The 72,089-nt window shown below is 39.2% G+C and overlaps 1 protein-coding gene and 1 long non-coding RNA gene across 4 annotated transcripts; one reads left to right on the top strand and one right to left on the bottom strand.

The window, feature by feature from the left end:
• Positions 1–14,450: 14,450 nt before the first annotated feature.
• LOC138142569 (uncharacterized) lies at positions 14,451–17,421 on the bottom strand. The gene is made up of 2 exons (XR_011163474.1): positions 15,881–17,421; positions 14,451–15,767 (listed from the first exon to the last, which is right to left on the bottom strand). It is a non-coding gene; the product is annotated as an uncharacterized lncRNA (long non-coding RNA).
• A 286-nt stretch (positions 17,422–17,707) lies between these two features.
• On the top strand, positions 17,708–39,382 carry SPRYD7 (SPRY domain containing 7). Of its 3 annotated transcripts, none has more exons than XM_069063617.1 (5): positions 17,708–17,952; positions 21,744–21,860; positions 27,432–27,598; positions 31,951–32,053; positions 38,406–39,382. In XM_069063617.1, exons 1-5 carry the CDS (start codon positions 17,847–17,849, stop codon positions 38,501–38,503), a joined length of 591 nt encoding a protein of 196 aa, XP_068919718.1. In that variant the 5' UTR covers positions 17,708–17,846; the 3' UTR covers positions 38,504–39,382. The 3 variants fall into 3 exon arrangements, with proteins under 3 accessions (XP_068919718.1, XP_068919721.1, XP_068919719.1); XM_069063618.1 differs by lacking the exon at positions 17,708–17,952 and adding an exon at positions 18,507–18,555; XM_069063620.1 differs by lacking the exon at positions 31,951–32,053.
• The last annotated feature ends 32,707 nt before the right edge of the window (positions 39,383–72,089 follow it).

The following is a 72,089-nucleotide window of genomic DNA, read 5'->3' on the forward strand; positions in this document are numbered from 1 at the left end:
GTATGTATGTATATGCACATATGTGTATATGAGTGTGTATATTTTTTTAATACTCCTCAAACACCCTCCCTAGACCCTGGTGTACTCTGTGATCCAGAGACACTGGTCTTCTTTCTGTTCTTAAATCAAGACACTCCAATATCTCAACCCTGGGCATTTTCACTGGCTGGCCTCCATGCCTGGCGCTCTCCCCCCCCCCCATTTCTGCCTATTGTTTCCCTGGGTTCCTTCAAGTCCCAGATAAGATCCCATCTTCTACAGGAAGCTTTTCCTGATCCCCCTTTAATGCTTCCCTCCAAGATCACCCCCATTTATTCTCTTAATAGCTTGTTTGTACGTAGTTGTTTACATGTTGTCTTCCCTATTAGGCTATGAGCTCCTGGAGAGCCAGGGCTGTTTTCTGCCTTTCTTGGCACCATGAGCACTTAGCACGCAGTGCCTAGCACACAGGAGCCACTTCAGTGAGTACTGATTCGACTTGGCTACCAGTGTGATTTTGAGCAAGTCACTGAACCTTTCCGAGCTTCAGTTTCCTCATCTATAACTTGAGGAGGTTGGACTCCATTGCCTCTGAGGTCCCTTCTAACTTTAAATCTGTGATCCTGTAATAAAGTCAACGTGAGATAATATTATGCATGTAAGGTGCTTTACAAACCTTTAAGTACAATATCAATGTCACCTTTTATTATTTAATGTGTAACACCCAAAAATGCTTCTAATTCCCATCTCCCTAATTGGAACATTCTCCATCTGGAACCTCACCTATAGAGATTATTTTCCCTACCTCCTTAATCTACTGTTTCAGGATTGTGGCCTATCAGGGGTTAAGCTGTTTTGATTGATGGCTAGGTGAAAACTGACCTAACCCATTATACCTAGCCAGTCTCACACCATGCTTTATATCTCATCCATCCACCCAACCTGAAACCTCAATGTCTCAACCATCCTGGACATCCTATCATTTGCTCTGGGCAGTCCTCCCCCTTCCACCCTTTTACTCCTGCTCTGAGTATTAACCATATCAGTACTACAACTGCTACTGGAGAGGATATGACTATCCATTGTCTGAGAGCTTTCCTCAAAATCTCTGTGACTCCCCAGACCAAACTTCCTTCCCTGAACAGCCCTCTCTGTGTTGTATCCTTCATTAGAATGTAAGCTCCGTGAGTATGACTGTCTCACTTTTAGGTTTTTATTCCTAGTGCCTAGTACTTAGTAGACTTTGACTAAATGCTTTTAAGTTCACTTGTTCACTAGAAATAATGTCAATATTTCCCAGGAGAATGGGTTGCCTTGGGAAGGAGAAACGTCTTCCTTGCTGTAAGTCTTCAAGAGGAGTCTGAATGACCGAATGTTATAGAGGGGATGACATATCAGTTACAGGTTGGATAAATGGCCTGAGGTCCTTTCCAACACTGAGACTGTTAGGTTCTCTGACAAGACAAGAGCACCAGCAATTTAGATATGAAGATGATTCCGGGAGCATGTTCTTTGGCATCTTTTATCGTTAGTATTTGGTGTGGGTGGATCTAGGCTTACAGGTGAATATAAGAATTCCAGTTACCTTCAGGATAAGTTAGAGTTGTAGATGTGTTTTGATTGACAAGGGTAAGAGAGTTGGGGATATACAGATGACTTCAGAGACTAGCTCGTTCCTTATGCTTGAGAGTAAAGGGTTAGGGTTAGAAAACAGGACTAGCCAGATTCTCTCTCAAGAGACCCTCCCTTGGGACTATGACTTGATGCATGGGAGTAATTACTTAGGTGTGTATCCCCACACCTAGATTATTCTCAAACCAAAATCTAAGTGCACACCTCTCAGCAAAATCCATTTGCATCCCTTATTCCTCATTCACAAATCTACAAATAGTGTGGGGGAGAGGAAAGAGAGGGAATTCCCTTTTATTTACCTGTTCTTCAAGTCAATAAACATTCAGCACTTGCTATGTACCAGGCACTGTGCTAAACTCTAAGGATACAAATATAAGCCAAAGAGACAGTCCCTTCCCTCAAGCAGCCCATATTCTAACAGGAAAAGACAACATTTAAAAGGAAGGTGAAAAGACTGGGGGAAGGGGTGTATTAGGGCATATGGTGATGAAGTTCAGAGAGTCAGAACTAGAAGAGAAATGCTGGGCAGCTGGCCTGGGTCCTTCCTCAAAATGGATGTTTTGAAAATTTTTCTGTTACTAATAATATCTGTATTATCTATCCCCATGGTATTGCTAATAAGAATAAAATGATGTACTATAATGGAAAGTGCTGTGCAAACCTTAAATTTATTATTACTAATTTAAGTATTTTGTAATCAAAATGAAGTCCCTTGCCAGATTTGATCTCCATTTAGCAAGCACTTAATTTTGCTTTATATCAGGTACCACCTCTAGAATTGGAACACAGAACCCCATGCCACATCTCTTTTTACTGTACCTAAACACTTAAATGTCATTAACTAGATTAATGTTTTTAAGGCTATTGAATAATATTGAATTACTGTTTTAAGGCTATTGCATCCCACTGTCAGTTGAAGGTTCATCTAATCATTGGCATTAAGGAGATAGGAATGAAGGCAGAAGGGATATTCATGAGGTAGAATATAAATGAGTTCGATCTGGTAGGTTGAAGAAGAAAGAACAATCAAAGCCCCAGAGATGAGCCTGGGTGACTAGCTGTGCTCATATATAGAAATAGAGAGGTTGTGGGAAGTAGCAAGATTTGAGGGTGACATGAGCAATTCATGTTGATATCTTAGATGTGTCGAATTTAAGATACTCCAAGGTAACCATGTAGAAGTGGACACAGTTGGTAATATGGCGATGGAACTCTGCACAGAGGTTGTTGGTAGAAATATAGATGTTAGATTCACTTCATAAAGATGATAATTAATATCATGGTAGTAGATGAGATTACTAAGGGGGAAAATTAGAAGGATAGAAGATAAAATGACAAATTGTAGGCTCATAGAAATTTAAAGGGTGAGAGAAAGATAATTAGCCAACAAATAGAAAAGAGAAACAGTCTCAAGAGAGTGGAATTTCACAGAACCTGAGGGAAGAAAAAATATCTAAGAAGAAGGAATTGTTCAACAGTGTCAAATACGACAGAGATGTCAAGGATGGTGAGTAGAGGAAAATGGACATTGCATTTCCTAATAAGGAGGATATTACTGACTTTGAGGAAAATTGTTTCAGTAGAGTGGGGGGTAGAGTCAGATTGCAAGGAGATGAGTAGAGAGGAAGTATAGACTACTCTTGGTAAAATAAGATAAGAATGAAAATACTAGAAACAAAGTAACAAGCATTTGACTACTGAGTATACTTTCTAAATACATGGCAAAATAAACACTTATAGGCTTTCCTCATATAAGATATTACCCATGTATACATTAAGATGTACCTGAGAAAACTGTAATCATGGAAATAACTTTGTTCAATAATCTACTGAGTAATGACAGGAAGAAAGAGAAGGAGTGAGAAAAGAAAGAAGGAAAATAATTACTCATTAAGCTTCTGCTGTGTACTAGGCACTCTACTTTGTGTTCTACATTTTTTTTTTTGTAAATTTTATCCTCACAACAACCCTCAGAGGTAGGTACTATTGTTATCCCTATTTTACAGTTGAGGAAACTGAGGGAGGTCCCTTAAACTCTGTCTGTCTCAGTTTTCTCAATCGTAAAATGAGAATAACAATAGCACCTACCTCCCAGGGTTGTTGAGAGCATAAAATGATATAGTATTTATAAAATGCTTTGCAAGTTCTAAATGGCTATATAAAAGCTAGTCTTATTATCATACTAATTGTAGAACTAATTATGTCATACTAATTCTAGAACATACAATAGTATTCCCCACTCCACCCCCAAAAAAAGTCTAGAGCAGGGCTAGAAAGCTTGTCAAATCAATTAATGTAAGTTGGGCAAGTATTTAAGACAGCCCAGAATTGAGTAAGAGGAGGAGACGTGGCTAGATTACATTTAGGAAACTGCCGAATGACTAATGAAAAAAACCTATCTTTTTTTAGTGCCAATATTCACCAAGCGAATAATACGTGAATCATGGAATACAAGTCAAGGGGACTCAAAATTACAAATAACACAAAGATGAAAAGTAAGCTGCAGTATATCATCAAATGATTATTTGCCTGCTAGAAGTCGAGCAAAAGTAGTTTATAGATTTTTGTAAAAGGATCAAATTCCCACTGCGTGCTAGGACTTAAAAGATAGGAATATAGACCAACAGGAGGGGCTTGGATAGGGAGATTAGCTGATCTAGATGCATCTAGCAGATAGCAATGATCTGGGAAGGCAAGGGACTACAAGTGGTCAGTCAAAATAACTAAACAGGTTCAGGAAAGAAAGTATATTTCAGAGCCTAGGAGATCAGTCAATCAACAAGCATTTATCAATCACCAACTATGTGGCAGACACTGGAAATACAAAGAAAAACAGAAGATAATCCCTCTTCCCAAGGTGCTCACAGACTTAATGAGGGAGATGATATGCAAATCACTATATACAAATAAGATATATACCATGGAAATTGGAGGCAATCAAGAGAAGGAGGTACAAGCATTAAGGGAGATCAGGAAAGGGCTGTGTGGGATTTTTTTTTTCTTTTTCCTGGGACTTGAAAGAAGTTAGGGAAGCCAAGATACAGAGATAAGGAAGAGAATTCCAGGCATGGGGGACAGCCAGTCATCAAAAGTAAGGAAGTATAAAGGATTTAACAAGCTTAGTGCTAGTAAACATTTTTATAATCTCAGCTCTGAATATATGCTATTTTGTCCTCTGCTCTGATTTTTCACTCCCTTGCTGTGTATGTACAGATGAAGGTGTTGATTATGTACAGATGAAGGTGTTGATTTTGGACAGAAAAAGATGAAACCTGCAGATAAAACCAACTTCTGGGTTTACCTCACATTAATCAGTCCTGGGTAGATTCTAACACAGTCAGAAAGAATTAGTCAAAGAAAGATAGACTTCTGAGTAAATGAAATCTGTAGTGTAATCTAGACATAGAGCTGAAGTAACAGGGCCCCTTGGTTAAGTTCTGAGTTAAGTGTTTTTTTTTCAGTTGTGTCCAACTCTCCATGACCCCATTTTAGGGTTTTCTTGGCAAAGATACTGAAATGATTTGCCATTTCCTTCTTCATCTCATTTTACAAATGAGGAACTGAAGTAGACAGGGTTAAGTGACTTGCCCAGGGTCACACAGCTGGTAAGTATCTGAGGTCAAATTTGAATTTAGGAAGATGATTCTTGCTGATTCCAGGCCTAGCACTCTATCCACTGTGCCACCTAGGTGCTCTAAGTTCAGAGAGCTGAGCTTTAAAATTTGAGATGGTGGTAAAGCTAATGGGATTTATTGTAACTTGGAAATAATGTCTTAACAACATGTCAAACTCAGCATTTGGGGATTCTCTTCAGAATGAGCCTCTCTTAAGAGTTACTTCAAAAACTGTTATGGAAGATTCACTTGTAGCTCTGGGAAATAAAATAGTAAACCCTTTTATATACAGTGCTGGTATTCTCACAGTTTCCATATCTCAGAGACAACATTGCTATAGAGCTCTGGATTTGGAATCAGAAAACTGGGGGTTACATCCTATCTGTCTGACTGTGGGCAAGTAATTTAATCTCTCTGTTTCAGTTTCTTCATCTGGAAAATGAAGGAAGTGAAAGAGCAAATATGAGAGGACCCTTCTAGCTAAGAATCTATGATCTCTCATATTTTCAATCTCTTCCTTTCTACTGGCTCCTTGGCCTATAAACAAGGCCAAGCCTCCTCCATCTTAAAAAAACAAAGCCCTCAGTAGAGCCTACCTTCCCCTCAAGCTGCCATCCTCTAACTCCCCTTTCCATTTTGGTCAAACTCCCAGGAAAAAGGAATCTACACTTGTTGCTTCCACTCTCCTCTCACTTAATTCCTCAACAATTTACAATCTGATTTCTGATCTCATCACCCAACTCAACTGTTCTCATGCTTCTTGACTTCTCTATTGTGTTTGTCACTGTCAATCACCTTCTCCTCTAAGGTACTCACTCCCCTCTGGGTTTTACTACTGTCTTTTCATTTTATGCCTACCTGTCTGACATATCCTCAGTCTCCTTTGCTGACTCATCATCCATATCAAGCTCCTTAACTATGACTCCATCCTGGGAACTTTCCTCTCTCTATTCAGTTTGACTTAAATGACTCATCAGCTTCCATGGTTTTATTCATCATATCTACATAAATGACTCTCAGGTCTATACATTCAACCCTCTTCTCTCTCCTGAGCTCCTAAATCCATCTCCTAAATCTCCAACTGCCTAATAGACATTTTGAACTAGGTGTCTTTTTTTTTAACTAGGTGTCTTATAGGCTTCTTAAATTCTACTTGTGAAAAAAAAAATTTATTACCTTTCAATCCCAAAGTGACTTCTGTTCTCATTTTCCTATTAAGAGCACCATTAAAATTTTAGTCACCCAAGCTTACTACTATGTGATCCAGTCAAACTGGCATTTTTTCTGTTCCTCACACATGACATATCATTTCCCAATTCCATGCCTTTGTAATAGGCAACCTCCATGCCTGGTGTGCACTTCCTACTAACCTCCACTTTGTATAGCTCCTCTTTTCTTTCAAGACACAGTTCATATATCACCTTCTACATGAAGTTTTCTTGCCTTTCCCAAGTGCTATTGTCCTCCCTCCCTAATTACACCTTGGATTTAGCTAGTTAATTAACTATTACTTGTGGGAGTATTCTCTTTTTTTTTTTAGTGTAGGTACCTATATATGTATGTGTGTAAATATTATATAAACAAACTTATCTCCACTGATGGAGAATGTAAGCTTCTTGAAAGTAGGGATTGTTTCATTCTTTGTATATGTCTCTCTAACACCTGGCACAGTGTCTGGCACATGAAAGACACTTATTAAATGTTGATGGAATGATTCTAGAATGAAAGGAAGGGACCTCTGCCTTTTCAGGTACAGACAGTTCCCACAGTTCTAAGGGGCTTATATAGACATGGGCATCAGGGACTTTACCTGTATCCGTAGTCATTTTCTTCAATGCCCCCACTACATTCATATTTCATTGTATTAATGTACCACAATTTATTCAACCATTTTTCCCACTATTGGAAATTTAAATTGTACTCAGATGTTTATAATAATAGGTAAAAGTATTATAAATTTATCATTTATTAAGCGCCAATTATGTGTTGGTCACTATGTAGGTACAAGGGACACAAATGCAAAAGCAAAACAATGCAAATACTTAAAGAACTTATATTCAATAAAATTATTTTAATAGAGAGCTCTTTTTTGGGGGGGGAGGGGTTGATACTACTTTCAGCAGATATTCTCCAAAACAGAATTAATAGGGACTTCACAATTTCAAATTTCTTGCTTGGTACAAACATCTAAATTGATCAGAAATGACTCATACTGAGAAAAGATTCTTAAAGAATACCAAAAAAAAGACAATTATTCCTGAGAGGTGAATAGAAATGGCTTCTCAATTGATTTATTTGTTCAAGGCCCAGAGAAGACTAGAATGCAGCAACCTGATAAGTGTGGAAGAGCCAGAAGCAAGGAATACTTTTTTGGCCTACTAGGAAAAAAAAAGAGGCTAAGCAGCACAAAGAAAGAATGCTCTGCTCTCTGGGCCCACCAGAAGGAAAGAAAATGAGCCAAAAAGATTCTATTTTTCTAACCACCAAATAGAAAATAGAATGAGGCCTAAGCCAAGAGATACCTGTGACCAATCAAGAGGAAAGAGTTAGCTGTGACAATTACAGAAGACTTGTGTCTTAAATCTCCGTATACTACATCTAATCTAGTCAATTCACATACTAGAATTCAGGTCTTAAGCTCCTCCCCACCTAAGTAAGAAAATACCTTATTTTTCACATTCCAAACTCTTCCCATATCTGAAAGTCAGTAAAAGTCTCCTAGCTTCCAAAGGACAAGCCAGCAAGGGAGTCTTGCCCTGTTCACAATAGAAAGTTACCTTCTCAATCCAATGGAGCTACTCTTTCTGCAGACCTGTTTAATAGGCTGAAGTCAAGCTAGGGGAAAAAAAATGAGGTATTACTCTATCCCAGTCCTCTATTTCAAATGCTAGAAGTTGTCAGCTGTTAATTATGATGTCAAGAACAGCTGAGCAGGCAGGATCCTAAAAGCATCTTTGACAGTTAACAAAAAATAATGAATAGTTTTAACTGAAGTCCTTGGAACATTTCTGCCACTGTTTTAGTTAGTGCTATATATAACTGACATACTATCTTCAAATGCCTGCATCACTGTTATGCAGTGTTGTTTCAATCACAGTTTGGAAAATTGTTCAGTTTTTTAAAAGATTAATGTGTAACACTCTGTGGTACACCACATGGAATATATTAGTCACCTTAGTTAACAAAATGAGACAGACACGAGATTATGTGTCATAACATGACATGTTAATTGAAAAATCATGAAAAATTTCCGTAAAACTGTGACTTTTGAGGTAAAAAAAAGGATTTTGAGGAAAGATATAGACTTCAAATTCTCTATTCAAAATCTGTTTGCCATAAACTGTTTAGCATATCTTTAGAGACCCCCATTAGGTGTGCCATTTCCAAAGGAACTATATGCCAAAACCAAAGTTAACTTAAAGAAATGATTGTCAGGGCAGCTAGGTGGTGCAGTGAATAGAGCACTGGCCCTAGAGTCAGGAGGACCTGAGTTCAAATCGACATCAGCCACTTAACACTTACTAGCTGTGTGACCTTGGGCAAGTCGCTTAACCCCAATTGCCCTGCCTTCCACCTCCAAAAAGCAAAAAAAAAAAAAAAAAGATTGTAGGCTGAACCATAGATGTCATTCCTCATAAGGTTTATAAGGATATTGGTTGGTTCCTTGTAGGGTTTTCTGTCTGTAATATCAGGTTTAAGTACTCCATGTATATAGCACAATTACTCTTTTAGGTGGGCTGATTCTGACCAGGCTTAGATTCTTTTTGCCTCAAGGGCTTATTTCAGTTAAATCTAAGAGCATATATCTACTTTATTCTCTTTCTGGTTTTAGGTTGTCCTGTTTATGGAAAATCATGCTTGCCTAGGGTTTTGATATCATTAAGCTCTAGAATTTCCTTGGCATCAGTGTTTGCTATTTTCTCTTTACCCCTACCCTAGCCCCCATTCTTCAGGCATGTTGAAGCAGGGATATATTTTCTGGCTTTCTAGAGGGATCTAAATCTCTTCTGAAAAATCTGCCCACTGCTATAATTCATCATACCAGACAATGGCATAATGGACACCTGCTTTTTCTTAAAAGAGAGGGAACATTTATAAGCAATAACAATAATAATAAACAAAAGAAAAGAGTTCTTCACAAGAAAACAGCTTTCTGCAATGGGAATAGATCCATTTTCTCCTAATCTCTACCCTCTTTCAAAGGGAGGAAGGACTAGGAAGAAATTGTCCATCAGCTTGATGGAAATAAAAGCTTTTTATTGACCTCCCTTTAATATTTGAGAGGGGAGAGAAAGAGAAGAAGCAAATCTCCTTCTCAACCCTCTGCAACGGAACTTCAATCTCACCACCATGTACCATCAATTCTTTGCCTGGGTAAAGAGTCACTCCTAAGTTTGCCATCTTTCTTAACATGAGTTTACAGGGCTGCAGAGAAAAGTGGTACTTGAGCAACAGATATCCAAAAGTCCCTACACATTGCTCATATATTTCCTCTCCTGTGGTATGACCCAGAAGGATGAATAATCCAATTTCTCTCTCCCAAGAGCCTTTTAAAACAGTCCCAGAAAAGCAATCATATGTTCAAACTTCAAAGATATTTTCAAATTGTTGAACTCTAGAGCACTATCTGCTTGAATCTCTCACAGAGGTGATACATAGTAGAAGCTGCAGAGTTCTGATTTAATGCACCTTTTCAACTGAGCAGCCATTTCAGATACAAACTATAATTTTCATGGAACTTCAAGTTAAAGGGAAACTTAAGAGATGCTATGAGCTAATCTCTTTATTTTATATATAAGGAAACTGAGGCCTGCTGTTGTGAAGTCACTTGCCCAGGGATAATATAGGAAGCTAGCAGTACAGAAGGCATGAGATCTTCCAATTGCCACTACATCACCTTGCTTTTTGTAATGAGTAGAAGTCTGGGCAAAACATGGATCCAAGCTTGGAGAAGAGGCTAGGAGTTAGGCAAAGACTCTCACAAATATAACCATTTAAATGATCAACAGAATATGCCTTTCACCCACAGAGCATTAAAACTCTTCCTATGGAGAAAATCAATCAGGTTTTCATGTTCTGCGAGATTTTGTAGCTAAATAGGCCACCATTTCTATGCCACACTAACACCCTAGTTAACAGAAATGTAATGATTAATCTGACTTCTTCTCTCCACCCCTCCTCATAATTTCAGCTGCTCAATTCCCACTTTAAGGATCAAAACCTATCGTAGGTTTGGGCACCAATGTAGCCTTAAGCAAAGGGAAGTGTAAGAATTCTGGGATCCAGACAGGAGACAACTCAGCCTCAGATCCGCCTAATTGTTGATCCTCCTCTGACCCTGTATCCCCATTCCAGGAACCAAGTTTTTGCCTTATTCCTTGTAAATAAATTCCCTCCTTATAGCTTACTTACAATAACTGGGTCCTAGCTTAGTTTTCTAGCTCTTTGGGGATAAAGGACACATCATAGTGGTCCTGGGAATGATAATCCACCGGGAACTATCCCTGAAGTATAGCTTCAATGGCTGGGTCCTCCTGCAAACTTCTCTAACACTGTGCTCCACCTGTTTGCTGTGATATTTCCCTGTGACCCATGGCTAGAACTCTCTGAAATTGATCTATTACCTTCCTGTACCAGTGATTATTGCCAGAATCCAATGCAATGTCTCATAGTATCTACTTCTGGAAACTTCCCTAATCACCTACCCTGCCCCTGCAACTCTATCCTAGTTTCCATATTTCATCTATTTTCTGTCTGATATATCCCAGATCTACCCAAGTCCAAGTTCTGACAGGAGTATTCTCCGAGAATCACATAAACTCAAGTATACACTTGCTCATGTAGTCTCAGAATTAGAAGAAATTCCATTGACTCTTTGACTCAACACACCTGAAAAAGAATTCCTTCTATAGTATGTTGGACATCCAGATTTGTTATCTAGGCTTTGCTGAACACCTCCATCAAGGAAGAACTCATTACCTCCTAAGGAAACTCATTCCACTTATAAGCAGCAATAATTGTTAGGAAGTTTTTCCTTATGTTGAGCTTTAATGTGCTTCTGTATTACTTTGTTATGGAGCTTTTCCCATGTGAATCACAGGATCTCAGATTTGGAAGGGTTATAAAAGGCCATCTGAGGACACCCCCCCCCCCCAATAACATCCTGACAAGTGGTCATTCTGTCTTTGCTTGAAAACCTCTGAGAACACTGACAGACCAACTTCTCTGTGGCACTAATACTTGAAGGCTCCCATGTCTCTGTAAGTGGGATGCTGCTGCCTCTTTGAAGTATGGTACAGATACCATTAGACTCTGCACTTGATAAGCCCCAGTAGCATTTATACAGGTTTTAAATTTCACAAAGTGCTTTTTGATAATATTACCTCATTTGATCCTCACAATAGCTCTGTGAGGAAGGTGCTATTATTATTATCTGACTTTAGAGATAAGAAAACTGAGGTTTAGTAGGATAAAGTGACCTGCTCAGGGTCCCATAAACAGTGTCTGTGGCAGAATTTGGATTTAGGTATTCCTGACTCCAAGTTCAGTACTCTGTGCAATGTGCCAAGCTGCCTAGTAGCCACACACTTGAGACCTGAGACCTGATCTCTGATGAATAATATAAGATATCCCAAAAGTCTTAGTGCAGTTTTAAGCATTTCTAGCCATTTTAAGTATTATTACTAAAAAAAAAAAAAAGATTTGCTAGCAAGACTTTTTAAGCTTTACTAGCTTAAAACTTTACTAAGACTTTTGGGAGCCCTTGTATTACCTTAACCAATAACTTTCACCCAGGAGGACCCTAAAGCATTTCCTCAACAGTGTATATTTGTAAATTACTGATAAATAAAAATTTCAGTTAATAGTTAGCCCTTTTAGGGTAATGAAATTGCCAGATCAAGCTATGCATAAAAATTGTACATATACAACACATAGTCTTGAGAATCATCTGCTTAGAGGTTGAAAGTTGAAGCCTTGGCAGTAGGAGCAGAAGATCAAGAGCTTGGTTGTGGAGAATGTCCATGTTTAGGGCACCCTTTGATAGAATTGTTTTGTGTCTGTGAGCTAGCCCCAAATTTATAGGTTAATTTATGAAATATAGCACATCGAAAAGTGTGTTCACTGCCCTTTAGGGCAGAAAGTGGTTATATACTCCCTTGAATATCAAATATAATGTTTTGTATGCAGTAGACCTTCAATAATTGTTTATTGATTGAATTAGAAAATACAGCAAAAGTACAATGTAGTGCAGAGGACAGTGTTGAATTTGGAATCAGAAGATCCAGGTTGGAATGCTAGATCTGTTAGCTACTATCTATGTGATTTTGGGCAAGTATCTTAACTTTCCTGTGCCTTTGTTTTTTCATCCATAAAATGAGGGTATTAGAGCAGATCACCTTTAAAGTCATACCCAGATCAAAATCTATGGTTCAACTAATTGCACTCATATTAAGTAGAAAGAGACATATGATAAGAAACGAGTGTATTAGTTAGAAGCAGACTAAGCTAAGTTGTGGTGGCAGTGAATATTTAGTCCTTACTGCATGTTTATAAGTATTCTTACTTATAATATGGGGAAATAAGAATTATTGTCTATATAGAACGATTACCACCAAAGCACTATAAGATCCCTGAGATGTCAAAGAAAGAATAAACTATTATTTACCTGCTAGGCCAGGAAAGTATACTAATATGTTTTAGAAATGTTTCCAATTTTAAGAATTGATACAAAAAGTGTTCTTGTTAAATGTAATTTAATCAAAATATTTAATTCATTGAAGTATCTCTTTCTCTCTTGAACTCTAGTTAATCTAGGCTTCATTGTACTCAATAAAGTAATTAGGTTTAAGACCTCGTAATTAAAAATGTAAATCTCAGGTTGCCTCTTAGCTCAATTACTCCTCCTGCAGAAAGAGACTGACAGAGACAGAGACATTGATAAAAGGAGTGAGAGTCCTCTTCATCCCCCTCTTACTGACCACTTTATCCAAGAGACTGGCCTAGAAGAAACTAGTAATCCATCTAGGAGGGACAGACATCCAAGGAAAGGCAGCTTCAGGAAGAATGTGCCAAATGGAAGCCCTTAACTACAAAGGCACCAATCCCCAGAACCTGACACAGAGCTACATGTAAGGGAAACTTCATGATGGGAAAAGAGAACTTCTATAACGAGAAGTTATGAATTACCCTGTTGTTACATTTGTTCTTCAGAAAAGTTCCTCAATGTTTTTGTAGCTTGTTTGTTCTTATCCTCCCCTTGGACCTTATGTATATCTGTGGATGAATGTACCCCAGGCTTTTGTGAGGAATATTTTTGTATCTACTGTTCTTGGTAAAGTCTGGCTGATTATTAGTGGCAAGCATACTGGTGGGGGCTCATGAGCCACAGTTCTAGAAACCCAGATCCTCAAGGTTACCTTAAAACTCTAATTATAGTAGCAGTTGCCTTCTGGGGACCAGGCTGGCCAATTTAAGTGCAGGTAGGGAAAGTAGTCCTGGACAAGATGTTACACTTTTATCCTGTGATTCCAAAAGCAAAACAAACAAAACAACCCTTCCACTAATGGAGGAATAAAGGAATAAGGAATTCATAAGGAATAAAAACAATGGTAATCAATTACTTAACTGTACCAGTCACTGTACTAGGTGCCAGAGACACAAAGGCAAAAGGGAAAGCCCATCTCTCAAAGAGCTTATATACTACAAAGGGAGATCTCTCTCTCTCTCTCTCTCTCTCTCTCTCTCTCTCTCTCTCTCTCTCTCTCTCTCTCTCTCTCTCTCTCTCTCTTTCTCTCTCACACACACACACACACACTCACTCACACACGTGGATGTGTATTACATATATGTATATACGAATATATATAAGGTAATTTGGGAGAACAAAAGTATTTGCAGCTGGGCTAATCAGAAGAGACTTCACATAAAAGGTGACAATGGAGTTCAGCCTTAAAGAAAACAAGATAAACTTTGCTTGGGGCAGCTAGCTGTCTCAGTGAATAGAGCACCTACTCTGGAGTCAGCAGGACCTGAGTTCAAATCCAGTCTCACTTAACACAAAAACTAGCTGTGTGACCTTGGGCAAGTCACTTAACCCCAACTGTCCTGCCCTCCAAAAAAAAAAAAAACAAGACATTCCAAGAGATAAAGGTAGAAATGAAAAAGCATTTACTAAGCACTTCCTATGTGCAAGCACTGGGGATATGAAGGTAAAAACTCAATACCTGCTGTCAAGGAACACATTTTAATGGTGTAGACAACATGTAACAAACAGTGGTATCTAGATGATGCCAACCGGTGAAATCATATAGAAAGTGAACTCCAAAGGCTGTGTTTCAACTTGGAAGACCACAATTTAATATTATCTATGGTGGATTTTTATCTATCTTGTTAAACTTTTCCAATTCTATTTTAATTTCAGCAGGGAGTTTTGTAGCCACGGATATCCCCTATTGATGAGTTTAATAACTAGGTGGTTATAAGATATATACACACTCTGAGAAGGAAAGGCATTAGCTTTAGCTAATTGGGAGGATTGTGGTAGGCCTCCTGCAGAAGGTAGAATTTGAGCTGTCTTGAAGGAAGAGATTAAAAGGCAGAAATGACAAGGAAGAGCATTTCCTGTAGGATGACAGCAAAGATTTGGAAATGGGGGATGACATGTGTCTTATTTGAGGAACTGAAAGTAAGCCAGTATTGTTAGAAAATGGTGGAGAATAAAATGTAAGAAAGGCTAGAAAGGCAAGAAGAACCCAGGTTACAAAGAGCTTAAAATGACAAAGAAGTTTGTGGTTGGTCTTGGAGGCCACTGGAGCTCATTAAGGGATGGAGTAGGGTTACAGGGACAGAGACTATATTTAAAAAAAAACCACTTTAGCAGTGAGGGGATAATGGATTGGAGTGGGTAAGAGATTGAGACCTGAGGAGCAGATAGAAGACTACTGCATAAATCCAGGTGAGAAGTCATGAGCAACCTGGAATAGGGTTGCATTTGAAGATAGGTGACTTATGGAAGAGATGTTTTGAAGATAGAAACAACTATATACATGAAAAGAGAATAACAGACTAGGGGACAGGCAGAATAAGCTTAACTCTTAAGAAAAATTCTTTTTTTCTCAAGAAAATTCTTTCAGTACCCATAAATAATATGAGGAAATAGATCCTTGGAAAGAAACGCTGCTTCCTCGCCCCCTTCTCCCCTTTAGTTTGGACTTGTTTGAATGCAGTTTAACCTAAGCTTATTTTACCAGGGTTCAACCCTGTTTAATCTTTAAGACCCACTTTCACTACAGCAGGTAGCTAAAAGACCCCTGATCCCAGGGAGGCTGGAGATTCATTCAGCAAAAGGAGACAGTGGTTACATCTCGCTGCCTGAACCTGCACTCTAGACGTGGGGGAACGGAGTTGGGAAATTGAGTTCGCATTTGGCCGCTGGTTCTTCTATGTTGCCAAGCCGGACTGACCCGGCAATCAGGAACTGTCAGCTCCCAGGTGTGCTGATAGGAGGGGTTCCACGTTGCTTATCTCACTCTTGCAGATATCCTGCAAAACAGACAGATGGAAAGGCTGTGGAACATCTCTTCCAGGAAAAAAAAAAAGTAGCCATTAAAAAAAAAAAAAACCTCAAGCACATTACTATCCTCCCCACCAATTACCTTGGGTGTTGTACTCTTGGAGGGCTGCTCTGGTTTAGCTTTGTCCCAGGTCAAAGGGTCAAGGTTTCCATGCGAGACACTTCCTCCATGAGATTCGGGTGAGTTTTCAGATTCGTCCTCTCCAGCAAACACATGAGAATAAAATCAAACACTGACGCCCAGACGCCCTCTAATCGACTAGCAGGAATTTTCTCTCTAGAGTAGGATGGGCTTCCAAGAAGGGAACTTTTCTCCCAATGGGGCAACCTCTTCTTGGTCAGCTTGGCCCCAAAGAACAAATCTGGGAGCAAAACGGGGAGGGAGAGGTCGCAACTAAGGAAAAATTACACCCCAAAAGTGGCTCGGGGTTGCCTTGGGAAGCCGTTGCTCCTCCCCGCAGATTTATCTTTAAGCCAAGCGTGCAAATTGTGGGGTAGTTGTGTGTTCCTGCTAAGTCTAGTTCCCCTGCGGGTGGAGCGGGACTAGTCAGTTACCGAGGCCTCTTCCAATTCTGAGATACAGATCTGGGGATTGCTCCCAGGAATTAGAGTTGGAAGGGAAGATACCACCTCGGTTATCATCCATCTAGACCAAGCCCTCCATTTTAGAGGTGATGGGGACAGTGAGATTTATAAAGGTTATTTGCCCAAGGTCACACTGGAAAGTAAGAGAGCAGAGTCAAGATTCGAATCCACGCCCTCCACTCCTACCACTTTTCCTACTTCACCATACTGGGTGAATGACTGGTTATAAGTAAATGACTGGTTCAGGGTCACCCAGTCACCCAGAAGCAGATGGGTTCGTCAAGAAGCCCACGGTAAAATGTTCTCCTGATTCTGCTTTACGTTGTCCTGTTTCGTCAGTTCATCCAAGTCTTTGAATTCCAGATTTATTTCATAAAGTGCAGTGGCATTCCAGCACAAGTACTTTCTGCGATTTTTTCAGTCACTCCCTAAATTTTGGAGATAGATTTTGTTTACACTTTCTTGACAAATTAACTAGCACTTTTTCTAACTGGTCTCTTCGCTTTGCTGTAACGTGATACGGTGGGAAAAGAGGTCTGGCTCCGTTTTATCCCTGGAGATATTTGTAAAGGGCGGTGCTGGGCACACCGAAAGAGCTTGATACAGGCTGGTTTTCCTCCCCTTTCCTTTCTAGGTTCCACGGGCTTTGGGGGTTAGGAGGGGCTGGAAGGAGGGACACATCTCTCTCCCCTTTGGGGGGGGTGTTCTTCCGCTTTGGAGGCTCCCTTAGCCCTGCCCCTCACCCCCAGGAGTGAGGGCGGCAAGAAAACTGGTGGGCTTCAAGAGAGACCCCATCCCGTCTATCCTTATCCTCAGGCTTTCCACGAATAATTTTAAAAGCGACTTTGAGTGTTATCACGGGGAGATCAGAACAAGAGGAACAACCCTTCGGGAAATGAAAACCCCCCCATACAGGATGGAGGGAAGGGGACTGGGGATGCGTGGCCAGCGGCCGCACCGCTAGTCCCCTAAGGAACGCGCGCCACCAGGTTACGAATTCACAACAATTAATGCACTAGTGCGCGCAGTGACTCGGCGGCTGCGTGGAGAGGTTCCACCCTGCCCTGCCCTTTGCGTCTTCGGCGCACTGACAGACAGATCCCTCCGCGGCCCCGCCCCTCCTCGCGTTGGCTTGCAGCTTCTCATTCCAACGCGACTGCCGTGTGAGGTCGATCCTGTAGGGGACTGTCGCTGGGCGAATCTCGCTCTGAGAGTCGCCTGCGCTGCTACCTCCGAGCCCGCGGGGTCGCTATGCCGCGGTACGAATAGGGAGTCCTCGGCAAATTGATTGGCGGGCGGGGTCGGGGAAGGCGGAGGCGGTGTCGCCGGTGCAGGAGCCAGATCCCGAGCTTGAGCCAGAGCTTGAACCTGCGCCTGCGCCTGGACGGTGGCCCGGGCGGCGGCCCTGGCCCCGGCCCCCTACAGAGGCGGCCCCGGCCCCCTACAGAGGCGGCCCCGGCGCGATGGCGGCCTCGGTCTTCTGCTGCCTACGCTGCTGCGGCGACTCCGGGACCGGCCACATCCCGCTGAAGGAGATGCCGGCCGTGCAGCTGGACACGCAGCACATGGGTAAGGAAGGCCGGTCCGCGCTCCTGCCCCCCCATCTCCTTTTTGGGTCAGAAGGAGCTGGCCCTGTCCCCCTTCCCCCAGGTGCTCGGCGCGCCCCGCTCCCGCTGTCGGGAAAAGGCTGCCGGGTGGATTTCGCCCCTCTCCCTCCGGGGTCTGGCTCTAGTGTCAGGTTTGGGGGTCAGAGGTCGGGGGCCAGGGGCAGCTGGGCTCGGCGTAAACCCATACCCAGGTGCTTGTTTTCAAAGGGTTAATGATCTTTGCCCCAAGCAGTCTGGTGGCCCTTCCAGTTTGGGCAGTGAGCCGTGCCAGTGTTCTTGCTGGTTTCACCTGCCCCCACATCAGTCAAGTCCACAAGAATCGATTAAGTGCCTACTGTGTGCGTGCCGTGAGCAGCTGGAGAAAACAAGAAAGACCCCAGACAGTCGCCGCTCTGAGGGAGCCCACGGTGTAGTAGGGGGAGACAGTATACAAACCACCTACAAACAGGGCATATACAGGATAAAATGGAGATAATCAGGAGAGAGAAAGCTCTCATCAGTTATCCCTGCCCTGGGGAAGCTTCCGATCTAATGGAAGGGACAGCGTGCAAACGGCTAAGTACGAGTGAGTGATATACACATGCATTTCACATATATGTATGTATACACGCACATATATATGATAAATTGAAGATAGACAGTGAAGGAATTTGTAAATCTTTCCTGCCCTCAAGAAGCTTTGAGTCTAATGGGGGGGACAACATGCAAACAACTAAGTACAAATTGTGTGTGTGTATTTGTATATACATACACTTACATATATATGCATATATATACACAATTATATGTGTATATATGTATATATATATATATATATATATATATATATATATATGATAAATAGGAGAGAAGGCACTTGTAAATCGTCCCTGACCGCAAGAAGCTTACAGTCTCATGGGGGAGACAGTATGCAAACAGCTGTCTACAAATAAGATATATACAGGAAGATGAGAGTTTTGGGGATATGCAGAATTCATTCAGTCATTCAAATCCTTCTAAGGATTTAATGTAGAAAGCTGAAAAAAACTTCATGTCTTCATAATAGAAACCATTTTCCCACCTGATTTTTTTACTTTTAGCCTTTCTTCAGAGCCCTCCATTTATTTTCCACCCTGCTCATTCTCATAGCTTCCTCTTTCTCTGTTTACTTTATCTTCTTGCAACTTTTCTCTCCACACCTTTTGATGTAATTCTCCCACTCTTAAAGTTTTCCTGATGTTCTATCCACTAAACCTCACTTCATCTTTCTCTTAATCCACTCTTTGAAATGTCACATCTCTTGCTGAGCCTTTACCAATGGAAGCTAACCCATAGCTGCTGTTGTGGTTGTAGTGCAAGACTCCATCCTTTGTGTTCAGCTCTTTTATAGTTTTCTACTTAATCCCTTAAGTAATTTATCCACTATCCTGAATTCAAATGTAGTTATCTTTATGTGGATTTAACCAAATCTATTAGTTTGCCTTAGATTTACTGTATCTTATATAAAACTACATATCTCACTATCTATGGTAAACCTATGAGATGACTGACTCCTGAAATTAGACATTACAAAGACAAAAATTCTTAATTTCCAATAAATCTTTCTCAGTTATTAACTCTTAGCAGTAATTAGCAGTCTTCTGCTTATTTTTCAGTCTTGGTGATATTCTCCCATACTCCCCCCATCCTGCCTACACATAATAGGCACACTGGTGATGTTTGCCACTGGAACATCAATATTAACACCTTTCCTAGAGTTTATGCTTTGGAATACATAGAAAAGACCACGTTGTAATTAGGTCTTTTTGTTACTTCAAGGAAAGAACGCCATAAAATAAAGTCCTTGTTGGATTTATGCTAGGCCATTTCTTTTGAGGTATTCTTTAAAGTGCCAGTATAGTATCCCATATTGGGGATGGGGAGTGGGGGTGAGATACTCATTTGAAACACAAAACATTTAGAACAACCAGCTGTTATTGGAGAAAGAATTTGGCAATGATACTGGAATTTTTAAAATTTTTATTGGAGACAGTAGGTGCTAATGGATCTGTAGTAAACACTGTTCCTAGCTTTGTATAATTTAAAAGAGAGTAGTACCTCTGCCATCACTGTCCCATGCATTTTTGTTGAGACATATGAGCAGCCTTTGTGTATACACTGGTATCTGTGGAATATCAGAACTAGTGAGAAGGTCCCAGCCTGATGAGTTTCCTGAGATCTACATAGGATACCCATAGGATGTTCATAAGACTAGAAGGCATGTAGAAGTTTGGGTATGCATCATTGGAGGGAAACGTACCCACATTGATGACATCACTGTTCCAAATATCTAAGTATTCATAGGTTCATTGATTTAAGAGATAGAAGAGCTCTTAGCAATCTAAAGTCATCTTATCTATTGAATTAAACTAAGAATGTTGCTCACTAGAAATCAATTAGCAGCTGTTGTTTCTAATAAAATGATATAATCTCAATGTCTTTGACAAATTTTCTTAAATAATATATCAATCTCCCTCCCACAAATTTTACTGTTAAGGAAATGGGCCTATAGAGTTTAAGTGACTTATCCATGGTAAAATAAGGTAATAGCAGGGGTGGCTAGGTGGCACAGTGAATAGAGCACCGGCCCTGTAGTGAGGAGGACCTGAGTTCAGCTCCAGCCTCAGACACTTATCACTTACTAGCTGTGTGACATTGGGCAAGTCACTTGACCCTAGTTGCCCTGCCTTCCCCCCTCCAAAAAAAAAAAGGCAAAATAAGATAATAGTTACAGAAGCAGGATTTGAACCCAGATCTTCTGACTCCCAACCCATTATTTCCACTGTACCTCACTGCCTCTGATTCAGAGAGCTGATTCTGTTTGTGTCTTTAGCATTGTTCCCTACTTTGCCCTAGTATTTTGAGGAGGAGTCACATCAAGAATTGACATGTCCAAATCCTGCTAAGCTAATGATAGTGTAATGGTATTACCAAACTCAAATTGTGGCAACATTCCATAGACATTGAGTGGCAACCATTTTCTCCTCACATCAGCAGCATCACATTTTAGAAAGGGTACTATCCTATAGTTTTATCAATTCTCTTCTTATTCCCAGATGCACATGCTTTTCTCAACCAAGATTTAAAGAATTTATATGGTTTTACAATGAACAAGTTTCATTACCAAAATTTAATGTTTCCCAAATTAGCCTTCTACAAAATATATTTTAAGCTAAAATATGTATTTTAAAAGAGCAAAGTACATTTAATGATGGAATTACCAGGATGTTCAGCTGCTCATTTGCAATATTTTGTAATTAACAGCCGTCTTAATGAAAATTTGCTGAGATATATGATTTTCTTTGAATGTTTAGTGGTTCACAAACACAGATGTCTAAAGCATATTTGCCTCTAAACTATGCGGTATAACTATTGGCTTGAAAAATTAGTCTCATTAACAACACATGATTTAGCATGGTTTTTTTTAAGCTACATGTATTAGTTTAAATTAAATTACTTAAGTGCTTGTCTGACAACTGGGTTTACATAGGTTATTTTTGCTCCAGAAGATTTTCTAACTATTAAATATAATTTAGGCAGAATCTCATTTGTTTTGTGGGATCAAAATTAAATAATGTTTTGGTTTCTATCAACAGGTGACTTACATATAAAAATTCAAATGGATATATTTTCTGTCTTTTTCAAAACAGAATTGTTTTTCTAATGGCTGATTGAAATGGAAAACATAATTGTATAATGTTTTTAAATGACTAACAAGTTTGTATTTTTATTTAGGAACAGATGTTGTCATTGTCAAAAATGGAAGAAGGATATGTGGAACAGGAGGTTGCTTAGCCAATGCACCTTTGCATCAGAACAAAAGCTACTTCGAATTCAAAATCCAGTCTACAGGTTGGTTAAGTTGTATTCTATGAAAAGCCTTAAGTATTGAAAATAATGATCAATGTAGGCGATAGAAGATTTGAGGGAGGGCTATAGGATGAGTATATTGATCATTTTCTTTGATCAGGCACATGATAAAGGAAAGGTACATCAGATTTACAAAATGTTTTCCTCACAACCATAGGGCATGAGATAGTCCCTATTTCAGATGAGATAATGTCACGTTTTTGTCACTGAATAAAATGACTCGTGTGAAGCTAAGTGAGACTGAACTTGCTGCAACTCTTGTTGAAATACCCTAAAAACAGTAGGTTTAGGATAATGACAGAATTTGGAAAACTTCAACTTCATTTCTCAGTGTAGGGTATGTTTTTTTTTTTCATTTCAAACTACTCTTACCTAAATAACTCATTATGGCTACAGTGACTTATAATAGTATTGTACTTGGAGAAGTGCAGCATGATTAACATTTTTCTATCAGTCTTTAAGTTCTCTTCAATCTTTCTTATACATTTAAATTAGATCTTTGATCACATGCTACATAATTCTGTTCCCAATCAAAATTGCATACATATGTATATATATAGAGAGAGCAAGTATTTGTCTGATATTTGTTTTCAAAAGTTATTTTAAAATATAGAATTCTTTTTTGTTTTTTTATTTTAAAATTTTATTTTTTTCCAATTATATGTAAAAACAATTTTTAATATTCATTTTTAAATTTTGAGTTCTAGACTCTCTCCCTTTCTCCCATCCTCATTGAAAAGGCAAGCAATTTGATGTAGGTTATACATGTGTAGTCATGCAAAATATTTCCATATTAGTCATATAAAAAAAATGCAGACAAAAAAAACCCTCAAAACCTCACATGCAAAAAATAAAGTAAAAAAGTATGCTTTGATCTGAATTTAAATTCTGCAAGTTCTTCCTCTGGAAGTGGATAACATTTCTCATCATAAGCCCTTTGGGATTATCTTAGATCTTTGTATTGCTGAGAATAGCTAAGTTTTTCATGGTTGATCTTTGTACAATATTGCTGTTAATTGTGTAAACTGTTTTCCTGGTCCTGCTAACTTCACATTGCCATTAGTTCATGTAAGTCTTTCCAGGTTTTTCTCAAAGCATCCTGCTCATTATTTCTTATAGCATAATAGTATTCCATCACAATCATATACCAAAACTTTTTTAGCCATTCTACAATTGATAGGTATCCTCTCAATTTCCAATCTCTGCCACCACAAAAAGAGCTGCTATAAATATTTTTATACATATAGGTTGTTTTCCTTTCTTAAAAAAATTTATTTTTATCTTTTTGGGATATAGACCTAATAGTAGTATTACTGGGTCAAAGGGTATATACAGTTTCATAGCCCTTTGGGCCTAGTTCTGAATTGCTGTCTAGAATGGTTGAATCAGTTCACAACTCCATCAGCAGTGCATTAGTGTTGCAATAAAATATGAAATTCTTAATATGTATAAATAAATCTAAATCTAGACTTTTTTCTTTTTTAGGTTTTGTTTTGTTAGTTGGCTACTTGTGCCCAAATGCCCTTTATTCCCTGTTTATCTCTTTTAATCAGATCTGTTTTTTATTTTGTTTTGTCTGAGATCATGATCAACACCCCTACTTTTTTTTTTTTACTTCAGCTGAAACAAAATAGATTCTGCTCTAGCCCCTTATTTTAACTGTATATGTCTTTGTGTTTTTTGTAAACACTATATTGTAGGATTCTGGTTTTTTATCCACTCTGCTGTCCTTTTCTGTTTTATGGGTAAGTTCATACCATTCACTTTTTACAGTTATGATTACTCACTGTATTTTCCTCCATCCCATTTCCCCCCCTGTTTATGCTTCTCTTTCTCCTTTTGTCCTGTCTCTCCTCAAAAGTGTTTTGCTTCAGACTACCCCCTTCCCCAGTCTACCCTCCCTTCTATCAGTCCTTCTCTTTCTCTTTTTCCCTTCCTCTCCTACTTCTCTGTAGGGTAAGATAGATTTCCAAATCTGAGTGTAAATGTGTATATTATTTCCTCTTTCAGAAAATTCTGATGAGAGTAAGGTTCAAGTGTTGGCCCCCTCCCAGTCTTCCCTTCCATTATGAAAGCTCTTTTGTGTTTCCTTTATGTACAATAATTTACCCCATTCTGTGTCTCTCTTCCCTCTTCTCCCAGTGTATCCATCTTTCTCACCCCTTAATTCTGTTTTTTTTTTATATCATCCTATCACAGTCAACTCACATCTGTGCCCTCTCTGTCTCTGTGTACTCCTACCTACCCTAATAATGATAAAGTTCTTAGGAGTTGCAAGTATGATCTTCCTATAAGGGAATGCAAACATTTTAACCTTTTACTGGGTAGGTGATTCTTGATTGTAATTCTAGCTACTTTGCCTTCCACAATATTGTGTTTCAAGCCCTCTGACCCTTCAGTGTAGAAGCTGCTAAATCTTCTGTTATCCTGACTATGACTCTACAATATTTGAATTATTTCTTTGTGGCTATTTGCAGTATTTTCTCCTTGACCTGGGAGCTCTGAAATTTGACTATAATGTTCCTGGAAATTTTCCTTTTGGGGTCTCTTTCAGGAGGTGATTGGTAGATTCTTTCAGTTCTCTTTTACCCTCTAGTTCTAAGATATCAGGGTAGTTCTCCTTGACAGTTTCTTGAAAGATGATGTCTGGGTGCTTTTTTTTTAATCTTGTCTTTCAGGTAGTCCAAAAATTTTTAAATGATCACTCCTCAGTCTATTTTCCATTTGTTTTTCCAGTGGGATAGTTCACCTTTTCTTCTATTTTGCAATTCTTTTGATTTTATTTCATTATTTCTTGGTGTCTCATGGAGTCATTAGTTTCCAATTACCCAATTCTACTTTTTAAGGATTTATTTTCTTCATTGAGCTTTTGTACCTCTTTTACCATTTGGCCAGTTCTGTTTTTTAGGTATTATTTTCTTCAGTATTTTCTTGTTCTTCCAAGCTGCTGACTTTCTTTTCATAACTTTCTTGGATCTCATTTCTTTTCCCAGTTTTTCCTCTAGCTTTCTTATTTGATTTTTAAAATCTTTTTGAGCTCTTTCAGGAATTCTTTTTGGGCCCATGACCAATCCACATTTTTCTTTGAGGCTTTGCATATGTTGCTGTTTTGACTTCATTGTTTTCTATTGAGTTTGTGTGTTGATCTTCCTTATCACCATAGTTAACTTTCGATGGTCATGTTCTTTTTTTTTTGTTTGTCCATTTTTCTAGCTGTTTCTTGATTTTGAATTTTATGTTAAAGTTGGACTATGTTCACGGTGTGTAGGGGATACTATCCCAGATATCAAGGTTTTTGTGCAGCATTTTTCAGAGCTATCTCTGGGGGTCTATAATTTTTTTGTTTTTCCAAAGTAATATGATCTAAGGAGAGGTATGCTCACTGCTCTTCTGTCCTGTGATTTGGTCACAAATTGTGAGCAACCACAAGTTCTCTTTTCCACCCTGGAACTACGTCCAGGGTCCTCACTCTTGCTAATGTTCCTCTTTGCCCTAGCACTATGATCTGGAACTGCATGAATATGGACAATGCGACCGTCTTGCACCCAGTGCCAGCAAAGGGTTCCCTGTAGTCTTCTGACCATTTATCAGTCCCCCTTACTGTCTGTGGGCTGAGAGCTCCAGTGCTCAGTTGCCCCCCCGAGCCTACTGCTGACTTGCCAGGGGTGGCCAGTGCTGGCCTCCACTCCAGTCTCCACTCTCACCTCGGTGAGAAGACCTTTCCTGCCAACTTTTCAAGTTGTCTTAGGCTAGGAAATTGTTAGGACCAGGCCTTTTGTTGGTTCTGCTACTCCAGAATACGTTTTGCAGTGTTATCTTAAGGTTGTTTGGAGGGGAACTTGGAGAGCTCAGGCTATCTCTGCCTTTACTTTGCCATCTTGACTCCTCCTAGCTCCAAAATGTCTTTTACTTACTTAAGCTAAGACTTATTGTGAAAATATTCACTGTGTATTCAAATATCATATAACTGATAAAACACTTTAAAACTCAGTTACATTCAAGGCATTAGGTTATACTTCCATGCCATATAAACTTTGTCATCAGCTCTCTTCCTCCTGGTATATTAATACTTATTTCACTGCTCTGAGCATTTGTGGTTTAGCTCACTGAGTACTCTGCCCTGATGGAAGTGTGACAGTCCACGAAGCATAGTAAATTCTCTCTCAATTGCTGTGGCTGTAAAACACCTGTCTCCAGCCCTCTGGCCTGTCAAGCCTCTCCAAATTGAGGCTGTTTCATAGATGGTAGACCTGGCTAAGAGAACATGTGCTTAGTATTTAAGAATTCAGTTATCTCTCTGATGCAGGGAGGCATTGGGGTCAGATTTCAGTGGTGAGGAGATATTGATGGGTGGCAAATATTATTTTACTGTATATAGTAGGAGAAGGTGAGACACAGGAACATCAGAGGGACAGAGCTTGAAACAATTCGAGGTTCTTTTTACTGGTTTAAATGTTTGGTTCTTTTTTTTTTTTTGGCTTTTTGGAGGGGGAGGGCAGGGCAATTGGGGTTAAGTGACTTTCCCAAGGTCACATGGCTAGTAAGTGTTAAGTGTCTGAGGCCGGATTTGAACTCAGGTCCTCCTGACTCCAGGGCTGGTACTCCATTCATTGCACCACCTGCTGCCCCAAGTGTTTGGTTCTTTATACTTACTAGGCCATTGGTTCTGAATCTGTTGACCATGGAACAATGGTGCCCTCACAATTATTGCGAGGAGTTTTTGAAACCATGTAAGAACTAAGCATTATCTTTTGTTGTAACCTAAATGTTCAGTGATTCAGTTTATTTTTATGTCTGCTTCATTTCCTAGTACATCTCTTCCCATCTCGCAGAAAGCTATCCCTGGTTAAAAAAAGAAGAAAAGAGGAAAAAAAGTTCAACAAAAATATTTACATTATATGCAGTGTTTGACACTCACAGTCCTGTCTTTGCAAAAAAAAGAAGGGAGAGGCATCCTCCTTTCTTTACAAGAAGTTAAGCTTCTTGGGCATTATAAATTGACAACATTAATTTTAAGTATTTTGTTGTATTATATTCATTGAACCATTGTATACATTGTTTCCTTACTTCTGCTGTCTTCATTTCAGTTAATATAACTCTATGCTTCTTTGTATTCTACATATTAATAATTTCTTACAGTTAAGTACTATTCTTTCATACTCATATGCCAAAAGGCTTTTTTACCATTTCTCAAAGGACATCCACTGTTTCCGCTTCTTTGCTATTATAAAAAGTTAAGCATCATCATTTTGGTATTTATTTTAGTTCTAACATTATATTTAGTGTAGGTGCAGGTACCATCATTGAAGTCTGCAAAATTATTTAAAACTGAAAGTTTGAAGACTATTGTGTTTAACCACAATACAAGGGTTTTTTTTTTTTCCTGATTTTTTTCTTTAGTGCACAGATGTATTGGTACTTGAGATTTATTGAGATAATATATTGTCTCATTTTTCAAGATATTATTTCTTTCAAACTGATTGTCCCTGAAAATTTGACCCATTTCCATAGTTCCTTCAGTTTATTGAGTTATTTCTAATATTATGTTCTTAGGGATCTGGGGCATTGGAGTTGCAACTCAGAAAGTTAATTTGAATCAGATTCCACTTGGCCGAGATGTTCATAGCCTTGTGATGAGGAATGACGGAGCCCTCTACCACAACAATGAGGAAAAGAATAGGTTGCCTGCAAACAATCTTCCACAGGAAGGAGATGTAGTGGTGAGTTTCCTTATGAAATATATTTTCTAAATAATTGTATTTGGATTACTTTTAAGACAGTTCATATTTTTGTCTGAGGAGATTATATTTGAATGCCAGTGCTGGATAGGAGCTAGCAGCCTATGGCACCTGTGCCAGAAATAGTAACTGGTTTGTCTGTTTGCTCTGCTCCTGCTAAACTCCCCGTTGCCTTTAAGATCACTGCTGGCCATGAGTCATTGGCATAGACTGCTCCCTGTTTGGGAGGATCAGTGGCAGGTTATGACGTGTATTAAACAGCCCTATCTCTGGCATTCTTGAAGGAAATGAGCAGAACCTTGCCATAAGATTTTACAAAGGTTGCTGACCCTTGTGTTAGGGTGTCATCTTAAGTACTTCTGAGATGGGAACTTGTTTAAGATATATGATTTTACTTAATTACCATCTTTTAGAGAATCATGCCAGCTTACCAGAGAAATTGGTTTTCATGGGATTGAAGTTCCCTTCATCAAATTTTCAGAACTGTGTATAGACATAGAATTGTGATTTCAAAACTTTTTTGTTTTGTTGCAAACACAAGCCCAGACTATAAACTGTTGTTGCTGTTTCCACTCCTTTACAACTATTTCTCGTTAATATTTAGCATAGATTGTTTTATAGTTTGGAGCAATTAGGAGAAGACTTCCTAGATTTAGAAAAGATTTAATACTCCCCTTGTATTTTGTGTTCTACTAAAGTTATAAATATTAGCTTGATAGAAACATTTAGTAAACGAAGCAGTTTACAGCAAAGGTAGCAGCGGTAAAGTAAATCTAAGAAAGTATCAGAAAAAGAACAAAGTATAGAAACCAGTTTAGGGTAGATGCTGTTTCCTCCATTTTGCTGTTAACTATAAGCTGTTTTTAAGTCTTATAAAGGCTTTGGAATTCTGTTTTTTAAGGGAAAAAAAAGATGGAAAAATATTTTTTTTAAAGAGATGGAAGGTTTTAACCATTTCTAAGTATCTGCTTTTCCCAGTTTCCCCATTTAAATGTTATACAGTAATTGGTTCTGTGTTTGGGTTTCATTTATTTAGATCATTGCCATATGTCCACAGCATGGAACATCCTTTCTCAATTGGTTATTTTTTAGGAGACGATTTTGAAGTTAAATGGATACTGTCAACCTGTTTAGACTACAAAGATGAAGTTAAAACATAAGAAAGGATAATAAGTAACAAATGTTTTTCTTTGTTGACTCATTGAACCTCATCCTTAACTTGGTCTTGCCCTCCTGTCTTTACTCCCTTGCCATGAAAATCAAGTTCTGAAGTTGTACTGACTGACATCACAGACTGCCAGATTTAACCAACTATTAGTGAGCCAGTCAACATGATCAAATCAGACTTGAGCTTTTGTGCCAGTTTGGATAAAAGGAGGACCAATGACAATGAAGTGTAAGAAGGGTCAAGGAATTAGAAGAGTAAAACATTTGTTACTTGTTATCCTTCCATGTTATGGTAACTTCATCTTCATAGCCTAAACGTTTGTAACAGTTAAGAACAAATTTTACCAAATTGCCAACAGTAGCATTGGAAAAGTAGAATGGATTGCAGGGCCAGAAAAACATTTTCATATGTGGACAGTGTTATAGCTTATATGCTTTGTTCAGCATTAGGTTCATGAAAACTGAGCTTTCTGTATCTGGACAAATAAATGTCAGGAATTTATTTCTGCAGTGTTCAATCCTCAGGAACTCTGTTATAGGCACTCAGGGCAAAGTTCCTTAGGCTTATTGTTTTCTCTCTTACATATAATTTTTGAAGAGTGTAAGTTCTATTCTAAAAACACATTTTCAGTTTCAGTTTGGAGAATTTTTATTTATAATGTGTGTTGTAAAATTTTTACCAAAAATTTCTATGTAATTGATTATGAATCTGAAGTATATAGAGTGAAGCTATTTTTTGTCAGTGATGTTAGTATCATAATGCTTATAGACAGAGAACTGATTTAGATAAATGCAAAGGTTTTGTTTTTATTTTGGGCAGAAGTGAGAGGGAGTAAATGAATGCTTGTTAATTGAAAAATAATAATAGCAATTTTTTTAAAACAATTGGCTTAGACTTAGAAATATGTTTCTTACATCCTTATCCCCTTTTTTCCCTTGATGTTGTACCATTTGTTCTCACTTTATAAATTTGTGTTTGTGAGGCTAGCCCTCCAGATTATGCTTCTTCCTTCTTTCTTTTCCTACAGTTAGGCAGTGCTGCCACCATGTGGGCAATAGTTTTTGTTATGGCCTCATTCTAAACAGCTATGCTCATACATGTAAAAAGGATATTGTACTTTTCCATTAAATTACGTTTTTTTATATAAAAGTAGAATTCTTTACTAAAACGAGTTAAATGTGACTGGGTATCTCTAATTACTACTACTAATGAATCACATTTAAATAGGCTATATGCAATATAGAGAAAAATTTAATACTTTCTCAGTAGAGTACTGACATACAATTAGGTACCTTTTTCACTAAGCAATCACTGCTGACTCTAAGATTTGAGTAATAACACTTCTTTCTACCGTATTTTGAGTCTCTTCACTTGGAGTTAGATCCCGAAAGCAAATTTAGGGGTGGCATAAGTCACAGTCTACTTTTCCTCTGGCTGCTAGTCCTTACTATATGGTCTGGATTAGGCAGAAGGTAGGCGGGGCCATGGCATCAGCTCCTGGTGCTGTAGGGCACCCTCCATAGGCTTCCCCTTAAGCAGCCCCACAAGACAACTGCCAATGTGTAATTTGGAGAGAAAGGCCATGAGGCCCCACGGTGAGGGTTCTTTCTTGTGGTTTGCCAAGCAGATTTCCATTCCTGTCCCAACTCCCATCTGGTATTTGTGTTCTGAAGACAGTTGGTCCTTTATCAATTAGTTCTTCTCTCCAGAGGAGATAAATGACTTGTTTTTAAAGGAAACCACGCCTCTTTCTTTTAAAAGGACCATGCTGGTCTTTCCAATTAAAAGAAATTCATGCTAATAAGAACATAACTTGTAAAACTTTTAATAAAAGAAACATTTAAAGGAAGCATAAGGATTTTGAAAAAAGCTAAGACTTTTTTCCACAAATATACTTAATCTACATTTTTTAGGTAAGTCACAAAAATTATCCTTTTTACATGCATTATTTGAAATGAATTTACTTAGAAGGAAATACTTTTTAGTTAGTCCTGTGATTATAGTTTTTCTGGAAACAAGGTTTAAGATAAAGCTTAATTTTTACCTTTCATCTTCTAGGCTATTCCTGCTTTTTCTCTTTTTATAGCTTTAGAATTTTCCCAGCTTACTTTGAGCCACTTAAGCTTTATAATATAGCTGACTTTTTTTGAAACTAATACTAATTTCAAAAGACCTGAATTCAAATCCCAGCTCTGATATTTACTGCCTGTGTGACTCTGGGTACCTCCCTTGGCCTCAGTTTCCTTATCCATAAAATGTTGGACTAGATAACTTCTAAGGTGCCTTCCAGTTCTAAACTGATTATGTATTCATAATTTTAATTCATTTTTACCTGATGTTTTAAACTTTACAGAGCACTTTCTTCGTGATCACCTTATAAGGAAAGTTGTACAATTATCGTCAACCAAATTTTATAGATGAGAAAATTGTGTCAGTGACTTGCCTTAGGCTACACAGGCAAGGAAATGTCTGAAGTTGAATTTTAGCTATGTCCCCAGGCACTTAGTGTCCTTCACTTTCCACTACACCACATTGCCTCTAAGCAAAAAGAAACATCAGCATACATACTAGTATAACAAGTGGAGGGGCACAGGAGCATTTGTAACACTTTGAAAACTTTAAGAGGTGATAAACTACAGTTGTGATAGCCATAATGAGTATTGTTCACTGGAAATTAGTTTTTATGCATAGAAAGCAGTAACTTTTAGCTTGAATTTAAAGAAGATCTCTCTACTTGTTACTTTACTTATATGTAATTTTTAAGAGTACAAAGCACTAAAAGTTCACATTATATAGCTACTTTGCTACAATTTAAACTGGATATTTGATAACTATTATGGTTGCTTTGTGTTTTAAACCAGTTTTAATGTAATCAAATTGTTTTATAGCTAAACTTATTCTCCTCAAACTTTTTAATCCTTAATGAAAGCATTAGTGATAGACCCTATGGTCATGTGACTCTTTCTTGCCTAGTTTTTTGTATTTGTGCCTCCCTCCAACAAAGGATCTAGTCTGTTTTCTGGAAGATGCATTTTTTGTGGTGATAATGGGAAAATACATCCCATCATTTTCAGCTTGATTATAAAGGATATACTTGTTAGAATCTATTGTTTTTTTTAAGTATTGTACATTAAAAGACTTTAAAAATTTCTACTTTACTCCCTAGGGTATTACATATGACCATGTAGAATTGAATGTTTATTTGAATGGAAAGAATATGCACTGTCCAGCATCAGGTATACGAGGAACAGTATATCCTGTTGTATATGGTAAGCTAAGAATCTAAATTTTTGTTCAGCTTTTTGTTGTTCAGTTCATTTCAGTAATGTCCAGCTCTTCATGACCTCATTTAGGGCTTTCTTGGTAAAGGTACTGGAATGGTTTGCCATTTCCTTTTCCAGCTCATTTTATAGGTAAGGAAACTGAGGCAGACAGTTAAGTGACTTGCTCAGGGTCACACAGTTAGTGTCTGAGACCAGATTTGAAATCAGGTCTTCCTGACTCTAGGTACAGGGCCCTGCTGTCTACTGTGTCACCTACCTGCCCTTTTTGTTCAGCATTCGCATTAATTTTCATAACAGTTATATTTAATATGTATGAGTTTTATAGAGTATTCAGTAGAGTATGTTGATAGGCATTTAAAGGATTTAGTTTTTTTGAATTTGTTTTCTCTGTAGATTAAAAATAAGTCTCTTAAAATATTTGTCAAGTTCAGTAATTGTGCTTAAATTTATAATTTAGGCTTTTTTTTTAACCTCTGGTCCCTGCCCTTCTGGAACTTAAAGTTTAGCAGTCACATATACATTTTATAAAACAAGCCAGCTGACCGGGGTTCAGATCCCACCTCTGAGCCTTAGTACATGTGTGAAGTTGGGCATGTCACTTACCCTCACTGGACCTCAACTTTCTTATCTGGGGGGGTTTGAAGTGGCCTCTGAAGTCCTTTTCCAGATTCAGGGTCTGTGATTCTTTGAAGTCTTCATCCACAAGGAAGCTCAAGAAAGGCTTCCTGGATGGAACAATGTTCTTTTGGGCTTTAAAGTATGAGTGAGGATACAGTGCAGGAAAAGGTGAGGAGGGAAGGCAGCATTCCAGACAAAAAAGTATGGAGTGCCAAGCAGTTTAACAGGAAAAAATGCTTTACCTTAATATGATGGAACAAAGTCATAGTGTAAGTAAGGAAAGAATTATACTTCATTAGATTAGATTAGTGTAATTAATGACCGTTAGCATCCTCCCTTGAACCTTCTGATTTGAAGAGTAGAGGCTTACTCTGTTAGGAATTGAGCCCACTCTTTCTTCTTGAAGAGACGTGGAGAAATTTTGTTTGTTTGTTTTGGGGTTTTGGTTTTTTTTTGTCTTAGATATAATTTCTGCTCTCTGAGTCCCATACAGATTGCCGGTGTCATCTTAGTGGGTATTTTAAGATAGAAGTAAATTAAATGAAAATCCCTTTGCAAAGTTTTCCCTGAAGACGAAGTTTACCTTTATGTTCTTGGTGTGGTGATATTTCAGAATTCTTAACCTTACCGAAAATGGTTATGAAGAGGCACAGTGTGGAGTGGATGGAGCTCTGGAATCAGAGGCGGGCAGACTTGGGTCCAAATACTTTCTCACACTAGCTGTATGGCACTGAGCTAGTCACTGAGCCATCCTGGAGCTCAGCTTCCTCATTTGTAAAATGAGAGGGTTGTATTTTGTGGCTTCTGAAATCCCTTTCCTGCCCTAATGCTGTGTAAGAACCTACAAAACAGTTCTCTGTCACTAATTAGATATCCCCTGACACCTGCATTAACAAGTGGGGTAGTAGGTGAATCAGTCAGCAAGCATCTATTAAGCCCCTCCTATGTGCCAGGCACTGTGCTTTGTTAATGTGTGAGTTTTTAAAACATTATCATAGCCCACTTATTAGAAAAAAAGGAGGGGTGGCTAGGTGGTGCAGTGAATAGAGCACCAGCCCTCGTGTCAGGAGGACCTGAGGTCAAATCCAGCCTCAGATACTTAACACAAAAACTAGCTGTATGACCTTGGGCAAGTCACTTAACCCCAATTGCCTTACCCTCTCCCCTCCAGAAAGCAAAAAAAAGAAAAAAGGAACCTTCATCAAAAACAAATGAAACTTTGCACATAGTAACCTCACCTGCCTTTTTAGAAGTCTTCTTTGAAAGTTTTCAGTGCCGTGCATATTCTTCAAATAACACATTTTTATTGGGGTTCTTAGTTTAGATCTTTGTTAAAGTTGACAAGTTCTGTTGATTCTCCCTCCAGGATAGCTGCCAAATTTGCCCTTTTCCAGTCCTGTGGCCATACCTAATATAAACCCTCCACAGGTCTTATCCATTAGCCTCTGGTTGGGCTCCTCCCTCCCTTAAACCTACCTTCTCTTCGGGGCTGCAGATTGCTATTTCTGAAGTGTAGGTCTGCCTCTGAAAAAGCTCCAGTGCTCTCCGTAGCCTCTGGGTTAAAATACAAACTCCTCTATTTGGCCATGAAAGCCCTTGACTGTGTGCCCCCAACCTCTTTTTGCAGACTGATTTCCCACCCTCTCTCACACACTGTATGTTCCAGACAGACTGCCCTGCTCGATGTTACCGGACACAACATTCCCTTCCCACCTCTGTGCCACCTTGTGCTTCACATTATTTTGTATTTCTTTGTTACCCATACTGTGTTCCCGATCTGTGGTGTGTGTTGTGTCCTCCCTTCCTCCCACCCAGTAAATTGTTTGCTTCTTGGACAGCAGCTTTTTCTGTGTTTATCTTCCTAGCACCTAGAGTAATGCCAGGCATGCGCCATAGTAAGCTCTTGTTGTATGCACATAGTGGCATATTTACTGTTCTTCACAGAACACATAATATATTTGTCTGCTGGTTTATTAATTATTATATTAAGTGTGTTAGGTAAAAATATGTCAATGTAGTTAAACAAAATTGACCTCATTATATTAGTTTTATTAGCTCTGAAGTAACCTTTAACCTTTTAAAGGCTTAAGAATACTTTGTTATTACTATACTGTGATATGAGAGAGGACATGCTGTAAAGACTAATCAGTGTCTTAAGCCCTTATTCAGTACCACAAAAGTAGGAAAATTCCAGTCGCAGGCATAATTCTTTTCTTCATCGTTAAGTCATATAGAACAAAGTATTTTTTTAAGGTCATTGATATCGTCAAGAAACTTCTACACACATAGAAAAGAAAATAAATATTAACGTGTGGAAGCTTAAAGAAATGAGTTCATGATAGCTTTGGAATCTGACCTTTTGTCATTTGTCTGTTTTGCACATTTTCTCAACACACTAAATACAAGTTTGAATCAAATCTTGGCTTTGTTAGCCTCTGTATCTCTTAACAGTGAGGTGAAGGGAGGGAAAGTTTAGTCATAGGCTCTTAGAATTTCAGAATTGAAACCCTGTTTTGTTGTTGAAATTTATAATGATGTTATAGGATTTTCCAGTCATAATGATAGATACTGATTGAACACAGTCTGCAGTTTACCATATGTAGCAGGCTGAGAAGTTACAGAAGGACAGTTCGGCATATTTATACTGGCAGAGAATCATATCCGAGAAAAAATAGCACAGAATCCCCATCCATGCTCCCAGGTGGAAAGGCACACAGATGGGAGTCCAAGGGAGAACACGGGCAGCGTGTCTGGAGCACAGTTGGGTTTATATAATTGTAACTGGGCAAATTATTGGCACCTTAGGGAAACCAGAAAGTTTGCAGTTGTTAGAAGACCTACAGCTCATAAAGAAGAATTCTAAATTGAGGCAATAGCTGGTTAAATGCCATAATAGGGTACTCAGAAAGAGAATTATATACAAATGATGTTTGGGGAAATCTTTAATGTCATTACAGGGATACTTTGGACACAAGCAAGTATCCAGATGTTTGGTTATAAGGAACAGGATTAGAACTGTGGGATTAAATAAGGCCAGCCCACAAAGTATTATCAAGGACGAGGCAGAGTTAGTGCAATAGATATCCTCTGGAATTGAGGTGATTCTTCCTTCTTTGTTTATGATATTTTGCAAACTGTTGTGGCCCAGCTGAGGATACAGGCAGCAACTGCGTATCCAATCCACTACAGTAGATAACCTACGCACTGGTTTTCTACAGATTGCCTGGTTACTTACCCCTTGGAACTTAGTTGTCCCTGTTCTCTCAGAGTTTTCCCTATCATGAATTTTGGAACCAGTGTAGCTTCTCACCAAACTGTGTACAAGTATGGTCTCTTCTTCTCCAGTGCATTATTGCTGAATTTTTTCTAACTCAAGAAAATTCCTATATCAGAGGAAATAAGAAAAGTGTTAGAATTAATCACATTGACCCCCTTTGATTGCTTTTGTATTTTCTTGTCTCTGATTTCTTCTTCTCTGATCTCTCAGATAAAGCAAAGAAAATCTCAAGTACGTTATACACTTAATTTTTTTTCCTGTACTTATGCTTTCCCCTATTGTCTTGGATAATTAAGAGTTGACTATATATGTTTATCTTTATTTTATGTGGGATTAATTTAAATCAGATAAACTTTTTTTTTTTGGCTTTTGGATTTAGTTAATTCCAAAAAGAGTAGTTTGTATAATCCTGTTTCTTTGAGTCTGTTAGATTAGGGCCATAAAGAAAGCAACATTTTAAGAGAGTTTTGGAGCAGTACCTATCAACTTAGCAATTTTAGTTACATGAATTTAATGACAAGGTCACTGGAAGTGAACATGGTGACATATAAATGTTTCATAATATGGTCAGAACAGTGAATATTTGTACTTTACTCAGTGGCTAAGGTTATCATTGTGTTGTTGTTGTTTTTTTTTTTACCAGTAAAGGTTTTCAGTGAATTTAAGTTACTTCTGAAAATCATCCCAAAAGGATTTATCTTTGGAGTGCAAGAATGAGAGTTTAAACTAGATTTGTGTGAAATGCTTTTCTTGTATTTTGAATAAACATGAAAGTAATTTTCTCCCAAGAGCCCTATTGTTTGTATAATAGGAAAGTGATTTAATATGCAGGATGTTTAACCTGATAAGTCAAACTTGGTATTGTTCATTTAGAATTAATTTTATAAGCAATCACCCAGCTGTCTTCTCACTGGTGCATAGTAAACATTAATAAGTGCTGGTTTAGTAAAACTGATTCATTGATTGATTGACTGAGAGGTTCAGTGACTTGCTTAGGGCCACGTGGCCAGGATATGTCAGTCAAGACTTGAACCTAGGTCTCCCTGATTCCAAGGCTACCTCTCTAGCAACTTCACCACACTACTTTTCTTTATGTGTCATCGTGTGTGTGAAATGTGTATTTCTATCCAAGGGGAAAATATTTTAATTGCTTTATCCTAACTCTTTTCTATAATAAAACTCAAAACTTTACTTTTGTAAGTAAACTTTCTTAGTTTCTTTGGCTTAGGCTTGAATGTGTGTCAAAGATAAGAGGACAGTGTATGCTGATTAATTGAAGTCCTTTTTGCATTCTAAGATCATTCCAACTAAGTGAACATGATAACAGCTGTGACTTGTGACAGTAATTTACATAGTAGTAGAAATTTTTTTGAAAATTTATAAATCGTTTCCTTTTTTAAAGAGATGGAATACTCTCTAAATTGTGTAAACATCTGTGGTTTACAAGTGAATACTTAGAGGTATTTTTAACTCATGTATAATATAATTAATATAATATATAATTCACCTCAATTGTTACCACTGTTATTTCATTCTAAGTAATAGATGTAGTATCAACTATGTGCACTCTTGAACTTTATTTCATTCATTTCTATTGTATGTGGAAATGATGGAAGTATGGGAAGATATAAAAAGGGAATGTGTAATATAAAAGGGAACATAGAAAATGTAATCCTGGGTCTTAGAGCTTCGCCAGGATGCAAATGACTTTGCCACATATTCAGTTCTAATTGATGCTAAAGGCAGGTTTTCTTGTTTGAAAATCACATACCTTTTCATGTGGTTGAAAATGTTGCCAACCCCTCCTGGCCACCTTTATGGCACTTTCCCTGTTTCACCTTATTCATGTTTTGTCTGTTCATTACCACAGATGTTAGAACTTGAGATTCACCCAGCTACAATTCGCAAAGGAGGAACCTTTTCTTTTTAGCCATCACTGGCCACAGCCAGTTTAGATGTGGTTTTTGAAAGTTTATATTTTGGGAAAATGATAATGATCTAAAAATAAGATACCGATTAAAAGGTTTAAAAATGTTTAAGAAAGTTTATTTGAGGGGCAGGTAGGTGGTACAGTGAATAGAGCACTGGCCCTGAAGTCAGGAGGACCTGAGTTCAAATTTGGCCTCAGATATTTGACACTAGCTATATGACCTTGGGCAAGTCACTTAACCACAATTGCCTTGCCTTTCCCCCTCAAAAAAAAAGTTTATTTGATATTAAAGATTAGAATATTAATTAGTATGTACAAAGGTTTTGTGGTTCTGCACCTGTGTCTTCCTAGACTTATTTTACAGATCAAAACAGATTCAATACCTTTTTCTGTTTTTTTTCCTGATAATATTGTCATCATAGGAAATAATAATGTATTTCATAATCATTTATGCTTTATTAAACTATATTACAATAATATGTTCTAATTTAATATCTGTTTCTTTCCTTTAGTTGATGACAGTGCGATTTTGGATTGTCAATTCAGTGACTTTTACCATATTCCTCCAACTGGTTTTGAAAAAATATTATTTGAACAACAAATCTTCTGAATATTACTTGCATTGAAAACTTCTACCCCTACGATATTCCCCTCAAAACATTTACTATTATCTTAATAAAGCCTCACTTGATCCATAGGAAGTACATTCTCTGTTTTTAATAAATGTTTGTGAAGTTATCTGAGGAACCAATAGGTTAAACACAGCAGCAGGATTGTGATTTAAAATGCTAGGTTGTGTTTTGTGATGTGAAAACTTGCATTTTGGACATTTTGATTCGTCTATGTATAAATGGAAATTCACAGACAGTATTAAATGAAAATTTGGATGATCATGACAATTAGAAAGGAAATTTGTTTCTTACCTGAGACACTTGGCTTAAGTCATAGAAATAAAGTCAATTGTGATTTTATTCATTCTGAAGTTTGTACCTTGTTAAAAAGAGAAGCGCTAAGTTTGTCTGCTGTCCTTGTCTTCTTTTATTGTGTCCTTTTTGTGTACAGAATGAGGAGTGACAAATAATGTACAATTTACTGCCAGTTTTTTTCCAGCATGTGTATTCAGTATAAAAGTTGCTCTTTTGCATAAATGTTAAATTTATGTTTAATTTGTTTCATTGCTTTGTATTTGCTTTATGTAAGAAATAATAGAATTATATATTTTTAATAATTGTCAAACATTATTATGTTGAATGTGAAAAAGCAAAACTGAACACAAGAAATATTTATGAAGACCACCACGCTGTATTATTCTGCTCTCAGTGTAATTATGGATTGATCAGTGATGTAGTGTACACTGGTAAAACAATGGAAAATGATGATGAAACTTTACACTTGAACTGTAAATCATAGTATCCTTTTCTGGAATATTTTATTTAAATGTCTTGTTTTTCTGCAATGAACAATAAAATGAATAATGGTTAAGGTGGAATTCAATACCACAACTCACTACTGAAAACACATTCTTTTTAATTTGTGAGATATATATGATGAACCCAGTTTGCCCTTGTATACTAGGAGACACATCTCAGAATTTGGAAAGAACACTGCACAAAGTCAGAGGACCCACGTTCAAATCCTGCCACTGCTACTGATTAGCTGGATGGTTTTGATGAAGTCATTTCATTTCTCTGGTCTGCAGAGCCCTCATCTATAGCATCAAGGACTCTCAAGTCCCTTGCCCCATCTCTGTCCTATATGTTTATAATAGAGGGAAGTGAGTCCTTCCTGAATGCACCTAGATTTTGTTCTTTACTCTCTAAGGCGAAATCATTGTAGTTTAGCAAACTAAATGCAGAGTAGATTAAAAAAAATAGTGGTCACCTCTTTTGGTCCCTACCTTTCACAAATGAAGATATTGAGATCCAGAGTGGTGGAAGTAAGTTTGCAGCATCCTGTAAGAGCTCAGGCAGAGCTAATTCTAGAACCCAAGTCTCCAGAATCCTAGAGCAGCAGCACTTTCTTCTCTGCATAGTACCGACAGTCCCAAGGGGCTGAGGAACCTTGGGGAGTGGAAAAGAATCTGTGCTGCTTCTCACTTTTGCTCTGACAAAGCAGAGAGGAGAATTCTGTACACACGCACACACACACACACACACACACACACACACACACACACACCACTTAATATAACCTAGCAAAGCATTCCTGAAGGTTTATGATAGACTGATCCATTTGATGGGAAAAGCTGGCAAAATGTTTACAGCAGTAATAATTTGAGGTCTTCTAAAATCTTAGATATGCTCTCAGAAGGTTTATGAAGGAGTTGAACTGAACTCAGTTCACATATTAGTTTGTGACTTTGTATTAATACATAAAGGGCATAGTCACTTAAAAAAATTGTCTATTACTTACATCAATTTACTTTTTAGTATATCCCTCCCCTCTTTTTTAGCCAGGGAATCCATGCCTTGTAACAAAAATTTTGAAAGTGGTTCAGCAAAACTAAACAACATATCTGTCTGACAGTTTTTGCAGTCCATAATCCCACCTCCACAGTGACGGGAGGGAGAAGTTAGAACCGCATTTGGAAGTAGTCTTAGCTTTCACTTACGTAGTGTTTTATCACTAGAAAGCCCCTTTGCAATCGTGTCACGTGAGCCTAACCAACAACCCTGTGAATTAGGTCACACATGAGCAGTTAGCTTCTTGCCCGAGTGATGAACACCAGGTTTGGAGCACGCCACTTTGTGTCTGTCTACATCTTCCTGTCTTTACAATGTTACAGTTAGAAAAAGCAGCCGTTGGGAAAAATTCACTCCATCAAAACTGTCTTCCACCAAACATGTGGTACTGAAAATGACACTCTGTGTCAGAACTTTCTTAACTTCTGGCTTCCCAGTCTTTCTCTGGGAACACTTTTGAGATAACTTACAAAGGAAGCAGTCCTTTAGGTGAGCAGAGAAATTCATTTGGCACAATCACATAACTTAAATTTTTGGTGCTAATAGGAGATGTAAGTGCACGTTCATTTTAGGAATTTAAAGTCAAGTTCCAGCTGTAGGGTGTCGAGTTCAATATATTTTTGTTGTTTGTTAATTCCATCCTGATACATTGGGTAATGAATATTTCATAAAAACCAATATACCAAGCTAATTTAGCCATCTATGCCAACGTTGAAACTCAACAGTCATGTAGCATTTTAGAGCAAAAAGAACCTTGGGAGGCAGGCCAACAAGAAGAACATTCCTTGGAATCAGAAGGCTTAAGTTTTGATTTTGAATGTGCTCTTGATAATACTATTTATAATAGTATTTAAGGTTTGCAAAGTAGCTTTCAAGTTATTGAATCTTAGAACAACCCTGTGAGGGAGGTCCCCGTTTTTTAAATGTAGGCAAACTGAGGCAGGCAGTGACTGGCCCAGACACAGTTGATATGTATCTGAAACAGGATTTTGAACTTCAGATCTTGATCCCTAGGTATTGGCTGAGTCTGCATCCACACAGCCCACTACTGTTTTTTTTTTTCAATATGGAGACTCCCATTAAAATACAATAATGGGACAAGACTATACAATTTGATGGAGAATATCTGACAGGTTCTTAGAGAATAGACTGTGTGGGATGGGTTTGGGTCCAGAACCATGCCCAGTCCCCAGGCACTTAACACAATATCGTGCACCCTCTTATTCCATGCTCTCACAGATCAAGTTTCAAGCCCCCTACAAAAAAATGCTTCTTTTTCCTTCAGGGGTCCTATACCCCTGGCTTCCAACCCCCAATTATTTATCCTCCCTCTCAAATCCAAGCACACCGTTATACACTCAGACCTGATTCATAGTCATGCAATGTATTTTCTCCTTCTGTGACTAAATGCCACACGTCTGTCACTTGTCATTTCCCCAGATGGTAATAATCTGAGTTTGTCTCAGCTGTGACTATGTGTGACTGACAATTAGGAGATCATTGGTAACTGGAGACAGCGGTTTCAGTTGAGTGATGTGTTAGGGAATCTCTTTTTCCATTTAAATTTTGAGGGGAATCCCCTGCCACCACACCCTTCCCTCCTTAGACACAAATCACACGTGGTGCCTAAGAGGACTGTTGAATGATGTTCTATCAGTGGTTGCACCTTTCAAGTATGACCATAACATACAAAGAGAAGATTTGTTGGAAGAAAGCCTAGGATTAGCAGTGGGAGATCTGGCCCCTTGTATTTGTGATTGAGCATATTATCAGTACAGTCTGGGGTATATGGAGAGCAGAGCATGGATGGGATAGAGTTTTCATCAGTTTGGAGAGTTAACATTGCTGTCACTGATTGAGCATTATCAGGCAAGTGTATTAGGATGAGTCACGAGTCATGAGATAATGGACGAGTGACTCAGTGAGAGTGATTTCTAGGCATATCCAGATAGGGATGCTCAGTAGTTTTGAAGTGGGTATGGGTTCAGATTCCTAAAGAATTGAATCTAGGAGTGGCTAGGTGGTACAGTGAATACAGCACTGGCCTTGGAGTCAGGAGGACCTGAGTTCAAATCCAGACTCAGATACTTAACACTTATTAGCCATGTGACCTTGGGCAAGTCACTTAACCCCAATTGCCCTGCCTTCCCCCTCCAAAAAGCAAAAAAAAAAAAAAAGAATTGAATCTAGAGTGAGCCTTTTTTGTGACCTTTTGGATCACATGTGGACATCATGTTGGATGCTGGTATGTTCTTTTTTAGCCTTGAATCTGGGTTTCAGTGCCCTCTCATACCCAACATCATCTTTTGGGGAGCAATGAGGAAACAGTCCTGACATTTTCTATGCCTGAGTGGTATGGTGAACCCCTAATAGTCTCCACATCTGGAGGAAACAACAGACCTGGATCTTGGAAAGTGAGTGTGTATGTACGTATGTATTGGTTTTCTCTGAGGCTGTATGAATAGCCAAAGAACAGAGTAGATTAAAGCAGGTTCAAAGTCTGTTCTAATACAATTAAAATTCTATATAATAATACATTCTAGTAGAAGATTTATGGTTGACTTTTTTCACTCCAGTATTAGAAATGTGTTTTATTTAAGTCAGGGTTTAATTTGAAGGTCTATTATTTTTTTTTTCAAACTGCAGAATTACATTTTGAAAACTAGTGCTCCAGAAATCTTTATGCCACTGAATTATTTGGAAAATAATAATATTTAAAGTCCACAAGACTTTTAAATTTTATTCAGTCACAGTTGCCTGGAGATTTCTTTAAAAAATTCAGCTTCTGTCCTAGGTAATTACCTGAATAACTACGTCAGTTCTCTGCTTCTTCTGTACTGTTTAAACCTAACAGTGAGAGCCAAACAAAAAGTTACTGTCCTAGGGTAAAAATAGGATTAATGTTGCTAGTTCAAATAAATGGAGTAATTTAATCTTTATAAATGACTATTATGTTATTAAAGTTGGTTACTTCATGTCATAAGATAATATATGGCTCTACTATTATTTCATATTTGCCCTAAAATTTGAAGAATAAAAATTCTTAAAGGATGATCAAAACTGTAAATACTTCCCAAGGAGCTCCTGCCATTACAGGGAGACCTAAAAAGGAAAGGTTTCTTCTCTGGTGGTTTATATTTATTATGCAATTAATAAACAGACTCAAAATTTAAGCTTAAAACTTTTGAGGAAAGACAACACAATAGCATGTTAATTTTTGCACAATTTGGAAGTCAGAGCAGTTGATTTGTGAGACAGGGAAGGCAGAAGTTGTTGCCAGTAGTTTTTAACAAAGACAGCAGTGTCTCCCTCTATGCTGAAGATGCCTGTAGACAAGAAACAAAAGAAGCCTAGGAAGAATTTCTGGGCAGTTTTCTAGATTGGCCCATCATGCGGTGGTGGTACTCCTGTGGTTTTGGGGGAGAGAGGAAGAACAAGAGAATGGGACCTCTGTGACTTGGCATTGGAGCCTCAGGGGCCTAGTCATCTGAGTGCCTTTCCCTGTGGGCTTTGTTCCCCTGTGGCGGGTGCATCTGTAAGAACAGTTTTGTGTGGCAAGCTATGTGATAAAGTTGTTTGAGATCTTAGGCCCTTTAAAGAACCATTTCATGATGTCACTGTGTCTTAAAGTCAGTGACATCTGCATTTATAACTGTCCTCCTTCGCTCTTTGTTCTCATTCAGATGCCTTTGTCAGAGGTCATGGGATCCTGAATGTAATACGTCCACTATGGACTCCAGCTCTCTCCCCATCTCAGAGTTCTAGAAAGTCCTGATAGAAGTAATACATAGGCTAAATGAACAGCTACAGGAATTGCATGGAAGGGTCACTCATACTGTGGTAAAACAGGAGAAGCAGGTGACCATGGTGCCTTCACAGGTGCCCTTTGATGAGGGAGTGCTTCAAATGCCCAAGGCTGCCATCATTTTCCTTGTCCTCATTCCAGGGAGCTTCGTAGGGCAGTATCACCCAGTGTGGCTTCAGCACACCTGCCTTGCAAGCATGGACTTTGCCATGGGCATATTGAGGACAACTTCCCTAGATTGGGCACTTCTGATGGAGAAGGGGAGTGTGGTGGCGTTTCTAGCACAACTTCTAGCCACTGGAAAATACCAACATCACAAACAAGTTGTGACTATTTCCATGATGGGTCTCTGTCATTGGAAGGTGGGCTTTGTCATGCGCTAGGCCTCTTCAAGAAAGCAGATCACAATCCATTCCTACTTACCTATCCTATGGGATTTTCATTCATGTCTGCCCGTGAATTTGTGGGATCAAGGTGGGAGACTCCTAAGGGTCCTTGGCTTTGCATGAATACAAGTAGAGCATTAAAGCTATCCATATTGAATTAATATCACCCCCACTAGGAGTATGATGAGGCAGGCTCTCTCCCCTACCTTGTGCAGAAAGGGAAGCAGGGAGGACAGGCCTTAGAAAGAGGATACTCTTACTACAATCAGAATGACTGAAGAGTTGATCTCTGTAGTATTTTGTTGTTGCACTAGTCTGCTATTTCCTTCTCTAGTCCATTTTACAGATGTGGAAACTGAGACAAAGACGGTTAAGTGATTCACGTGGGATCACAAAGCCAGTAAGTATCTGAGGCCAGATTTGAACTCAGGAAGATGAGTCTTCCAGATTCCAAGTCCAGTTCTCTATCCACTGCACCACCTAGCTGCCCAGTGTATTAAGTAGATAGCCTTAAAAGTCAACTGGTCCAATCCTACCTGAAACTTTATAAGAAATATAACATTTCTAAACTATTTCTGAAGTTTTTAAATGATGGCATCAGGAAAATGAAAGCCTGTTGTTTTTTTTTTAAGTTTCTGGATTAGTTAATTTTAGAACAAACATTTTTAGCAAATCTTTGACTCTAGAAAAAATACATAGTATAAGCAGCAAGCCATATTCTCCAAGAAGCCAGGCATGTTCAGGCAAAGAAGACAGTTCCTAATTTGAAGAAATGTCCAGATTGCTTCATAACTCAGATAAGCCATTGCCACTGGTGAACCTAAAAAGTTATGGCCTCCAGGTATCTGGAAATATTTTCTGCCTTTTACCATCATGTGAAGACTCTTCTCCCCCATTGCAATATCAGGAATGATTATTAAAACCAAATTGTTTTTATGATGAATAAGTTGTCCACTGTCTTTTTCTTTTCTTTTGTGTGTGTTATGTGTGTGCGCATACATGTGCCTCCAATATGTACAGATTCCTGAGCCAATAAAAACTTGCAAAGTGAGAGTTCTCTTGGCTAAATTTACTTGTCGCGTGAAAGAACTTTTCCAGACAAAATAATCCCAATAAAAGTCTTGACCATAAATGCCAGGTTGATTCCTCCTCTGAGGAATCATACTGCCTTCAGCCTGTCAACATGTTATATATCCAGCACTCCTTTCAAAAGGACTGACAGGACTTCCCAACATATCACTAAACATAAGGTTAGATTCACCCAGGTTTGACAGCGTTCACACTCTGTGGCAGAGTCCAAACCAAGGTGGATCTGAATCAGCTGAATGGGAGAGTGAAGCCTAATGAGAATTAAGTCAAGCCCATTTGATTGATATACATTACTTCTTTTTGGCAAAGGATGTGGCATTTCTCCATCTCCATGAGAGTAACAGTTCTGTTGTTAGGTATCTTTTTTTTTTTTTTAAAGCAATTGGGGTTAACTTGCCCAAGGTTACACGGCCAGTTTTTGTGTGTGGGTGTTAAGTATCTGAGGCTGGAACCGATCCCAGGTCCTCCTGACTCTGGTCCAGGGCTGGCGCTCTTACTCACTGCGCCACCTAGCCACCCCTAGGTATCATTTTTTAAGGGCTCCAGCATCAAGAATACCCCTGGCCATTTCTCATTTATGCATGATAATGGAAACTGGGATAGTGAGACTATAGTAGTTGAAATTCAGAGAAAACATTAAACCTTATTTTGCACAACAGCACCTCCTTTCCTTACCATTTGGCTAGAGTTGCTTACAAACACACTAATTTATTTTGTTAAAAGATTGAAATACCCTTGTTGGACCACCTCAATGTAGCAGCCAGAGCCTCCTTTCACAATGGCACCCCAGCACCCCAGAAAACTATCTGAAGTTCCAGGTACTTTGTGGATAAGCTCCATTCAAAACTAGTTTGAAAGCTTCTACTGATATGTTTACTTTTACCGAGCAAACCAGAGGATCCAATAATAAAAAAAGATATTTAATTAATCATCATAGCAAATAAAATAACAGTATACTCTATGCATAAATGGGGTACGTTCTCCTCCAGAGTACCACATCACCCATGAGGAGGACACAGCTTCGAAGGACTCATTATGAAATATGCTATCCACATAGAGAACTGACAGATTCAGAGTACAGTTTGCAGCATATTTTTTCTTTTCATTTTCTTGCTTTTAAAAAAAATGTGACAATGTAGAAATGTTTGGCATGTCTTCATATTTATAACCTGAAGAGAGGTAGAGTGATTTGGAATCACAACTTAAAAGATGGTATAAGTAAAAAAAAAAAAAACCTGAGACCCAGAGTTACTTACCCAGGATCACGTAACTAGAAAGTGTTAGAACCTAGACTCAAACCCTTTTTCTGATTAGTGAGAACAATATCCCTTTAAAGACTCAATCAAGCATGGCAGATCACAGATTTGCTATGATAGTAATATGGGCTTTGGACAGGAAAAAAAAGGGGGGGCTGATTAGGTGAATTGTGGGTCTAGGGAATTTTTTTTTGAAGCAATTGAGGTTAAGTAACTTGCTGAAGGCTACACGGCCAGTTATTTCTGGGTGTGGAGCTGAGTATCTGAGCCCAGATTTGATCCCCAGGCCATCCCGACACTGGAGCCGGTACTCCTACTCGCTGACCCACCTGGCCGCCCCTAAGCAATTGGGGTTAAGTAACTTGCTCAAGGTTACACAGCCAGGTGTTTCTGGGTGGATGCTAAGTGTCTGAGCCCAGGATTTGATCTCCAGGTGATCCCGACACTGGAGCCAATGCTCTTACTCGCTGTGCTACATGGCCACCTGTAATGAGAATGTAAATTTTAAAGATCTTCCCTGCCCCTAGGCTAAAGTGCACCTGGAGACTGGGGTGGGAGGCTTGTTTTTCAGTTGATACTTTTTGATTGGCCAGTGGGTCCAAAAGGTTGTTACATTCTCTGAGCCAGGAGAAGGCTATATATAAGCCCTGATGTGTAGCTTTGTTTTGGGACTCACTTTGAGAAGTATTCTGTGATTTGATCTGAATTCTGGGAAGCCGTTGTTGAGAGTCCCCTGGCTTTGAAAAACCCAGAATGTGGAAACCCAGATGTTGACTGGGTATGGATGTAATGGTTGGACAGTTTGGAAATCTGTCTACTTGATGTTTCTGTCTTGATAATTATGCCTGTATACTTTGAGGTTCAGGGTGCTGACCTGTTCCCCTGAACAAGGTAAACGATATATGTCTGACTGATTAAAGTAAGCTTGTTAACCCATTTTGAGTTGCTTTCCTTTAACAAAGCAGATCCAAGAACCTGTGGTAGCTGCAAACCCTGAGGATACTTGGGGTGCTTGCTGCTACACCACCCCTAGGGCATTTTCCCTAGAAAGCAAACACAAATTTGATTTCAAATCCCTATGTGCTACATAACTCACAACTGATTTATTTCCTAATTTTTTTAAGGGGACTAAACCAAAGATATGTAAGTAGACAACTGAGAATATGTGGACAGCATATGGACTCAGACACTGTAGGCCACTTGCCTTAGCTCACTTGCCAAGATTTTTTTTTAAATCCTTGGTATGAAACTGGAAGGATATAGGGAAGCACAATGGTATTATGGGAAAAACTGACTTGGAGGTTAGAAAAGCCTGGGTTCAAGTCCAGACTTTTCCAATTCGCTAGCCCCTTACCTTCTCCAGGCCTCTGTCTCTTCATCTATAAATAGGAATAATAATCTCTGCATTGACCCCCTCACAGGGTTGTGAAGAAAGCTCTTTGAAAACTGCTTGGTGTGACATTAAGGGGAGCTGCTATTTGTAGAGGCCTGTGTGTATATGCAGGCACACATTCATGTATAAACATTTATGCACATACACACATACACATGGACGCACATACACAAATAGCATGTCACCTGGTAGAATGTAAACTCCTTACAAGTAGGGATTGTGTGATTGTTTCATTCTTTATATCTGTATCCCAATACCTCACACAGTGCCAGGCATATTGTCATTTTAATCGTGACTGACTCTTCCTGACTCCATTTGGGATTTTCTTGGCAAAGATGTTGCAATAGTTTGCCATTTCCTTCCACAGCTCATTTTACACATGAGGAAACTGAGGTAAATAGGGTTAAGTGATTTTCGCAGGGTCACACAGCTAGTCTGAGGCCAAATTTGAATTCAGGAAAATGTATCTTCCTTGACTCCAGCACTCTATCCATAGCACCCCCTAGCTGCCCCCTGGCACATTGCATAGTGATACTACTTAAATGCCAATCAACAGACTGATAGGTTGATTTTCTTTGCCTGTATTTCTCTGTGTGAGATGGCCTAGTCTAGTCTCCAGGGAAATAGGAAAGGCCAAAATAAGGGGAAAAGCAATTGGAGAAGAGCATGGTGGTTTTGTGGTATTATTTGTGATTTTTCTCTGGGAAAGGAATCTGAGTAGAGGCCATGGAATCATTACACAGCTATGCCAACTAGGCCAATGTACAGTGTCAGTGTGCAGGTAATAAAGCAGATGGACAATACTGAGGATGATCACTGTTAACACTATTTTTACTTTATTGAGTTTCAAACCCTTTAACTGTTATTAAAACAATAAATCTTTTTGGTACATTTTTTTCAAGGTAAACAAAGGGAAGCCACAATGTACACTGATAGCCCAGAGGTTTCAGGAGCACCAGGAAATGGAATGCATCAACCTATGACTGCAGACAGAGATTTCACTTCTATTAAATGGATGTCAGTGCAGGCCAACCAGTGGTAGCCAGGGTGAAAGCACCCTTAGACATCTTTCTTTTATTCCCTTAAGGGGGAAAACATGCTCTCTCTCTCTGTCTCTGTCTCTCTGTCTCTCCCTCCCTATCCCCCCGTCTCTCACTCTGTCTCTTTCTCTGTCTCTGTCTCCCCCTCTCTGCCTCCTATCTTCCTTCCCCCTCTCCCTCCTTCTATTCCCCCGCCCCCTTTTTCCTTCTCTTCCACTCCCTCCTTCCCTCACCCCACCTCCCTCTCGCCCTTATGAGGCAGCATGGCATAGTGGGTAGAGAACTAGCCTCAGTCCTTGTGGCCTAGACTGACCACAGTATTTGTTAGGGATTTAATGCTTCTATTTGACCATAAGTTCAAGCCTTTGTACACAGTAAGTGTGTCTAATTCAATCCAATTACTTGAAACAGAAATTGTCCCCAGCCTGGGTTATCAGACAGATTGTTTCATATGTGTATATAAGCATGTGCACACATGCCCAAATTATGTATACACATACGTATATGCAGATATTTGGTATACAGAAGAAAACAAAAAAAAGTTTAGGAGGCGAGATGAAAATTTTGTTAGATCTATCCCTTAAGGGAGCATAGGATAGTGACCGGCTGGACCTGTTTGTTACTTTACTAGTATAAAGAGATCCCTGGTGAAGAAACTTTCTCTACCAAATGCATGTGAACACTTCTTTCTTAGAGAGTTGCCCAAAGCACTAAAACATTGAGTGACTTTATAATCACACAACCAGAGGCAGAGGAAGGACTGGAACTTGGAACCCAGGCTGTGCTGTCTCCAAGGTTACTTCTCTACCTACTATGCCATGCTGCCTCATAAGGGTGACAGGGGTGAGGAGGGGGGGCAGAAGGGGAAGGAGAAGAGGAGGGAAAAAGGGGGGAGAGAGAGAGAGAGAGAGAGAGAGAGAGAGAGAGAGAGAGAGAGAGAGAGAGAGAGAGAGAGAGAGAGAGAGAACATGTTTTTCTCCCCTAAGGGAGTAAAAGAAAGATGTCTAACTTACAGAGATGTGAGTACAGTATAATTACAGACTAAACCTGACTGAACAACTCAGAGACAGAAAGTGCTTCCAAGTAACTTACACTAAAAAAAAAGAATGAGTAAAAAGGGTTTGCAGTGGGAGTGGGGACAAGGACTTGAGGTGCATGATAAAAGCCTTGTGTTCTCAATTTGTGCCAAACACTTTTCCATCTGAATTGGGAGACTCATCAAGGACTGGCTCTTTCAGTGCTGAGAAGTTCAGAACAGAGAACAGTTATTTTGAGATGTGCAGCCTGATTAGGACTGGGTGAAGGAGAGCTGGGCTTTACTTTCTCACTTCTCACAGTCCAAGTATTTCAACATGTCATTAAATGCTGAAAGTGGGAAAAGTCCTACAATGAACAAAAGGGGCCATGATTCTGTGTCATCATGGCCCCCTTTGTGTGACTTAAAAAGACTTTCTTGGAATTAGAAAAAGGAAAGGGAAGAAACAAAATGATTGACCCATTGGTGCTGATGACCCAAGGCCAGCAAGCCTGGGAGCTTCAAGGAGACAGATCTGGCCTTAGAATAATTTAGGATCCAAGAACTAGAGCTGGGAAGGACCTTGCAGGTCATCCAGTCTGCTCCCATATTACAGATGAGAGAACTGAGGCCCACCCAGGGAAATTAAGTAACTAAGTTGAGGCAGTCAGTTTCAGAGATAGGATTTGAACTCTGGTCCTGCAGAGTCACAGCTCAGGTGTTTTGTCTCCAAGTCCAGCATCCTTTCCATTGTTCCATGAAACCTCTTTACAACCAGAGTTGTTCAAGAATAGAATGGATTTCCTTGACTTGCAATGGTTTCTCTGTCACTGGAGGTGTTCCAGTGGAGACTACATATCAGCTTATTGGTGACATTTTAGGGTGGGGAGCCATGTCTTAGGTCTAGGTTGGCCTAGATGAGTTCTGAACAGCCCTTCAAACTCTGAAGTTCTTAGTTACATATTTTCCTTATTTTCTTCTTCCTGGGTGAAAATTATATTGTGTGGGACATCAAGATCAGTTCCATTCAATTAAAATAAGCATTAATTAAGTACCTACTATTTGTACAGCCATGTTAAGTGTGGAAGGGAATGAAAGAAAGTACTTCAGGGGCAGCTAACAGGTGGTGCAGTAAATAGAGCACCAGGTCCGAAGTCATGAGGATCTGAGTTCAAATCCGGCCTCAGACACTTAACACTTACTAGCTGTGTGACCTTGGGCAAGTCATTTAACCCCAATTGCCTTGCCTTTTCTTCTCAAAAACAAAACAAGAAAGTACTCCAGTTTGACAGTTTCTCTTTACCAGGATCTCACTCTCTTACCCTGCTCTGGATATCAAAACCCACAGGCTAACTTGTGAATAGAATAGCATTAGTTACATGGACTGATTGGGTCATACATGGCACCATCACAGAAATGGATGTAAATCCCATCATTGATTTTTTTTTAAAGAGTAAAGCAGCATTTGTTTAGCAACTGAATCAAAATTGATTACATAACAGGAAAAAAATTGGTTTTTTTTTTTAACCCAACAATAGTATAGCACAAACTCCCAAGTCCCCAAAGACCAAGTTAAACAACTTGGCAGTCATTAGAGTACATTTTAAGTCACTTGATGCTCACGTCACTGAAGCATCAGAATCATGCAGACATCTTTGAGGCAGCTTAGGTGACTGGCTGCCTATGCACCAGGCCTGCAGTCATGAAGAACTGAGTTCAAATCTGTCCTCAGACACTTACTAGTTATATGACCCTGGGAAAGTCACTTAACCTCTGCCTGCCTCAGTTTCCTCATCTGTAAAATGAAGATAATAAAATCACCTACCTCCCAAGAAAACTTTGAGGATCAAGAGAGATAATAATTGTAAAGCATTTAACAGCATCTGGCACATAAGCACTATATAAATGTTCATCATTATTATCTTAGAATCAAGGTAAATAAGCTAATCTTTTACCATAAGGTACTTACATTTTTAAGTGGGTTTTTGAAAAATATTATCTCAATTATATCACAATATAGAGAGGCACACTGGTATAGTAGGTAGACTTGGTCAGGAAGGGTTGGACTCAATGATTTCTTTCTGCCTCTAGAATATAACGTAAACACTTTCGTTTGACATTTAAAGTCCTTTATGCTCTGACTCCAGCATGGTAGTATGGAAAGAACACTGTCTCCAGAATCCAAGGATCTGTGTCCCATTCCCAACTCTGATAACTTATTATTGGCACGATCCTAGACAAGGCCCTTACCCTTCCTGCATCTCAGTTTTCTTATTCATAACATAAAGGGTGGTGGGATTGGATTATATTAATCAAAGGTCCATTCTGTTTCTAAATCTGGGATCCTACTGTAGCAAGGAGACTGACCAATGGGAACCCAGTTCCCAGAGCATATACAATATGCTGTGCTTATTGTCAGCCCACCTGGAAAGAGCTGGGGAACCAGCCTTCAGAAAGGTGTAAGGATGTGCAGTGGAAGGTACTACCTAATTCAGAGCATCCTGACTGTTTTGGGTCTGCTTACTTCAGTGGTGAAGAGTGGCCTCTTGGGTTGGCTGCTGAGATGGGTGACAGACTTCCTTGAGGCAACTCACAACCTTCTTTTCTGCCTGGCTGGTTCCAGGGAGGAAGGCACACTACAATACTTTCGGTGTGAATATGGTCCTCTCTTTTCTGCCTCTTTGATTTGTTCTTTCCTGTCCTTAGTTAAAGAAGTATTAGACCAGGTTGAGTCCTTGAGCTTCAAAAGCTAGGAGATTCCTTCTCTAATGCCATTGGCTCAAATCCCCATTCTGGTGTGTTCTCGCCAATACCAATCGCTTGTTATAGTTAGTATCTTCCTTATATCATCAATACCCTCCGGTGGTTAATGACCCAGTATCATTTAAATTATTAAACATCAATTAGTTTAATTGATTAACATTAATTAACTTTTAGAAAGACACTTACCAAAAAATGTGAACTAAAGTTACAAAGTATTTCCCCCCAATAGCAGCTCTGCACAATCTAAGAATGAGGCTCCCATCCCCCTGTTACATTCTAATGATTATCATAAATATCATCAACAAAAAAACATCACTTGCCCATCTATAGATGTTTCTAGGAGACTATCTCCCAATCTTTGGTCCACAGAAAAGTTTTACAAGTTTACAAAATGTTTACTATAAAAAATATGTACTTGTAAATTGAATAAATACAAATTAAACCAACTTTGACTTCCCCTTCTCCTCCTTCCTATATCATATTCCTTCCATACTTGGAGGGCTGAGACATCACAAGGTGGCAAGGTCCATGGGAGAGACTTTAGGTACTGTACTACATTATAGTTTGGACTGAGAAACACTATTCTAAGAGATATAGAGAATGAGCTATACTTACATGTTCCTATTTATCAACAAGCTGACAATATAAGATAGCATCTATTTACTTACTAATGCAATGGAATTACATCATATTTGCATGTGGGAGAGAAAGAGATTGGGGGGAGGGAGGAAGAGAGAGGAGAGAAGAAGAAAGAAGAGAGTGGAGAGGAGAGAGAGGAGAAAGGGAGAGGAGAGGAAGAAGAGGAGGAGGAGAGAGAGAGACAGAGACAGAGAGAGACAGAGAGGAGGGGAGGAGACAGGAAGAAAGAAAAGAGAGCCAGAGCCAGAGAGAAACAGTTTACATAGGGATAGGATATGATTTCATTGGCATAGGAAACTCCCTCTAATCCATCTCTAAAGTGATGAGTTTTAGCTGCATAAAGCACCAGGCGTCTAAGTGAGTTGTCCACAGTCATGCCCCAGAATATGTCAGAGATGGCATTTGAATCCAGTACATAGAGAACAATGTAAATAGTGCAGGCAATTCCACAACCATCCCACACATGAGTGGAGGAAGTGTGAGATGAGAGACTTGAATCTGCTGCTCCCTCAGTCAGCCATGGTTCCCAGGGGTTCTTGTGGTGTAAGGATGTCATAACCACACACAGTGTGATTCTCCCATTTGGCATACTAAAAGTAAATCTATCAATTCTGCTTAGGCTAGTAAAGCTAATGAAAGGGATGACCTAGCATGGCCTTCCTAGTACTCTTTGTCATCCATGTTTCCTTTGACTTTCTTATGACTTTTCTTGCCTCATGAAGAGAGAAGGGAGAATCATATGGTGTCATATGTCTAATAAAGTCACATTTGGATGTATTCTTTCAAGAATGTTTCTCTCTTAAACATAGCTAAGTCTTTACCTATTTTTGTTTTCTTCTGTTTGTGTAAGGGTTTCTACTTGGTTCCTGCCTTCATCCTGATTGTTAATTTAACTGGGTACAGTAAAAAATAAAATTTGCATTTAGCTATTTCCATAGCAACCATTTCAGGTCCATCTGCTCTCTGATATATACCACCTTCTTTTAAAGGGACCTTTCACCAGGGATTTGAACACTTTTCCAGGGCTAACTCTTTAAAGATACTGTAACTGTACTTAAATTTTTAAATTTTTTATTGAATTTTATTTTATTATTTTTAAAATTTTATTTATTTAAATCTTATTTTTAGTTCCAAATTTTCTCCCTCTAACATCCCCTTCTCTCCTTTCACCTTGAGCAAGCAAGAAAAACAAAAATCCTGTTACAAACATGTATAGTTAAGCAAAACAAATTCCCACATCGACAGTGTCCAAAAAAAAAATTACTTCTATCAGAATTTGGGCAACATGTTTCATCTTGAGTCCTGTAGAATGATGATTGGTCGTTGTGTTGATCAATAGTCCTAAATCTTTCAAAATTGTCTTTACAATGTTATATTGTATATAAATATTGTAATATTATACATTAAATATAATATATAAAAATGTAATATGTAAATACAATATGATTGTATTTACAATTTTATTGTTATCACAAGATTGTTCTGGCTCTGTTCCCTTCACTCTGAATCAGGTCATATAGGTCTTCCTAGGTTTCTCTGAATTATTACCTTCATTATTTCTTACAGTATAGTAGTATATATATATCAAAATCATACCCTTACCTGTGGGTGGTCTGCCCAAGAAAATATAAATTTTGATCACTGAAATCTTGCAAGATACCTTGGTGTTTTCAGGCTAGATTTCTTTTTTGAGGACCATGGCTTAAGCTTAGATCACTGTGGCTCTCACGGCATCTGGGGCCATCTCTAGTCATCCTGATCTATGTCTTGCCTCTGGATCCAGAGGGCTCTGGAAGAGAGAGTGAAGCTGGTGACCTTGTACAGCCCTGCCTCACTGAAATCCAATTCACTTGCAAGTCATGATGTCACCTTCCTGATGTCATTGGTCCTCTTCCACAACAAAGGGAAAAACAACAATAATAACAAACAACATCACATTCGTATACTAGAACTTATTTAACCATTCCCCAATCTACAGGTACCTGATTAATTTCCATTTCTTTGGCCCCATAAAAAGAGCTGCCATAAATATGTTGGTACCTGTGGGTCTTTGTCTTCCTTTGCTCTCTTTGGGAGTATAGACCTAATGGTGTATCACTGGGTCATAAGGTATGCATAATTTAATAGCTTTTTGGGCATAGTTATAAATTACTTTCCAGAATGGCTAGACTCATTAACAATTCCAATAATGGTGCAATAATGTATCTATTTTTCACAGCCCATCCAGGATTCACCAGTTTTATTTTTTTGTCATCTTTGCCAATCCAGTAGTTGTGAGGTGAAAAATCTCAGAGTTCTTTTAAATTTGTCTTCTCTAATTATCAGTGATTTACAGGATTTTTTAAATGTGGCTATTGATAGCTTGGATTTCTTCCTCTGAAAACTGCCTCTGACTATGCATCAATTAGGGAATGACTCTTATTCTTATAAATTTTAATCAGTTCCATATATATCTTAAAATGAGACGTTTTTCAGAGAAACGCTGCAAAGATTTTTTCCTAACTTCCTACTTCTCTTCTTTTTAGCTGTATTGGTTTTGTTTGTGCAAAAACTTTTCAATTTTATGTTATTAAAACTGTCCATTTGTGTAAATAAAATTTGATCCTCTCTATGTCCTGTTCATTCATGAAATCTTCCCCTATCCTAGATCTAAAAGATAATTTTTTATTTGCTCCTCTAATTTGTTTATGATGTCATTCTTTATGTTTAAGTCATGTACCCATAAGGAATTTGTCTTGGTATATGCTTTGAAATATTGGTCTATACTTAGTTTCTGCAAGAATGTTTTCTAGTTTTCCTACCAGTTGAAGATTGAGTTCTTGCCCCAATAACAGGGATCTTTGGGCTTATCAAACACTAGGCTTCTCTATTTGCTACTTACCTAATCTGATGAACATCTCTATTTCTTTGCTGTTGTTGCTTAATTATTCAGTCCTGTCCATATCAAACTCTTCATGACCGTTGAAGAACCTTGTCAAAGATATTTGGGTGGTTTGCCATTTCCTTCTCCAGTGGATAAAGGCAAACAGAGATTAAGTGACTTGCCTAGGTTCACACAGCTAGTGAGTGTCTGAGATCAGATTTGGACTCAAATCTTCCTGACTCCAGGCCCAGCATTTTATCCACTGAGCCACCTACCTGCCTCTCTATTTCTTACCTGGTACCAAATTGTTTTGAAGGTTATAGCTTTATAGTACTGCCTGAGATCTCATTCTCCTAGGCCTCCTTGACATCTTGTTCCTATAAGTGAATTATTAATTTTTTTAAACTATGTGAAGTAATTCTTTGGTAGTTTGATTGCTATGGCATTGAACAAGCGAATTGATTTAGGTAGTATTGTCGTTTTTATTATATTGGCTCAGTTTACTCACAAGAAACTAATATGTCTCCAGTTACTTAGATCTGTCTTTATTTCTATGTAGAGTGTTTTGTGTGTAGCTTCTACGTGTCTTGGCAAGTAGACTCACAAGTATTTTATATTTCTGTAGTAATTTTAAATGGAATTTCTCTGTCTCTTCTTGCTGGATTTTATTAGCAATATACAGAAATGCAGATGATTTGTGTGGGTTTATTTTATATCCTGTAACTTTGCTGAAGTTGTTTATTGTTTCAATGTGGTTTTAGCTGATTCTCTGGGCATTCTCTAAGTAAAATGTGTTATCTGCAAAAACTGATAATTTTGTTTCTTTTCCCCGATGCTTGTTCCCTCAACTTCTTGTTCTTGTCTTATTGCTACAATGAGTATTTCTAGCCCTGAAATAATAATGATGATAATGAACATCCTTTCTTATTGGAAAAGCCTCTAGCTCATTCCCATTATAGATGATGCTGACTCCTGGTTTTAGGTAGATATTACTTATAATATTTGAGAGATCTCTTTATTCCTATGCTTTCTAGTTTTTAAAAAAATAGGAATAGTGCTATTATCTTGGAAAAAAAGTCTTTTTCTGCACCTATTGATATAATTAAATTATTTTTGTTGCTTTTATTATTTATATAGTCAGTTTTGCTTACAGTTTTCATACTATTGAACCAACCCTGCATTCTAAGTATAAATCCAGCTTGGTCATAGTGCATATGCTTTTTGATGTGTTATTATAGTCTCTTTGTTAGTATTTTATTTAAATTTTTTGTATCACCCATTGGTTGGAGAATGGCTGAACAAGGTGTGGTATATGAATGTAATAGAACACTATTATGTAATAAGAAGTGAGGAGCAGGTAGATTTCAGAAAAACCTGGAAAGACTTGTATGAACTGAATCAAAGTGAAATGAGCAGAACCAGGAAAACATTATACACAGTAACAGCAACATTGTGTGATGATCAACTATGAACAACTTAGCTCTTCTCAGCAATACATGATCCAAGACAATTACAAAGGACTCATGATGGAAAATGATATCCATAACCAGATAAAGAACTGGTGGACTCTAAATGCAGATCAAAGCATACTATTTTCTTTTTTTGTAATTAATGTATATATTTTTAGTTTGCCATATTCAGTTCCACAAGTTTTTGAGTGTTAAATTTTCTCTCCCTCTCTCCTCTTCCCCTTCCCCAAGACGGCATCCAGTCTGATATAGGATTTACTTATACATTCATATTAAACATATTTTCACATTAGTCATATTGTAAAGAAGAATTATAACTAATGGAATGAACCATGAGAAATAAAAAACAAAACAAAAAGAGAGAGAGCAAATAGTATGCTTCTTGTAATTCTTTCTCTGGATGTGGATATAGCATTTTCCATCATGAACCTTTTGGGGTTGTCTTAGAACCTTGCATTGCTGAAAAGAGCCAAGTTTATCAAAGTTAGTCATCACACAACGTGGCTGTAACTGTGTACAGTGTTCTCCTGGTTCTGCTCCTCTCACTCAGCGTCAGTTCATACAAGTCTTTCCAGGTTTTTCTGAAGTCTGCTTGCTCATCATTTCTTATAGAACAATAGTATTCCATTACATGTGTATACCACAACTTGTTCAGTCATTCCCCAACTAATGGGCATCCCCTCGATTTTCCAGTTCTTGGTTCTGCTATAAATATTTTTGTACATGTGGGTCCTTTTCCCATTTTTATGATCTCTTTGGGATACAGCCCTAGAAGTGGTATTGTTGGGTCAAAGAGGAAATGTGTATCTGGACACAGGGATTGGATCAAGAGGCAGGGCCTTGGTTGAAGGAGAAGCAGAGATATGTGGGGAAGAGGTGCAGTTATGACAGTAGGATCTTCTTTCCAGCTATGGAAAGCATACTAATGATATCAGGGGTCAGAAAAGTCCAATGCCCTGACATATGGTTTGCTGGGCAGGGGGCCCCAACATTGCAGCTCAGACTTGACATGGTCACTCTCTAGAGATTATGGAGGAGCGGATCCCAACTCCACATGGAGAGACCTGATAGCTCAGGATCAGTGCCATGGTGAATCCTGGCACCCCAGAGCCTATAGAAGAGATTGACACCGGCACTCAACCCAAGGTTTTCTCCCTCGGTACCTCTTTATTTCCCCAGGAACTGGTTACTCTCCTATTAGCCTGTGAACCACCTCCAGGAAGATGTCTCATTTTGTGTCTGCAGGGAGAAATGAGAATGATTCTGTTGCCCATTTATCCATTTATTTTCTTGCAGAGACTTTGCTATTTTGTCTCAGTAAAATATTTTGCTATTTGATTTCTGACCCTGGCATGTTGACTAGGACAGAGCCTTGAGCCATATCTGCATGTTTTGGATTATTCCAAACCCCTCACTGACCCAAGGGGTCGCAGGGCCAAGTAAGGTCTCAGGTCATATTAAGTTACACTGAAAAAAGAATAGTACCCAGAATAGGGGAGGTTAGCGCCCTCTTGTATTCTGCCTTAGTCTCTTCCCTCTCCAATCCATTCTGTATCAAGCAATAGCACCCACCTCCCAGGGTTGTTGTGAGGATCAAATGAAATATACATTCAAAGTGCTTGTAGAACATTAAGTACTATATAAAATACTAGGTATAACATGTTATTGTTGTTAGCATCCCCTTTTAGGAAGGACACTGAACACGTCCAGACAAGGGGAGAAACGAAAAGGTGAATGGTCTTAGCCAGACTAAAGGAGGATCAGCTGAAGGAATTGGGGGTGTTTGTTTAGGAGAAGAGAAGGCTCAATGGGGGAATGTGGTAACTTTAGCTATTTGAGGGATTGTTATGTAGAAGAAGGATTACAGGAGGGAGGGAGGGAGGGGAAGGAGAAGGAGAGAGAGAGAAGAAAAGGGGAGTGAAAAAGAGAGGAGAGGGAGAAGACAGAGGGGGAGGAAGAGAAGAAGAAGAAGAAAGGAGGAAGAAGAGGAGAAGGAAGTGGAGGGGGAGGAGGAGAGAAAGAGAAGGAGAAGAGAGAAAGAAAGAAAAGGATAAGGAGAGGAGAGAGAGAGAGTTTTCCATCTCTAGGAGTGTTCCAATAGAGCCTAGGTCACTTCATCAGAAATGTAATAGAGAGAATTAATGTTTAGTTTTGGATTGGACTAGGTGGCCTCTGAAGCCCCCTTCTATAACCAGGACCTAGTAGCCTAATGATGAATAGTGATTGATGTGAAGTAAGATTAAAGTCACACATGTGTAGATCAGAGCTAGATTGTCCCTAAATGACCTTCCTCTGGAGGACATGTGAATTATAGGGAAACAAACACAAAGGCAGAGACAATGAAACGGACAGAGAGCTTCCCTCTATGGTCCTCGTGTTAAAAAATTCCCAATCACAGGAAGGTGGAAGCTTATTTCACTAGGAATCAGGTGAACTTTGGAGTTCCTTTTTAGAGATGAAGACAAATACTTATATTCTGCATGGTTTCCAGATAAGATTCTTTCTGGAGCCCCAACTAAAGAAAAATCAGATGTGGGAGAAATGGAGATAAAACAAAACCTCCCACACTCGTTTGATTTTTTTTCTCTGCAAAAAGTATTTTTTTATGAAAAAAAATTTGGCAGAATTATGAATATCATAAAGCTTACTGCAGATGCAAATCGAAGCTAGCTAAAGGGACCTGGCTGAAGCCCTCAGATCAGCAGATCTCAGTACATGCTGCCATCATCTACCCGAGGCTGCTGGCAAACTTCTACGTGGCTTTCTTCCCATTCCTTGCTACCCACAGGCTAAGGGAATAACCCAAATAGTAGTGATTTATTCCTTGGGCAGAACAGGTTTTAAATGAGGGCTGGCGTATTTGGAAAGAAGTACATTTCTGTTCTAGAAACGTCAAGAAGAGAGAGGCTTTTACCTAGGCTTTTGACTTTTAAAAGTGGAGACTGGGGATCCCTATGCTTGATGGAGAGACAGATCAGAGTGAAAGATAGAGACATACAGAAATACAGAAGACCGAGACAGACAAAGAGACAGAGAGAGAGAAAGAGACAGGGAGAAGCAATAAAGGACACAAGGAGAGAGGAGGGAGGTGGCAGGTCTTCCCCCCATTCATGCAGCAACAATGTGACTGTGGCAAGGTAGGGTAGAAGAAGGGAACTTCAGATGTCCCTGCCACTGCCCCTCCACGGGGTGAGGACAGAGAAGGGGAGACAATATGACTTCACCTTGACTTCTCTCTTTATCCTGGAAAACCCCTCCCAGGTAGTTTCTTGGCAGCATTGTATTTTCTTTCTTCTCTTCCAGGGCTGGAAAGGAATACAACTTCCAGAGTTTTTGCAGTCAGCCCAAACTTTGTAACAAATGGATGATTTTTTAAAATTGTAACTTGATTTGTTTCGTTGGTGGCTGGCAGTTGAAGAAAAACCTGTTGACAGGGCATAGTTTTTGTTGGCCTGTTTTTAAATTATTGTAAAGAGGAAAAAGCATCTCACATCAGATTCTATGGATCCATTCAGCCTTATGATTTCAAACTTGGAAGGGTAATCTGGTAATGACACAATGGTAGGCATAAATCTGAACACCCTGGGACACCTTTGATCCAAGCCTTCTTCCTAAGAACAATAAACACTTGAGTGTTAGTTAAGCTTTCAGAATGGGAATATAGCTCATATAAATAGCAACAACCTCAGCCCTGTGGCAGGATTACTAAAGAAAGAACTAAGCAATAACCTCACTCAGGAGAAAGCTGCCTTAGTAAAAGTCCTGCCTTTTATTTACAGGATAAAAGAAGGAAGATCTATGAAAACTGTAATTATAACATCTACTCTTATTTAACATCCTTCTTTTCACCTTAAGAGAATATACAATGGGCTATGAAATGAGGCCGGTTGCACAAATGGAGACCTGTCCAGGCTTGCAGATTCAAAATTTAACAATTGGGATTCAGTGAAAATAGAGAATAAACAGACTTGTGTAGTGGGCATGCCCAGGCCTGTGGCTGGAGGGCAAGCCTCTCCTCCCTCTTCTATGTCTTTGAAAGTATGAATTCTCTAGGTAAGGTCAGAATTCTACTTGTACTGGGCCCTTATTGCTCCATTGATGAAGCCATCAATGAAACTGAACCTGACTCAAGATCACACACCCAAGCTTTGCCCATGGGGGTTGGCCTGTGAAAAAGAGACCAAATTCACACAGAAAAGTCCATCAGGAAAAAGCAGAAGTTAGAGGTTGGGCATAGGCCTTGTTCAATTCTCTGCAGGCATCCATTTCTTTCATGGCACCATATTCATCAAAGAACCAGGGCCAAGTAAAGACTGACACAGAGACAAGTACAAACAACATTAGGAACTGGAAGGAGAACTGTATCAACATGAAGGTCTCTGGAAAGAACGAACCATTGCCAGAAAGATGGAGCCTTGATGAGAGGAGAGGAGATAGAGTCTCTACGTGTGCTCAGATTTAGAAAGAGGCCTGTGTGCCCTACCACATTGTGACCCAGATGGGTAAGAAGGATTAGAATCATAAGGAGTCACAAATTGGAGATGCTTCCTTCACCGGTACTGTGAGTCATGTGGACTGTGTTGATCTACAGGGAAGGCAAAAGGTACAAGAGGGGACTTGTTGGATTCTCTAGAATACCTGAGGTTTTTTCTCCCCCATATTAATGTCAGGAGAGAACCTCAAATTTAGGGTGGTACTAGAAATCTGGAAGAATTACATATATCCCGAGAAAGATAAGCTCACCATAGTGGAGAGTTGATTGATTTTCTAGAAATCCTGAATTATTTTCCCACATGGAAGGGCCTCAACCCGAGGGTGACATTCTCAGGCAACAAGCTATATAGTTTCCTGGGGAAGAAAGGGTTTCTCAGAAAGGAAAAGGGGGGGGGGTTTGTTTGTTTGTTTTTTAATTGTTTATGAGTTTGTATTAGTCCTCTCTATTTTTCTATTAGATCAAATAAAGTCTATTCTATAGCTAATGGTTTCAGTTTGTTTAGATGGAAACAGAGGGACCTTTTAAAGTAAGCTATGAATCCCCATGTTCCCAGGGAAAACCCTGGGTGGGAACATGATCCAAAGATTTGTTAAATGCTCTTAAAATGAGTTTAATCTATAGGTTTGGAGCCCCAACTGAAACATAAGTTACATTGGGAGGGACCTTAGAGGCAATCTAATGTTTACTAAATGTTTAACAAAGGGCTCTTTCTGTATGCACATACATTTTTACATTTAATCTATAATTAACACTTTCTTAAGTCTAGGCAATCAACAATCAAATCCTGATTTGTAGCATTTGCCTCAGTGCAAATGCTTACACTGAAAATTTAACAATCAGTTCTCCCGAGTAGGTGTAAGCTGACTTCGAGTCCACTTCTGAAGAAAGGTCATTGAATTGGCAGTGGCAAATCACTGGCCTTGAAGTGGCAATGAGGAGTCTGCCAAGTCTGCCAACCCCACCCCCTGGCCTTCTGAATCCTGAGTTATGAGAAAGGAGGAAAATGGTGCTAGAACAGGTGATGACGGATGTCCCCTCTTCTGCGGAGAGTCAAGTTTTCATTATTGTCAGGAGATAGAAGGATTGACTCAAACCCCAGCTCTACCACTTACTCACCTTGTGACCTTGAGAAAGTCACCCCCTTCCCCCACCCCAGTCTGTTTCCTCATCTGTAAGATGGAGCACTTGGAGTAGATAATTTCTTATGATCCTTCCAACCCGAACTCTCTTTGATCATCTAGAATAGTGGTATCCCATGTAAATAGGACAAAGCCCACGTGTTGGTTGTTTGTCCTTTGTTCTCAGAGAGGACCAGTAACATCAAAAAGGTGATGCCAGGAATTGCAAGTGAATTGGATCTAAGTGAGGCAGTGCTGTGCAAAGTCCCCAGCCTCACTCCCTCCTCTGGAGCCCTCTAGGTCCAATAGCAAGATATAGATCAGGATGACGGGAGATGATCTCCAATGCAGTGGGAGACTCTGGTCTTTATAAGCAAAGGTCTTTCCCAGGTCTCAGTTTGTCTGAGGCAACACCCATTCGATGATGAAGGCTAAGTAAGAAATGGCCACAGGGCACTAAATCATGCATAAAGATGCCTGCCTGGGCCTATCTGTTCACATTGTCTCAGAACCAAGATACTAACATTATCTATGTTCTACTGTATTTTTATTTATTTTGTTAAAGATTTCCCAATTCTATTTTAATCTAGTTCTTGCTAACTCTCCCAGGTTAGTGTTTGACACCTCCAATCTAGGGTAATGGGTCTTACCATTTTTCAGTGTTATGGACCTCTTTGGCAATCTGGTAAAACCTATGGCCCCTTTCTCAGAATACTGTTTTTAGTGCATAAAATAAAATAGCTAGGATTATTTTTAAAAAGCTAATTTCATTAAAAAAGAGTTCATGTATATATGTATATATACATGTTTGTATATAAGCAATAGTATGATATGTTTGTATATGTATATGCATATATACATACATAACAGTAACACAATACAACATACTTATGAACACATGTGTATATATTATGTGTTTATATGCACAAATACATGTATATATATAATACATATGTATGCATGCATAAAACAAATTCAAGGACCTGATGACAGGAAGCTCTGATCTAGAATCACATATCATAATAGGCCAGCACAGTCTGGTGGCTTAGGTCTGAGTCTGGAATAAAGTGGAGATAACGACCCATAGGTCAGCCAACAGCTAATGAAAGGAAGTTTCCTGAGCCACAGAAGAGGGAGGACCTTCAGAGCAGAAAGGATATTAATCAAGGATGTGGCCTTAACTCAAGCTGGGCACAATTCTTTTGTGCACCGTGGTACACATTCTTCTGGTCCTTAGTCAGAAACCTGAAAAAGGAGCTGGAGCGTGTTCTGTCCCTGCCATCTTTGTACTCAGGTGGCCAGGAAGCTACCTCTATGGCCTAAGCCTTAACCTGCTGATCCAGCTGGAAGTTTTGAAGACAGTTTCAATACTTTTTTAGAGAAAAATACTAGCCTAACCTGCATGGCATGGGGCCTTAGGATACTGCTTCACCACATAAGTAATGTCAACCTTCATGAAAGACTGAAGGGACATTGCTTACAAAAGAGTGAAAGGAGAAGTCAGAGGAGGATGGGCCTGGGGAGGAGTGGAGCTGAAGTGGAGGGGAACAATGCCAGAAGAGGTTGAAAGAGAAAGAAACCTCTTGACTAGCCAGGGAGTAGTTCTGAGTGACCTAGATTAGGGCAGCAGAGGGGGGAATGGTCCAGGCCTGCGTCAGGTAAAGTGCTGATCATAGAAGGTTCTCATGGGATAGAAGCCCCAAGGTACTCATTAAAATGTTGGCATGATGAGGCCTTGGCAGCTCTCCTCTCTTCCAGGTGACTCCCTCTGACTTGATAGTTCCTAAGGATGAGAAGAGAAGGGTTGGAAATAAAAGGAGACCTGTCATAAATCTCCTTTCCTAGGTGGTTCCTACAAGAGATTTCACTGAGAGGCTTCAATCATAAAGCATAGTGTATTTATTTGTTGAATTTAGTAAGTGTAAGCTATGTATGCCCATGTAAGATATGTGTGTCCCTCCACTGCAAGTTTTTATTTCTTGAACAACTTAACGTTTACTGTTTTCTTCTCTTTTACTATCATTTTTTTAAAATTTATGTATGTGTGTAAAAGTTGTTTTCTGCTAGTAGAATATAAGCTCCTTGAGGGCAGGAAGTATATAATTTGGTCTATCTGTTCTCAGTGTCTAGAACAGTGACAGCCACATAGTAGGTCCTTAATAAATGCTTGTTCAGTCAATCAAGAGAATATATAGATGTGGAAGTCTAATACAAAGAAATTATAATTAAACCCATAAGGGACCCAAGTAAAAGAGTGTGAACATGAACACGTGGTGCCAATCTGTTTTAATCTCTTTGTACATTTACCTCTCAAATAGTGCAAATAATTCTCTCCTGAAGAACTCGATTATTTGAATTCATACCACATGTTTTCAATTGACCTGGAACCAATAGCTACACTTTATATAATTACAGTTTCAAATAGTGTGAATTCAAACTCATCTGAGCTCCTCAGAGGATACGTTGTTTACACTCATTGGGCCCTAGCTGGTTGTTTCTTGACCTTAGGTGACTAGACAATCAGAGACTGGACAGACCTTATGAACCTCAGAGGAGCCACCAGAGATGCAGCAGATAGAATCGTAGCCAAGTTGGTTTGTGGCCAAAGCAGCCCAGAGAAAGGAGGAGCCAACCCTGTGAAGCAGTGAACTGACCTTGCAGCTGAGACAACATGCTCTGCAAGCCAGGAAATAACCCATGCATTGGCTATGCCCCACTCCAAAGCGAACTCGGTGGGGGGGAGGAGGTGGGAGGGGAGTTTAGTAGCAAACACTTTAAGTTTGAGACCACTCTCCCCAGGTATCAAGGGGTTAGAGGAGAGTGTGCTTCCATTCTGGGAGGCTTTTCTCTTTTGGTTCTTGCAGTCTTCTCAGTAAATCTCTCTTTACGAAAGTGAATTGCTGCTAATAAATCTATGAACAATAGTATTAGACAAGTCTCCAACTCCTCAGAAATACACCTAGAACCTTGGGGTGGGTGGGGGAGGAAAAGATAACCTTGCTTTGGGAACCCAAACTGCTAGTGGGTTGGGAGAGGGAGCCCAGAACCTAGGCACTACAAAGAGATCTTTGAAGGTTTCCTTCACTTGTTGCACTATGGACAGGAAAGTGTACAGTCATATAAAATACTTTAAACATAGGCTATGATTCTTTTTTTTTTTTTGCCTTTTGGAGGGCAATTGGGGTTAAGTAACTTGCCCAAGGTTACAGGCTAGTTGTTTTTTTTTTTTTTTGGTGGGTGGTAAGTGTCTGAGGCCGGAACTGAACTCCGGTCCTCCTGACTCTGGGACTGGCGCTTTACTCACTATGCCAACTAGCCTCCCTGATAGGCTATAATTCTTAATATTTGGTAAAAACATTCGATGTACATTTGTTATTTTGATTTAATATTGTTAAAGCAGTATCATTATCTTTACAATTATAATATGAGTATCTTTAAGAGTAGAAAATAAGGTCATAAACATCTTTATTTTGGTTATTCAGTCATTTCAGTTGTGTCCTACTTTTTGTGACCCCATCTGGGGCTTTCTTGGCAAAAACTTTGGAGGAGTTTGCCATTTCCTTCCCCAGCTCCTTTTACAAATAAGGAAACTGAGGCAAACAGGGGTAAGTGACTTGCCCAGGGTCACATAGCTAGGAAGTATCTGAGGGCAGATTTGGGCTCAGGAAGATGAATCTTCCTATTCTAGGCTTAGTACTCTATCCACTGCACCATTGAGCTGCCCCATAAACATTGTAATAATGATTTTAGCAGCTGCAACTCCAATGGGCTGGCCACATTGTAGGACTGTAAAATGTATGCTTATCAGAAAGACTGTTATGGAGAACTCACACAGGGCAAATGCTTACATGGTAGTCAGAAGAAGCGATACGAGGACACTCTCAAGGTCTCTCTCAAGAACTTTGGAAATGATTGTGTGGCATGGGAGACACGGGCACAGGGCAGCTCAGCATGGTGTGCCCACCTCAGAGAAGGTGATGCGCTCTACAGCAAAGCAGAATTGAAGTAGTTTCAAAAGAAATGTGAGATGCTCACATTTATTCCCAAATGCCCACAGGGACTATTTGTGCCCGATCTGTGGTAGGACATTCCGAACATCAGTCTAATCACTCGTAGTCGGACACACTGTGACTTGACTAGCACAGTGATGTCATTTTGGTCCTCTTCTAGAACGGACAACAGCCAACTGGATGGCAAGTTCTTTGAAGGCAGGAATTTTTTGCTTCGTTTTGTATCCTCAGCACTTAGCACAGTGTCTGGAACATAGTAGGCACTTAGTAAATGTTGTTGTTTTTTTTTTTTTAAAAGCAATTGGGGTTCAGTAACTTGCTCAAGGTTACACGGCCGGGTGTTTCTGGGTGAGTGCTAAATGTCTGAGCCCGGACTTGATCCCCAGGTCATCCTGACACTGGAGCCGGTGCTCTTACTCGCTGTGCTACGTGGCCGCCCCTCACTTAGTAAATGTTTATGGATCGACTGGCATATAGAAGGTGCTAAGAAATGCCTGTTGTAAAAAAAAAAAAAAAGCCTGTTTACCTATCTCTGCAATAACTTACATCTATTACACATACAAAAAAACCTTGCTTTTTTGGAAAATAATTGAAAGTGTTGCCTTTTCTTCAGTGGTATGAATTTCACCTCTGGTTTCCCAAGCAAAATCCATGACTTGCTTCTAACCCTTTTGTTAATGGAAATTGTAAAATTAAGGGCAATCTATACAATAGAAAGGGAGATTTCCTTTCATTTCCTCAGGGTGGCAGTACAATACAGGATTAAGAATGCTGGCCTAGAAAATGGGAGACCTGGATTCTAGTCCTAATTCTATCCTTGTGTGAATTTAGGTCAATCATTTTGCTGCTCTGGGCCCACCTCCTCATCTTTAATTGGGGTAAGGCTTGATGCTTTGTAAAGCATCTTGCAAAATTATTTTTATAATATACAGTTTTAACCATGTCATTCATCTGCTCAAAAGTGAGAGACAGTATGTTAGAAGTAAAGTAGTCAAGTAGCATTGTTAAAGTACCTAGGCATTGTGCTAAGCCCCGGGAATTCAAAGACCCAACCTGTCCCCTCCCCCCCCAAAACCCCAAATCAACAGTGCTGTTCACAAGAAGCTGGTAGTCTAATGGAAGAGATAAGACACTCACAACTATGACACACACACATATATATGTATATAGAGATATGTAGATATACCTATATATAAGCATTTACCGTTATTCTTTTCACATCATGGAGGTTAGGGACATGATGCCCCTGCAATCTGGAAAATCTTCATAAAAAATTTTTGGCCCTCCCTTTACACCAGAGAAGTCTGAACTTTTCTTTTTCTTTTATGGGGTGTTACAGTACCTTAACTGTAAAATTTGGGTTGAGTATTTGGTCACAGGCTCTGTGTCATCTGTTGGCCTTTGTATGTTGACCTCTGCAGCCTCCACAAAATCCCTGAAAATTCCCATTTAATTTCTTATGCCAATCTGTGACAGAGAAAATAGAATGGGGAACATTGTGATATGGAAGGGATGACTGTAGATAATATTGCATATATATCATATTTGCATTATATATGTATATCACAACTATGGATAAAGTTATATTTAACAGGATAAACCAGGGCTAATCTCAGGGGGAAGGCACTAAGATTAAGGAGGACTAGCAAAGGGTATACTAACCATTCGACCCTGGGCAACTAATAATACACTAGTCTGTCTCACAGAGAGGAAGCATCGCACAGTGGATAGGCTAGAACCAAGAAGACCTGGGTCTTACCTTTGACACACACTGGGGGTTGTGTAGCACTGGGCTGGACAGGTCCCTTACTCTCTGCTCTAGGCAACTCACTAAGACTATTTAGTGTAAGCTCCTAGAAGGTACCACCTTGTAGCATCGCAGGGAGTTTCCTCATTTGGGAGTCCCTTATGCCAATAAAATTGCAGGCCCCATCCCTAGCACCCACCCTAGGAGTCTGGCAAAAGATTGTGCATGTAAAGCGCTCTGTGTAAATACCAATGGTTATTATTCCAGCCCCAACATTCTAGGTTTACCTTTTTCCTCTGGCAGTTCAAGGCCTATTTATATTTTGTTCTATTTCTGCAATAAAATTAAGAATTTTCATTAAAAGACTAGATAGGAATCATAGGATCTTGACCTAGAATAGACTTTGGAGATATTTATTCCAATCTCCTCATTTTACAGGGGAAACATTTGAGTCCCATAAAGGAGAAATAACTTACTTAAGGTCACACAGACCAGAGATTACAGCCCCTCTAACTCCAGATCCAGGGTTCTTTCCACTGTTTTCCCATGATTACTTCAAAAGGATAAATAATAATGGCAGTGAGAATTTATGTAGATTTTTAAGATTTGCAAAGTATTTTACAAATATTATCTCATTTGAGCCTCACAAAAATCCTGGGAGGTTGGTGCTATTATTTTCCCCATTTTACAGATGAGGAAACTGAGACTGATTGAATTATTAGATTGAGTGATTTTCCCTAGTCATACAGATAATAAATATCAAATAACCGATTTAAACTTGGTCTTCCTGACTCCAGGGTCAGCACCCTACCCCCTGAGCTACCCAGCTGCACCCCCCCTACCCTTTTTCAACCAAACCTGTGATTTCATTGGGGCATCTAGGTGGTACGTCAGATAGAGAGCTGGGCTTGGAATCAGGAAGACTCATCTACATGAGTTCAAATCTGGTCCCAGACATTTACTAGCTGTGGGACTTTGAGCAAATCACTTAACTTTGTTTGCTCAGTTTCCTCATCTGTAAAATGGGCTGGGAAATTACTCCTTGCCAAGAAAACCCCAAATGGAATCATGAAAAGTCAGACACAACTGAAATGACTGAGCAACAAAATTAGTTCATTGGTGTAAGAAATCCCCCCTTTACCAATGCAGATCAGCAACTGATAATCTTGGAGAGGTGACTGGGGGCATTGAAAAGATGTGACTTTTCCTGGGTCAGACAACAAGCTTAAAGGCAGGACTTGAACCCAGGTTTTCCTGACTTCACGGACAGTTCCTTATGCCCCGGGAAATGCTTTTTCTCTACAATCATACACTTCATATTTCTCCCTAAATATTAAATAGTTATAGGCAGGGTACCTAAAAATGTAATCTAAGAATCTTTCCCATCTGTTGTGCAGTCATTTGAGACACATCTGACTCTTCCTGACCCTATATGGGGTTTTCTTGGCAGAGATACTGGCATGGTTTGCCATTTCCTTCTCCAGCTCATTTAACAGATGAGGAAACTGAGACAAACAGGGTTAAATGACTTGCCCAGGAAAATGAATCTTCCTGATTCCAAGTCCAGTATGCTAACCCCTGTACCACCTAACTACCCCATCTTCCCTGGAGGGCCATAATATTTTCATAGCAGATTTGGATCAAGGTTCATTGTTCTTCTGAATTTGGATCTTTGGCAAACAAATATGGATCACAGTGATAACTGGTAATTTTCCCTTGACTAAGTCACCTCTTTCTGTTGACATCAGCTGCTAAGGATAACCTTGTAATTGCTTGTTGAAAGAGCCCTGAACTTGAAGTCAGAGGTCTTGGATACAAGGCCCAGTCCTGCCAATTATTTAAATATGTGACTCAGGGCAAGTCACTTAACCTCTCTAGCAGCCTAAGTTTCCTTTTGTGAAAAATATAAATGTCTGATAATATTTGAACTTCCTGCCACATAAGGCCATCACCAGTCAAGGCGTCTTTATTAAGTGTTTATTGTATGCCAGGTATTGTGGTAAACATTGGGCATAGAAGAAAAAGAAAAGAAAACCCCTAACTCTCCTTGCCCTCAAAGAGCTCACATTCTGATAGGGGAGACAGTTTATAAATAACCATGCACATACAAGGTCTCTACCAAGTGGATGGAAGGTCATGTCAGCGAGAAGGGGCAGGGGAAAGCAGGGAGAGAATAAAGTAGATTTCTACAGAAGGCTGGATACGGAAAGCTAAGAAGCTGAGAGGAGGAGGGAGGACACTCCAGACGTGAGGGGTGGTCAGTGCCAAGGGGAATAAGTGTCATGTATGAGGAACAGCGAGTAGGACAGTGTAGCTCGATCGTACAGAGCCTGGAGGAGGGTGAAGTGTGGAAGAGTGGAAAGGTAGGAAGGGCCTTGGTAGTGAAGGGCTTTAAAAGCCACCCCAAGGACTTTATATTTGATCCCTGAAGAAAGAGGGAGCCACAGCTTGGAAACCATAGACTAAATAAATGGGAGCTATTGTTATAATTACATGTATAACCAGAGGGGCATCTGGGAGATGCTGGGGATAGAGGGCCAGGCTTTGGAATCTGGAAGACTCATCTTTCTAAGTTCAAATCTGGCCTCAGCCAATCACTAGCTGTGTGACCCTGGGCAAGTAACTCAACCCTGTTTGCCTCAGTTA

The sequence above is a fragment of the Petaurus breviceps genome, unplaced genomic scaffold, assembly GCF_028583685.1.
Source record: "Petaurus breviceps papuanus isolate PSGF00001 unplaced genomic scaffold, PetGlider_PUasm1.0 90594, whole genome shotgun sequence".
Lineage (NCBI taxonomy): Eukaryota > Metazoa > Chordata > Mammalia > Diprotodontia > Petauridae > Petaurus > Petaurus breviceps.

Excerpts from the sequence above, each read along its gene's own strand:
- SPRYD7 (XM_069063617.1), top strand. The coding sequence starts at position 17,847 with ATGGCGGCCTCGGTCTTCTGCTGCCTACGCTGCTGCGGCGACTCCGGG. Across the intron at positions 17,953-21,743 it reads GCTGGACACGCAGCACATGG|GAACAGATGTTGTCATTGTC; the intron begins GTAAGGAAGGCC and ends ATTTTTATTTAG. Across the intron at positions 32,054-38,405 it reads AGTATATCCTGTTGTATATG|TTGATGACAGTGCGATTTTG; the intron begins GTAAGCTAAGAA and ends TCTTTCCTTTAG.